Source organism: Ictidomys tridecemlineatus, chromosome 4 (genome assembly GCF_052094955.1).
Source record: "Ictidomys tridecemlineatus isolate mIctTri1 chromosome 4, mIctTri1.hap1, whole genome shotgun sequence".
Taxonomy (NCBI): Eukaryota; Metazoa; Chordata; class Mammalia; order Rodentia; family Sciuridae; genus Ictidomys; species Ictidomys tridecemlineatus.
In genome coordinates, this window is record NC_135480.1 from 89523352 (window position 1) to 89595440 (window position 72089).

The 72089-nt window shown below is 35.1% G+C and overlaps 2 protein-coding genes and 1 long non-coding RNA gene across 8 annotated transcripts; 1 reads left to right on the plus strand and 2 right to left on the minus strand.

Moving 5' to 3' along the window:
* Positions 1-2563: 2563 nt before the first annotated feature.
* LOC144376856 (uncharacterized) lies at positions 2564-5069 on the plus strand. The gene is made up of 2 exons (XR_013437226.1): positions 2564-2647; positions 4873-5069. It is a non-coding gene; the product is annotated as an uncharacterized LOC144376856 (long non-coding RNA).
* Positions 5070-16293: 11224 nt separating this feature from the next.
* On the minus strand, positions 16294-44545 carry LOC101964473 (caspase-4). 5 transcript variants are annotated; one of them, XM_078046937.1, is made up of 11 exons: positions 44506-44545; positions 43701-43754; positions 35337-35591; positions 33876-33908; positions 33642-33751; positions 32714-32887; positions 26593-26827; positions 21217-21357; positions 20151-20260; positions 18360-18456; positions 16294-16392 (listed from the first exon to the last, which is right to left on the minus strand). In XM_078046937.1, coding segments are annotated over exons 2-11 (1164 nt in total). In that variant the 5' UTR covers positions 43708-43754; positions 44506-44545; the 3' UTR covers positions 16294-16390. The 5 variants fall into 5 exon arrangements, 4 of the variants coding, with proteins under 4 accessions (XP_077903063.1, XP_077903062.1, XP_013215684.2 ...); XM_078046936.1 differs by lacking the exon at positions 44506-44545 and having other exon boundaries at positions 43701-44065; XR_013437864.1 differs by lacking the exons at positions 20151-20260; positions 44506-44545 and having other exon boundaries at positions 43701-44072.
* Positions 44546-45130: 585 nt separating this feature from the next.
* Casp1 (caspase 1) lies at positions 45131-56802 on the minus strand. 2 transcript variants are annotated; one of them, XM_021728963.3, is made up of 10 exons: positions 56684-56802; positions 55803-56069; positions 53389-53451; positions 50442-50557; positions 49629-49802; positions 48986-49220; positions 48396-48539; positions 46098-46207; positions 45630-45733; positions 45131-45229 (listed from the first exon to the last, which is right to left on the minus strand). In XM_021728963.3, the coding sequence occupies exons 1-9, from the start codon at positions 56688-56690 to the stop codon at positions 45635-45637; spliced, it is 1215 nt and encodes a 404-aa protein (XP_021584638.2). In that variant the 5' UTR covers positions 56691-56802; the 3' UTR covers positions 45131-45229; positions 45630-45634. The 2 variants fall into 2 exon arrangements, with proteins under 2 accessions (XP_021584638.2, XP_040141079.2); XM_040285145.2 differs by lacking the exons at positions 55803-56069; positions 56684-56802 and adding an exon at positions 53581-54340.
* Between the last annotated feature and the right edge of the window lie 15287 nt (positions 56803-72089).

Consider the following 72089-nt stretch of genomic DNA (forward strand, 5'->3'; position numbering starts at 1 on the left):
GTGCAGGACCACTGCCCAAGTCCCCTGTTGGACTCATTGCCTCTGCATGTGAGAACCTTGGGTTTGTTTCTCAGACTCTGGTGATTATGGTCATTCAAAATTGGAAAGATAGTGAATTTCGCATTATTACCCTATGTACATATATGATTACATAACTGGTGTAATTCTACATCATGCACAACCAGAAGAATGAAAAGTTATTCTCCATTTATGTATGATATGTCAAAATGCATTCTACTGTCATGTATAATTTGAACAAATGAAACAAAAATAAAACACATCTAGCTCTTGGTCTCTTTGATTCATTCCACAGATTCCATCCACAATGCTGTGTGACATAAAGACCAGGAATATGTTCTCTGGGGATTGATGCTGTCTACCCGTGGACAGCAATCTGCCTTTGTTCTGTTTGCATTTCCTGAAGAAACCCCAATGGCACTATGGAGGAACTCTTCACACATATCTTATACTCAAATAGTCGATAAAGTTCACAAAAATGAATAAGAACTAAAGAATCAGATGATTTTGACTACACAGGATAATGAGAAAACTAGTATTCTGATATAAACCAGAAAAAATATGTGTATAGAATATTAAAGTTAATAGGATTTTTATATAACATGTATCCAAGTGGTTTTCAATAGAAGCTTGGATTCTGAAGATGATAAAAAATGGAATATAATAAGGACCAAGCAAGATGACATGAGGCCATTTATTTTCAGCTGTAATACAATGAGTTCCTGAAATTTTTCATTATAAAAGAAGAGATAGACAGAAACTTTTCTATTGACAAAAATTAGACATGCCAAATTCCTTCATCAAGGAATAGTAGAAACTTTGGTTTAAAATACTTTGTCAAAAATTACCCAGAGTACTTTTGGCAAAGCCAGGATCACATCTCTTTTCATGTGTCTTTATGTCGCCACAACTGATTTTCACATCATGAAGTCTCATGAACTCATTCTGTTGCATCATATAGTTTCAGGGCCTAGAGATTGTGTCTTCCCTAGACCATTAAGTAGCAAATGTCACCCATCTTGGGACTTCAGAAGGATACAATTCTTTTAGTGAAATACCTCCCTATATAGAAATACTCCACGTCCTTGCTATGAAATAGTGCATTTGGAGAAGTTGAAATTCAGGGCATCTTATTTTGAACCAAACATAATTTCTGTACTATGATATATATTGTTCTTGCTGCTGCTAAGGAAGAGGTTTGAAAAAATGTTTAAAGAAAAAAAGAAAGCTTGTCCCACTCTCTTGCACCATTACCTGAGGTGTGAAATTCTTTTTATAACTAGAATATCCAAAGTTTTCAAGCAGGTATTTCAAATTTAGCACCTCTTGATGGGAAAGATGATAGTCAAAGTCTGTAGCACATGGTAGAGCAAGCTTGTAATCTCAGCCACTTGGGATACTTAGGCAGGGGGATCTCAAGTTCAAGGCCAACATCAGCAATTTAGTAAGAGAGTATGTCAAAGTAAAATATGCAAAGGACTTGGAATGTAGCTCAGTAGTAGGATGACCCTGGTTTCAATCCCCTGTACCACACTCAGACAAAATATAGTCAAATTCTTTGTTTCAGATAGTGAAGGCCAGGCACGTTTGGCCTTTCTCCATCAATGGGTATATCTGAAATTTACAGATATGGAGTGATTTTCCCCAGGATCCTCCTTTTTGCCTCTAGAGTCCAAACAGAAGAGTTCAATGTAATTGAACTTGTAAGTGAAGAAAGAGACAGTATCTGAAACTAAAAAAAAATAAACTGGGTTCATAAACTGAGTAATTATTTACTCTAGGAACTTGAGTTGGGTTAGGTGGTAGAGATGAGTTGAGAGTATGTCTAGAATAAAGCAGAAAAGAAAAAAAAATCTAATGTGATCAACACTCAATTAAGTAACCTCTGATGCCCTTTGCCCTGATCTGAGTCATTTGGGACAAGAAGTAAAATGTCTAGTATGTCCCCAGGGCCTTGAGTGGAAAATGTCCTGTCTCTCTATTCTAAAGCACGTCAACTCGTGTGCCTCTTCTGTCTTCAGCTTATGAAAATGATCAGGAAGGCAAAGCTTTAATATATCACTGGGTTGGGTACCCTGAGTTCTCTGAGGAGCTAAATGAGAAAACCAATCAACCAACCAACCAACCAAACAAACAAACAAACAAATAAACCAAACAATTCATTATGTAGTAATATCTGCCTTATAGTCCCGAACTTCTGAGGGCTGTGCTCCCATTTCTCAGGAATGCTTATTATCATACCACTGAAAAGTATTAATAAAATAAAAAACTCTTTTATATTTAAAATGACTAACACAAAAGTCTTGAGTAATTGACCTCCGTGAACCTTGTTTTCTTTCTTATTGTTATTAACTTCACCATGAATTTCTGTGTTTTTCTAGTGCTCAAAGCATTTACTGATCATTAATTTCCAACACATTATGGTCCCATGAACAGAGAACCTAAAATTTTTAAGGAAGGGTAATGTTCATTTAGCTTGGTCAAATCATTAATCAGGGGTTCAAACTCCATTTACAATATCCCTGCTTTCTTATTATAATTCTGACCATTCTACTGACCAGGAACCTTCAACATTCTGAGATATTCTCAACAGTTCTATGAATCATAAAATGTGGACTTCTAGGCACTGGTATGTATTTGACACATTGAAATCATGCAGCACATGTGTAATCTCTTTCTCAGCAAAAGCCCATGAATTCTTTTACCACATTGACATCTTTCTCTATTTTTAGAATCTTAAATGTAAATGTTCCCATGTGAACAATTATTTGTATTGTATATTATTTATGATTCCTCTACTGTAAGCTTAATTAGGACTGACAAATGTCTTTCATTATTATATTTACAATATCTAGAATGATATTTTCCAAGATTAAAAGTTTTTTATTGTTAATAAATAGATATCTTCAAATACATGAAAATACTACACTTGGATTCTTGTTTATCCATAGGGCAATAAGTCTTCTGTTTCTTATATATATTTTTTTTTAAGAGAGAGAGAGAGAGAGAGAGAGAGAGAGAGAGAGAGAGAGAGAGAGAGAGAATTTTTTAAATATTTTTTTTCAGTTTTCAGTGGACACAACATCTTTATTTTATGTGGTGCTGAGGATGGAACCCAGCACCCGCACATGCCAGGTGAGCGTGTTACCACTTGAGCCACATCCCCTGCCCTATTTCTTATATTATTTGCATGAAAATTATTTCATCTTTAAAGAAGAAAGATGGCCTTCCCCCTATCTTAGGGCAATATCTCTACTTATGCTCTGAATTCCCTACCCTTTCATGCAGAAAGGTTTTACTTGAGTATTTATTCTGCCCCTGTTCTATATCACAAATGTTCTACATCATAAATTTCTTCCTCCCTCTCTTCTAACTCTGTTATTCCTATTAACCCATCAACATATCTTAACATCAAGCATCTTTTTAAAGGCTTTTTGTTGGCCCCGTTTCTTCTCCAGCTGTCATCACATATCACACATCTCTGCTTCATTTCTTGGGGGGACGGGAAACAACCTAAAGGCATTCTCTGTTTTTACTATTTCTCTTTCTTTCACCTTTATTTTTTCCTTGTATGCACTACAAACTGCCCATTACTCTCATCACTTAAATGATGTCTTTGTTATCAGGGGTACCACTGACCACTTACTGCTTTCTTAGTATTTCCCATGTTTGAACATATCCCCTTTCTTGAAATAGGTTCTTTAAGAGTCTGAGATGTTCTATTTTCCAGTCATTCTCCCTAAATCTGTCTTCAGTGCTTGTTCTTTTTCTTCTGCCATACCTGCAAAGTTTGGGCTGTGCTGTACTGGGCCCTGTGATATGCTCTACCAGTGCTTTCTCCCCAGTTGGCATCTTCCAGTCTCATCATTTTAAATATCCTCTAACACTGGTGAATCCCAAGATTCATTACCAGTGCTGATTTCTCTGTGAACTCTGCAGTTGAACATCCACCAACCTATTTATCATCTACCCTTGGAGATGACATATATTTTAACTAAAAATGTACAAAGCGAGAAACCTGACATTTGTCTTCCCCTATAACTCTGGCCCTCCTGCACAACACAGCTTTTCCCTAACTCAGGTCGTGGCACCATTCATCCAGTGGCCAAACCAAAAATAAGAGGCTGTTTCCTTTTTCCCTTATCCTTCACTGCATCCACTGGTAAGCTTACCCACTCATCTTCATCTCTTAGAGATAACTATTGCAAAAGCCGTTATCCCTTTTTGGAATCAAATTTATTTTAATGTATAAAACCTAAAAATTGTACATACTAATGGGGTGATATGTGATACTCCAATACATAAATGTCATTGTATAACATTTAAATCAGGCTAACTATATCTATCTCCTCAAACGGGATTTTATTCTTTTTAAGGCTGAATAGTATCCCATCATGTAAATGCACTCATTTTCTTTATTCATAATTTGATGGGCATTTAGGTTGTTTTCATTACTTGACTATTGTGAATAGTGCTGTAAAGAAACTGGGAATGCAAATTATCTCTTTGACATACAGATTTCATTTCCTTTGAATATATACCCAGGTGTGAGAGAGTTGGATCAGGTGTTAGTTCCACCTTTACTTCTTTGTAGAACATCCATAATGTCTTCCATAAAGTTTGTTCTAACTTATTTTCTACCAACAATGTGCCTAAAAACTGATATCTCTTGACTGAAATATTTAAACATCTTTCAACTGGACTTTTTGTTTCTATGTTTATTCAATTACTTCTCAAAAACTGCTAAGGTAGCTTATAAATCTTTATAAATCTTCTGCAATGGTCATCAGGTCATCTACTTTCCATTGCAATTCACTTAACTCTATTAACATGTTATTATTTCAACATTGGCAGGAAGAAAAAATGGAGGATAAAGAGTATGTAGGGAAGAAGATAAATTCAAGCATGGAGAAAAAACAGAGGAAGAAAGAGAAGAAAAAACAGGAGAGAACAGTGGAATGTCAATGTGAAAGAGAGAGCAGATGGAAAGAAAAATGGAGAAAGGGCAGAGAAGAAAAAAATAAGAGAATAAAAAAATCTTTATAAGCTTTTACCTGGCTTTGCCTTCTATATTTTGGTGAAAGGGATTGCCAGATTCTTAAGGGAGATATATACCTCATAGCTTCTACATGTTTCTGTCAATTTGTTTTGTGTAAGCTTAGATAAAACTTAGCTTTCATGAAAGTATTCTTTACTACATGCACCTGCTTTAGACACTTGTTTTAATGATGGATGTTAACTGTAATAGGTGGCTAGGAAGAGCAGAGGCTGGACAACATGTCTAGAATGTGTAAGGATTGACAATATTAATAAAGCCTTTTTCTTCAAAGAAAAAATAAGCCAGGATAGTTCTAAGGATTTCCACAGCAAATAGAATCGAAATTATTTTCCACTGGCAAAAAGCTCTGTGTGGTATGTCTCAGATCTGACTATCTAACAGTTCTCCCTATCACACACCCCCTAATTTTCTCTCTCATACCAGATTAGCTTTCCTTGTTCACCTCTTACATAAAAGGCCATTCCTGTCTCAGGCCCCTTACCCTCGTTTCTCATTTTGCCTTAGGGTTTGCTACAATTACCTCCCCATTTTCCAGATATGTACTGAGTATCACCTTGGTGAAGTGGTCAGAACTAATCACCCAATGAACATGCCTTTCTGTGACCCTCTTTACTCCCACCCTCAAAACATCATCTCCTTTTTGGGCCTCATCCTCCTCTTTACTCTTGTTCATTCTCTGAAATTTCAGTATCGTTGATGACCAACCACATAGCATGTGTGACTCACAACTAGGGGTGTGTGTGTGTATAATTTTATTAACCACATTCTTCTCCTGTTTTGGGAAGTTGTTATTTTTTATGTCTTTATTGTTTTATGATTTTATTCAAAGAGTATATATATATATATATATATATGTCTTATAAGGGTGAGTTCTATACGTCAGAGCAGAATGCTAAGTGGCAGGGATGGGCTTGGTGAATATAGTTTCCTTGTGTTACTTCAGTTCTCTTTCCACTGTCCCATAAAGCCCTTTTAAATCTGTTTTAGCTCAAGTAAGGTCATTATGTGTCTTGAGATAGAAGTTACTGTCACACATTAGAACTGATGCCTGGGACACTTCAGTGTTCTCCATGTCTTCATCTTTACTTTCTTTTTTTTTAAGTCCTAAGAAGAATTGAGGATCAGGGATGTGAATATTAACTTTACTTTTGAAGGATTTTTGTTAGAGGCAGTGGTGAGAGAAACTCACATTATCCGAATGTCAGAACAGTGGCTCCTGTACAGGTGTCTCACACCAAGTGATATGTGAGGGTTTGGTGGTAGTTATCTGTTGGAGAGACAGCCAATTCCTGAACTGATGTCGTTTTCTTTCTTCAGTTCTACTTTCTTTACTTTCATCCTCACATTCTGAATGTGGAGTGAACACAAATTTAAGATATAGTGCTCTCCTCTGAAAGTCATTTCCAGTGATGAAATTTGATTAAAAACACAGATATCCTAGGTCTTTACTGGGATTACTTCTCATGATAATGGAGGTCTTAGAGTTTACATTTGTGATCTGGGTTGGGGGCAGTTATATAGATAACATATAAATAATATACAGATAATACACAAAGAGGAAGATGCTGTAGAGTTTTTCTCAGAATTACTATCCTCACATTCATGAAGAAATTCTGAAAGAATATGAAAAATATAATTTTTAGCATGACTAAATTTCTAGAATCTACACACTTCAAACTCTTTCCATTGAGCTGGTAAATAAATGGCCATCCCTTTCATGGGGCTACTCTATGAAACATGAAAATTTAGCCCATTTTCCAAACTCCAAGTTTGTTTCAGAAAACTTTATCCTTTGCCAGGTGAAAAGGAGGACAGAGATTATCTGAAACCAAAAAAAAAAGAGTGCATTATCTTCTTTCTTATATAAGTGAAAGTAATCAAAATCTTTAATCAAGGCTTTTCTTCAATAGCATTGATTAGTCTGAAAAAGAGGTGCACATCTCCGTATAAAAGTTTGATAATCTTTCAACAACAACAACAAAATTCTAGATGAATGTTCTAAGAACTGGGGACATGGCTCATTTCCAGGTTATATTCTAGAACAGAGGTCAGTGAATTATGCCCTGCACACCAAAATCAGCCTTACACCTGTTTAATGTTCACCTTTGCTTTTTGCTGTTTTCCTTTTCTTTCTTTTGCTCCCCCCCCCACAAATCTCTGTGTGTGTGTGGGGGGGGGGGGGTGTTGGGGACTGAACCTGGGGCTTCATATGTTCCAGGCAAGTGCTCTCCCACTGAGCTGCCTCACCAGCCCTGGCACCTGTTTTTGTAAACAGAATTTGGCTGGAGCACATCCACACTCACTGCACACTCTCTGTCCATTGTTGCTGTCTTGCAATTACAAATCTGAGCTGTGAAAGATATAATATCATCTAAAAATTTTACTATTTTTCAAAGCAAGCATGTGCTGACCTGTGTTCTATAGAGAAACAATATTTTATGTTTACTGAGCCTCAAATTCCCTGTGTTCACTTTTAACTAGTAGAAATCTAGATTATCAGAGATTTCTCCCAGGGGCTATGCCACAGCTCAGCAGAAGATGCTAGATTTCCCCGCAGTGAACATTCCATACTGGGAATGACGCCAGTCTCCATTGTATGGCCAGAAGCTTAGACTCCCTAAAGGCTAACTATGAATTCAATTTGGCCCCCAAACCAATCATTCACTTTACAGATATTTTCTGAGCACCTATCATGTGTCAGATGCCATTTCTGATGTGTTTGGGATATCTTTGTCAACACACAGAAAAAGATCCCCACCTCATGTAGCTTATACTTCAGGAGACAGAGTCAGAATTATAAAACAAGTAACCATCATGATTGTGTAAGGGTGATAATTATTAAAGAAAATGTTCAGCTGTATTAAAGTGATTGAGTAGGCTAGGGCTATTTGTGGTATTGAGTAAGATAATTAGACCAAACAGGTCCTAGAGATGGGGATGATTTACTCTTCACTTGCAAATGGGAGAAATAAAGGCAGAATAGCACAAGAATGGTAGAGAAAGAAGATACTAACCCTTTGGCCTGGATTTCTCCCTAAATATTTTGCCTACCATTTCATTTTTCTCAATGATATCAACGCCCAGATTTTCAGTATTGTTCTCAATGAAGTTCACAATCTTCTGTTCAGCATCACAATTTACCACCTCTTTGAAGATAGAAAAACACTTGACAGATACTGGGTAGCACAGTGGCACTTGCAGAAGACCAACCAGGTCTGGAGCCACCGGGAAGGATGGAGGGAAGCTGAGAAGCAATGGAGTGGGTTTTACCCTGGTCCTGCCTTGCTCCCTGTGAGTATGACATTGGTGTCATTTCTAACACATTTTTTTTTCCATCAAGTCATGAAAAATGCCATCAAGCAGGTTCATGGCAATGAACTTTATCATGTGTTCCCTGAGCTGTGGAATGATAAGTTATTAATATGGACAGAAGACATCTAGTCTAGGCTAGTTGTCCTCAAGTTTTAATGGACCAAAGAATTTACTGGGAAAAAACCCTACACTTCATTCCCAGAAATTCTAATTTGATAGTTGAGGAGAAAGCTCACAAATTTTTATTTTTTTAAGGAGAAAGAAGAGAGAGAGGGGGAGGGAGGGAGGGAGAGGGAGGAAGAGGAGAGAGAGAATCTTATTATTATTTTTTTTTTTTTGTAGATGGACACAACACAATGACTTTATTTTTTTATGTGGTGCTGAGAATCGAACCCGGGTCCTGCCCGTGCTAGGCAAGCGCTCTACCGCTGAGCCACAATCCCAGCCCACAAATTTTTATTTCTAACAATTTCTCAGGTGATGCCCAAGCTGCCACTCTAAGAACCACACTCAAAATAACACCTATCTTGTTCAGGCTTTTCCTTTTTCACAGTGGAAATACTGAGTTCAGAGAAGGGAAGCAACTTCACTAAAAAGCTTAGCGACAGCTAAGCTACAGTCTTTGTACCACTCAGGATCCCTTCCAAGCAAGATTCCTTGTTGGAGATTAAAATGCACACGCACAGATAGCAGTGACAAAGATGAAGCACCTTATTGCAAGCTGGTACTAGCTTATATAGAAAGTGAGAGTCAGTTATCTTAAACCAGGAAGCTCCCGGGGCCAATCATGGTAAAGGTCACGTCCACCCTGCATAAGATTCATGGGGAGCACGAACTGTCCACGAGCGAGCGCGGAAGACAGGAGGACCAATTAGAAGGTTTTCAAAACAACTTGTTATCTGCCCACTGGCAACTTGCCCACCGCCATGTTTGAAAGGCCTGGGGAGTTCTCAGGGAGACTCCCAACACCTTTCTATCATTTTCTGAATAACTTATTTAAAAAGACTTTATATTCAATATGTGCAGCAATAAAACATAAACACATTACACCTATGAAATAATACATTTTTGTTTCAATTGCTAAGTCTGGTAAGTGGTTCTGCTTGTAGAGATTTAGAGTGGTTTACTTGCTGCTACAAATGAAAGGTCATACCGAGAGCAGAAATATGGAAGAAAGGCAAATTACTATGCTCAATGCATGGCTTTTACCCTGGCAACAGAACACCTATGAAATGGGTAAGAATTTCAGGTCAGTAAGAGCCAAAATGAAAGACACAGGAAAAATCTTAACCTAGGTCTGGATTGTTTACATTTTCTTTCTTTCAAGAAGCTGTGAAATATTAACTAAGATACTTTGTCTGTTTGTGTACTCATTGTTGTGCTCCAAGCCACAATAGCCTCCTCTATTCCTAGACTAAAGCAGCTGTGTCTAGTGAGTCCTTACTACAAGAATCCTTCTTTCACCCAGCAGAGTTGTAGCTCCCTTAAAATAGTCACAAAGAAAAACAAGCCACACCCCGGCCAGGAACCTGGACAGCAAAAGCAGTGGAAGTGAAAGCAGGCTGAAAAATCTGCTTCCTTTCCTCTGGGAACAGTGTGTCCATGCTGACTAACTGGGGAATTCCAGCTACCCAAATTATTTTGTTCCTTGTCAGGATAGAGTGAAATTTCTGCTCTTGTATGTGAATTTCATCTTTGATACAGCAGTTTCTGTAAAGAAAACATACACATTCACATGCAGATAAAAGTCTCTGTGTTCTGTGTTCCAGTCTATTTTCAGCAGTGTCAATAGATCCAGTTAAACTCTATTTGCTTCTGCCACTACCAGCCTCTAAGGAGCAGGAAGGCATTCCTTCAGCCCAGGACTTGTGAATTTGGAACACTTTAGGGGAGAGGGAGAATGACAGAGAAGTGTCCAAAGGTGAAACTCCTACCACTGTTTAAAGCCCAGATGAGTATTTTTTTTTTTCCCAGTCTCTCCTGTTCTTTTGTTAGTTTGGAGTGCTATTTACCTTTGAGATTCATACATATATTTTGTTTATTAAAGAAATTTTTTATTTAAATTTTCAAAAATGTGTACCTAATGATGGTCATTAAAATGAAATAATAGAACAGCTTACACTGTGGAGAAAGGATTATCCACTTTGTTTAATTTCACAGGTAACCACAATTATATATTTACTTTGCATTGTTGTGAATTTTTTTCCCCATATTCTTTTGTAAAGAATTCCAACCCAATGACTTAATACAACACTGATTTTATCACTGGCGCGCACACACATACACACACACATACACACATACATACATATTCTTTTCAGTGTGGGTATTGAACCCAGGGGTTCTCTGTCATAGATCTTCATTTCAATTTTTATTTTTGATTTTGAGATAGTGTCTTGCTAAGGCTGGCTTCCATCTTGTGATCCCCTGCCTCAACCTCCCAAGTTGCTGGGATAACAGGCATGTGCCACCATGCTAGGCTAGTCTCTTTATGTTCTTTGCCTTAACTCTAAACTGAATTTATGAATTGGTTTTGGCTGCCATGATGCCCTAGATGGACTTCTTGAAGTTCTGAGTCCTGCTTTTACAAAACCTTGTGCACTTTTACCTTTTGGACATCTGAATCTCTATGTCAATAAACCTGGGCTAATTTGATAGAGGAAAAGAGCCAACAAATAGAGGAGAGCCCAGTGACCCAGCCGTTGTCATCTTATACCAGCCTTGAATCAGGTAATCTCCAAATATGAAGGATCTTCATCTTTTTCTTAGAGATGCCTACCTATGTGCAGGTGATCTCAGAAACATTGATGATCAGCAGACAGTAAGAACCAGCCAGCTGACTGCTTGCCTTGTGAGCAATAGTAAATGGTTATTCATTAGACCATAGAATATTTGGATGTTTTGAGACTTAACAATAGATAACTGACAGGCACATATTTATCTATAGCTTTTTCCTTTTAGTACTAGTATTGTATAATCAAATTAACAATCATTTCTTTTTGCATTTTTTTTTCATTTGTTCTAATTAGTTATACATGACAGTAGAATACATTTTGACATATCATACATAAATGGAGTATAATGTACTGCAGTCTGTCTGGGCACAAAATCACGAGCCACTCACAGCCTTGTAGATTCAAACAGCAATTCTTTATTCCAGAACTCTACACGCACGTTCTGGGGAGAATCCACCTGCACTCTACATGCACGTTCTGGGGAAAATACACACTTCCACTGGGCTCTGCATCCCAAAATACTCTCTGAATCCCACGAGAACTCAACGGGAACTCAAGGAGTGGGCGGTTGCCTGAGGCAGCAGGATACTCCCTATTCCCAGCAGGATACACCCTAAACCTGGACCCACCCTAATCCAGCAGGATCCTCCCTAAACCCGGATCCACCCTGGTCCTTGAGCAGGGTCACCTTTCTCAAACAATCATGCAATGTCACTGCAAATGACCTGGGTTCAAGGCAAGCCCATTTCCACAATGGAGAGTCCTCCCTCTAAGCAACACGGGATAGGCTGACAAGGAAATTGCCATGCGTCATTCCTACTTAGCTATGGCTCTCAGCAATAATGTCTTATTCTGTTTAAACATGATATAGAAATATACTAGTTATGTAATTCCTAGAATTATGCTAGTTGTATAATATGCACATAGGGTAATAATGTCTGATTCATTCCACTGTCCTTCCAACCCAAAGACTTCTTCCCATCCCTTCACTCCCCTCTGTCTAATCCAAAGTACATCTATTTTTCCTAACCACTACAACCCCCCTTTTGTGAACTAGCATCTGCATATCAGAGTAAATATTTAGCCTTTGGTTATTTGGGATTGGCTTATTTTTCTTAGCATGATATTCTCTAATTCCATTTATTTACCAGCAAATGCCATAATTTTATTCTTCTTTAAGGATGAGTAACATTCCATTGTGTATGTATACCACATTTACTTTATCCATTCATTTATTGAAGGGCACCTAGGTAAGTTCCGTAGTTTAGCTATTGTGAATTTAGCTTCTATAAACATTGTTATGGCTGTATCAGTGTAGTACGCTTCTTTTAAGTCCTTTGGGTATAAACTGAAGAGTAGGATAACTGGAAAAATGATGGTTCCATTCCAAGCTTTCTGAGGAATCTCCATACTGGTTTCCATAGTGGTTGCATCAAGTTGCAGCCCCACCAGCAGTGTATGAGTGTGCCTTTTCCCCCACATCCTCGCCAACATTTATTGTTGCTTGTATTCTTTACAATTGCCATTCTGACTGAAGTGAGATGAAATCTCAGTGGAGTTTTGATTTGCATTTCTCTAATCGTTAGAGATGTTGAATATTTTTTCTTGTATTTGTTGATAAATTGTATTTCTTCCATCTGTTCATATCCTTAGCCCACTTACTGATTGGGTTATTTGTTTATTTGGTGTTAAGTTTTTGAGGTATGTATGTATCTTAGAGATTAATACTCTATCTGAGGTGCATGCAGCAAAGATTTTCTACCATTCTGTAGGCTTTCTCTTTAGGTTATTTATTGCTTCCTATACTGTGAAGACGCTTTTTAGTTTGATTCCATCCCAATTTTATTGATTCTTGATTTTACTTCTTGCACTTTAGGAGTCTTGTTAATGAAATCAGTTCCTAAGACAACATTGTGGAAACTTGGACCTACTTTTTTCTCTATTAGGTGCAGGGTCTTAGGCGCAGGGTCTCTTGTCTAATTCCTAGGTCATTGATAGACTTTGAGTTGATATTTGCGCAGGATGAGAGATAGGGTTTTAACTTCATTTTGCTACATGTGGATTTTTAGTTTTCCCAGCACCATATGTTAAAGAGGCTACCTTTTCTCCAATGAATGTTTTTGGAGATTTTGTATAGTATTAGATTTATGTAGGTATTTATGTGATATGAGTATCTATGTGGGTTTGTCTCTGTGTCTCTATTCTGTAGCATTGGTCTATGGGTCTGTTTTGGTGCCAATACCATGCTGTCTTTGTTACAATGACTCTGTAGTATATTTTAAGTTCTGGTGTTTTGATGCCTCCTGATTCACTTTTCTTGCTAAGGATTATTTTGGCTACTCTGGGCCTCTTATTTTGCCCAAATGAATTTCATGATTGTTTTTCTACTTCTATGAAGAATGTCATTGGGATTTTAATAGGAATTGCATTAAGTCTGTATAACTCTTTTGGTAGCATGACCATTTTGACAATATTAATTCTGCCTTCCCAGGAGCATTGGAGATCTTTCCATCTTCTAAGGTCTTCTTCAATGTCTTTCTTTAGTGTTCTGTAGTTTACATTGTAGAGGTCTTTCACCATTTTTGTTAGATTGATTCCCAAGTGTTTTATTTTATTTTTTTGAAGCTATTGTGAATGGAAGAGTCTCCTTAATTTCTCTTTCCATGGATTCATCAGTGGCATACGTATAGGAACACATTTGATATACGGGTATTAATTTCGTATCCTGCCACTTTGCTGGATTCATTTATTAGTTCTAGAAGTTTTCTGTGGAATTTTTTGGATCCTGTTAATATGGAATCATTTTGTGGGAAGTTCTTCTTTTTGTATTCATATTCTTTTAATTTTTTCTTCTGTCTGATTGCTCTGGCTAGAAGTTGAAGGATGATGTTGAATAAAAGTGGTGAAAGGGGGTTTCCCTGTCTAGTTACAGTTCTTAAAGGGAATACTTTCACTTAGAATGATTTTGGCTTTGGGTTTAGCATACATAGCTATTACAATGTAGAGATGTGTTCCTACTATCCCTTGATTTTCTAGTGTTTGGAACATGAAGGGGTGTTATATTTTGTTAAATGCTTTCTCTGCATTTATTGAGATATGTTATTCCTACTGTTTGAGTCCTAGGTAGGTGAGCCAAGAGAAATACTGCCTCACACTAATTCACCATCTTTGAGCCAATAATTTTGTTTTTGACTTCAGAATGTATGACAAAATTTTTAAAAAGTCATAGTAAAGACTATCTAGTTTTTGAATGGTTGTATAAAATAGATATCAGTGTATTAAAATTTTAAAATGTTTTGTTCGGTTAATATGTTTAAAAGGCAAGTAAATCAGTAGTATGGAAAAGCATATAATAAAAACCATCTTCTCCCGTTTACCCTCAGTCCCACATTCTAGTTGTAATTTCTCTGTTATTTCTGATAGTGTTTTATTTTTCCAGTGATAATATTTAGAACACTTAATAATGCCTATTCTATCACTCTATCTCCTGATATATTAAGTAAAATAATGCCACTGACTACCATGTATGAAAAATGAAATGTGTCTCTATCTTGTTGGTTACCATGACTCTCAGCTTTTTTCTTGATTAATTTAGAAAATAGTCAATAGTATATTCACACTTCCTTTTTCTTCCAGCAGTATTGCTCATTAACTTAAATCTTCTGTATATAATTTGATGACAGCTGTCCCATGCCATTTTTCTCCATCGTTTAACACCTCCAATAATGTCATCATCTTGTTTTTCATTACCTTCATTATGCAAAAAGTACATAACACAAAATTTACCATCTTCACCATTTTTATGTGTTTAGTCCAGTGACATTGGACACATTCATAGTATTGTGCCACAGACAGCACTAGGGAGCTCTAAAACTTTTTTTTTTTTTTCATTTTGTACAACTGAAAATGTGTACCCACTAACTAATAAATGCTTGCTATGGTTTGAATATCATTTTAGCATGTTCCTCCAAAGATATATGTGCCTGAAACTTGGTTCCCAGTGTGGTGGCATTGAAATGGTAGAACTTTTAAGAGGTGGGGCCTAAGTGTAAAATAATTACACCATTGGGGGCCCACCTTTGTAAGGTATGAATGTTTATATCATGGAGTGAGTTGATTCTGGCAAGTCTTTTGGTTGTTATAAAGTAAGAATATGCCAAGTACTTGGTTCCCTTTCAGTTTCTCTTTCATGTTGTGATATAGCCATGGGGTCCTTGCAAGGATATTTTTTGGACCCTCCAGACATCAGAATCATGAGCCAAATAAACCTCTTTATTTTTAAAAGTACCCAGGCTCAGGTATTCAGTTATAGCAACATAGAAAGGACCACTTCTTCCTCTTCCTAGCCCCTGGCAACAAACATTCTGCTATCCATTGATCTCTGTGAATTTGACTATTTTAGGTATCTCATAAATGTGGAATCATACAGTTTTGTTTTGTTTTTGTGGATTGCTTATTTTTCCTCACATAATATCTGCAAAGTTTATCTGTAGCATATGTCAGAATTTCCTTCCATTTTTAAGGCTAAATAGTATGCATACACACGCACATATTCATATTCACACACATACATATACATACGCACACATTTCACATTTTGCTTATTCATTCATCAGTTAGTAGATACTCAGATTGCTTCCATGTTTTAGCTATTGTAAATAATGCTGCCTATGAAATGGGTATACAGATATCTGTTTGAGACTCTACCTTCTATACTTTGGGGTATACACCCAGAAGTGGGATTGCTACATTGCTTGGTGATTCAATTTTAATTTTTTCAGAAACCACCATACTGTTTTTCACAGTGGCTACGTAATTTTACACCCCTACCAACAGTGCACAGTGGCTGTAATTATACCACATCCTTGAACAACAATTGTTATTTTCTGTTCTTGGAGGGTTTCATGTTTTATAGTAGCCAACTTACTGTGTGAGGTGATGTCTGCATAGAGTCCAGAGGATACAGATTTCTCATCACAGTTTTAGGCACCATCTCTTTCTATCCTACTGCTGGAGGTAAGTCACAGCTGGTTCTCTTTCCTCAGTGAAGTGCTGATATTTTATGAGCCATAAGCTAAAAAATCCAGTCTGATTTTCCCACTTCATTTTCACACACTCACCATGTTAACTGAAATCCTATTGTCAATTAAGGAATACCAAAAGGCACTGTTAATTTGTTTTAATTTTTATTGAAATAAAAATGTTTAAATACATGTACAAAAGTGCTTCTTAAAGTTGATAAAGGAAGGCTGGGCTGCCTGTGGTTTCCTGCAGAAGAAATAAAGGAGAGAAGGTCAAGAGGTTGCAGCCTTTGTTCCACTCGTTACCATGACTCTTCCATTGTCTCCCATGTGCTTGCTGATACCCTTGATATCCACCTGTGTCCTCTGAACTCTAGTCAGGAAATGGCACTTAAAGTGAACTTTGCAAAACCTAAGTTATAGTATATCACTTCTCTGTTCAAAGCACTTGAAGGGTTTTCCTTCTCACTCAGGACAAAAAATAATTAATATTTGCTATGGGATCACCAAAGCGTTTGGCTCAGGCTCATCCCCATTTCTCTGAATCTATCTCTGCCATTTTTTCCACTCTCATTCTTCTCTGGCTACACTGGCTTCTTGCAGCTCTTTAAACATAGCAAGCACATCTCCACACCAGGGCATTTTTACTTGCTTTTGTCCTAGGATGGGACACTTTTCCTGGGTAGGAATCACAAGGTTTATTTCCCCTCTCTGTCCATTCATTGTTCTGATTTCATCATTTCAAATAATGCTTTCCTGAAAAACCTATCATTAGCAGTACAACCTCTACCTCTTGGTGTCCCCCTTTGCTTTTTTATTTTCTACTTTACTCTTATCTCTCTGTGACTTATGATAAATGTATGTGTTTATGAATTCAGATCCTGATTCCACTTATTAGACTACGAGATCTTTGAGGGTAAAGCTTCCATTTACTTTGTTCCCTGGTATGTTTCATGCACCTGTAACAGAACCTGATAGTGCTGACAAATATTAGTCAAAAAATAATTCAATTCTCAAATGTGGTCCTATTGGATGAATTAGATAACAAAGCCTGTCCTGAAATATCTATGCAATTTTATGACTAAAGTGTCAGAAAGAAGGGATAAAAAATGAATTCAGTACATATTTTCAGTGTTGAAATAAATTTTAAAATAATGTGAAATTTAAAGTATGTTTTTCAGAGGGATCAATAATATGATAGGATGTGATGATATAAAGCTGTTGTGAGTAAATAAAGTAATCATTGGGGTCTAAATTAATTTATCCACTTATCCACTCTAAAATATTTTAATCAAAAACTGTTTGAGGGTTAACATGAAAGCTTGAAGGAATTACTGAGAAGTAATTGAGGATCTGAGGTATACTGTGAGTGATTTGTCATCTACAGTGTGAGAAGAGCACAAGAACCAGAGCACACAGGGTACAAGTCAAGGATATATGTTGTTGTTTTCCAGAAATGAGGATTAGACCCAAGAGTGCTTTACCATTGAGCAACACTCATCCACAGTTTTTTTTAATTTATTATTTTTATTTTGAGACAGGGTCTTGCTAAATTGCTAGGCTGGTATCAAACTTATAATCCTCCTGCTTTAGCCTCCTGAGTGATTGGAATTACATTTCCAGGCTGTATTTTATATTGTTTGGTAAAGTAGCTCAATGCCACCAATGTGAAACTTTTGGTCCACTCTGTGGACCAAAGAGCTGTTTCTTCCATATTCAGGCCCCTCCTTTGTTTTCTGTTTATTTTCAGGGTCTGATATAACATTTGACAATACTGTGTGTGTGTGTGTGTGTGTGTGTGTGTGTGTGTGTTTGAATGCATATAGGTATAAGTGTGTGCATGTGCATTTTGAGTATGAGACAGCTCAAGAGAGAGAAAGGGAATTGGGAGGGCTAATGAGAGATAAATGAATATGTAACAATTTAAGCATAAGTACATTTGTATTTTAATAATTGCTATTCAGGATCTTTCATTGTTTATCATTTTTTGCCTTGGTTTTGCCTCCTTGATTGATTGATTGCTGTGTTGGTTGTGGAGGTAAAGGGGATTCAGATGCATACAAGGAGAATAAAAACTAGCAAATTATCACCAACTATGTCAACAAAGAATACTAGGCTGATCATTGAGGCAGTCAGGTGCAACTGGTCACTAAACTTCACCACCAATATGACCCTCCTACCTATTTCACTTCCTAACACCAATGCAGGACTTACAATAGCCAGGAAAGAGGTAGAAAAGTTTTGTCAAGGTTACTCTCTCAACAGTGGGCATCTGGGCTCGAACACCTGGTTCATCAAATGAACTTCTTACCTAAAACCAAAAACAGCTCTAGATGAGATAAGCCTTATAAATTCACAGAAAATATTTTGCACCATAAACCAGAAAATTCCAGGAGTGGAAAGGACACTCCTGGGGCTGATGAGACCAAACCCATGGATATTCTACCTTGCTGATACTTCTAACCTTCCTCTCAGAATTGAGAACCCATCTAGGACTGTAATCTTTACTTAAAAAATAACAACTGCCTCATCCAAGCCCTTTCTATTTCCATTTCCTCTCCTTTCTATTTGTGAATTATAAACCTCACCGTTAATTATTCCTGGAGGTCTGTTAATGAGGATTGGATTTAGAAGAGTCCCTGTTTTTAACCCTCACACAGGATGACTCCTCAATTTGAGGAGAACTGACTCACAGGATTGTCTTCAAGACTTGAATATAGAACAGCTTTGACTTCCACCCCTGCAACGAGCTGACCTCTGAAGTCTTGTCCGGGACTGATCAGTGAGATCTTCCTTACCCTAAACACACTATTTTTGGTCTTTTTTCTAGGAGCATCCTGAAAGTACTATGTCTAATTTTTATTCATCCAACAGGTCTTAACTTTCTAGGTTCCTATTTGCAGAAACCCTGTCTTGTTACAATAGAATATTTTCCAATATACTCATAAGTACATCTCTTTTCCCAGGGAAGTATTACTGTCCTCTAGAGTATTAAATTTTAAAACAACCACAATTTCCTGTGTTTTTAAATTAATTTATTTATTTTTAGTTGTTGTTGGACCTTTATTTTATTTATTTATATGCGGTATTGAGAATCTAACTCAGTGCCTCACACATGCTAGACAACTGCTTTACCGGTAAGCCACAACTCCAGCCTCTCCTATGTTCTTAATACCAGTCCCTCCTCTGTAAAAAAAAAAAAAAATGAGCATTCATTCATTCATTCATTCATCTATTTATTCAGTTAATATTAATTGAATATCTGTTTGGTGCATGTTGACATGTTCAGCAAATTCTTGCCTTCATGAAGCTTTCATGTGAGTGAGAAAATACACATTTAAAAAGCCAAAACATGTAAATAAAATATATACTGAGTGGATGATGGTAGGTACTATAAAGAAAAATAATTTAGGAACAAGGGTGAATAAGGAATGTCCAAAATCAAGGAAGAAGTATTAGGTCTCTCTTTCCTGATCATTCCATTTAAAGAGTGCGTTTCTTCTCTTCCATATGTTTAGGTCTTTCTCTTTATGGATATCATCGTAAGCTGTAATCACATACTTCTTTCTTGACCTACTTTTCTTAATACCCATATGTCTGACAGCAATTTAAGTCCTGGGTGGTCTTAAGCTCACAATAGGTTTCATTTACCACAACATCAACAGGAGAGAACCCATCCCCTTGTAGACCACCCAGTATGCATTTATTAATAAATTAAGCAATGAAAGTTAATGTCAAATACTTTTCATTCTCTGAATTCTAAGAACTCATAGCTTTCTATCCCATAATATAAACCTTAGATTTTATGTCATTTTGTTGTACTTTGATCTCCCACTGTGGCACACTGGCTCCCTTTTCTAAACCTGATTTTAAATACCTGAATGACAGAAAACAGGTACTTTTTCTTGCTTGATACAGTACGTCACTGACATGTGAAAGTTGAATAACATTATTGTTCTTTATGAATAAATAAATGGTTGAATTGAAAAGAAAAGAGAAGCTTACCCTCAGAAATATTTCCTCGAGGTGATTGCAGCAGGAATATTTCTGGAAGCATTTGATGAGTTCTTTGATGAAGGGAGACCCCCCAGTTTTGTATCTCCAGGATATGTTATCTGTGGAGATTTAGGTGTTATGGTGTCATGCCTTAGTCTGAGGGCTTTCACTATTTTCTCTGTTCAATTTATTTTGTGTTTTAGATTTGTTTTTTCTTTTTTAAAACATAGCTTAGAAATTACTTTTTACAGGTTTAGGGGAAGCCTTTGTCATCCCACATTAACATCACAGGAAATCCATAAACACAGAGAATATTAAAATGAATAGAGAAAAAAGTTTCTGGAGGGGAGGTATATGTTTATGTCATAGATTGTGGTGATAAGTTCATATTATCTCTAAATTCATTAAGTTCTATACATTAAATCTGCACAGAGTTTTTGTATGTCAATTTTGCATCAGTGAAAATATTTTAGAAATAAGAATTGAGAGTTTGCATTTTAGGGAATGTGAATGTAAGGCTTCTAAAATGTTTATCTGCAGCCAAACTACTAACTGCTGTTACCTATTATTGGACTGAATGAGCCTCCCCATGACATTATCTACTCTTTTAAAAGAGTTTCCACTTTCCTACTGGAGCATGTAACAGCATCATACATGGACAATCAAATTGGAAATATGGAGAAAATGACTTGGAATTGATCACATGAGATGGGGAGACCAGTTCTGGGGCTCATAAAATCTCCACTAAAAATGTTAAATAGATTTAGTAGAAAGTGGTATCAGTCATATGTGCTTAAGTGGTGTGTAGTTAAGGGGATTCCTTGTATTGGGTTGCTTTAATATTTGGGCGTATCTTTGATTGTAAAGTGTAATATGGAAAATAAAAGAACATTTTTTTAAAGTGTTGAGGCTAAGAATCTCTGACCCCCAGCACAGATAAGATTTATGTAAAATATATCAAAAGCCTTCAAAATGTCTCTCAGACTATTGCTGCACAGGGCCTATCTTGATTTCCTAAAATCATTGAAAAGTAGCCTTAGGACCATAAATGTCTGTCTGTCACTGAAAGACATACGTGGGGTTGATGAATAGAAAGCAATGAAGTCCTTCTCCACATGGGTCTTGTAAACACCATCTTCATCCAGGTTCATCTCAGAGTATGAAGAGCTGTCTTCCAGGGCTGGAGAGTCTCCAACCCATGTTTCGCCTCTGTTTCCTGTAGAGACATCAACTATCTGCACCCTGTGCCCCCCTCAGTATGACTGTCACAATTGCCCACCTTGTTCTTTTGAATGTTCACCCAATTAGTTACACACACCACTGTCTCCAGAGAGAGAAGAGTGAGAGAGGGCATTATACTAACAAAGAACTAACATATCACAAAAAGAAAACAAACCATTTTTTTAAGAAGAATAAAGAAGGAGTTAAAGCCTTATCTGCATAGTTTCAGAGTATAGCTATCAGTTTTTAGTAAAATTATTTTTGCTTTAAATAAAAAAAGAGCCAGGCATGGTGGCACATGCTTTTAATTCCAGTGGCTCTGCAGGTGAGGCAGGAGGATCACTAGTTCAAAGCCAGCCTCAGCAAAAGCCAGGTGTTAAGCAACTCAGTGAGACCCAATCTCTAAATAAAATACAAAATAGTGCTGGGGATGTGTCTCAATGGAATAGTGCCCATGACTTCAATATCCAGTACCCAGAAAATAAAAAAAAAAAGCAACAGTTGCTCCCAATAGCTACCAGGAAACTAAAATTTAACTACTATCCCTCATGTCCCCTAAAAAACCTACTTACTTCATCATCAATATTATATGTAAACAGGGTGCTGCTGTTATATAATGGCTCCACTTTCTTTTTAAAAATTATTTTTGCTATATAATTATTAACATATTAATGGTACAAATTAATTGATTTCACTGAAACATTTCTACACATGTATATATTATGTCTACTTCCCTTCTACCCTCTTACCATTTCTTGTTATCTGCTCTACACCCAGATCCCTCCTTATTTCCTAATAATCCCTCTTCTTTTTTTAGTTCTGTTTTCTTTTGTTCTTGCTTATGAGATAAAACATGTGATACTTCTCTTTTTGTGTCTGATTATTTTGCTTAATATCATGTACCCGAGATGGATTCTTTTCCTGCAAATGGCACAATTTCATTCTTCTTTATAGTTGAATAATATTCCTTTGTATGTGTGGATATATGTGTTTTATATACATATATGAAATTGTGTATATATGCATGTTCTCTTCATCCATTCATCTATTGGTAGGCACATATCTTAACTATTATGAATAATGCTGCAATAAACACAGGAAGCAGCATTCTCTCTTTTGTTTGCTGACCTCATTACCTTGAGGAATAAGCAGAGGCTGGTATAGTTAGATCCTACATAGGTCTACTTTTAATTTTGGAGAAATCTACATACTGTGAAAAACATTAAATTACCTGGAAAGAACAATTGAGAGGAGGAAAAATTGAATTTGGACTCATAACTTTAGAGGTTCAGTTCACAGTCATTTGACTTCATGACTCTCAGGACTTCATCCTCTCAGGACCAGAACATCATGGGAGAAAGGCATAGAAGAGGAAAACTTTTCAGCTCATGGCAGCCAGAAAGCAGAGAGGGGGAGAGAGAAGGGACCAGGGAGCGGGTAAACGCTTTCAGGGTGTCCTCCAATGACCTACTTCTTCTAACTAGGTCCCACCTCCCTGTAGTCCATTCAGCTATCAGTGGATGAATCTAGCACATGGACTAATCCTCTAATGAGGTCAGAGCACTAATCATTGCTTAAAATCCCTATCTCTGAACCTTACTGTATTGGGGCCATGCTTCTAATGCATGAGCTTTGGGGGCCATTCTAGTTCTAAATCATAACAGGCTCTTTTTTCTTACACCCTTGCTACCATTTATTATCTTTTGCTTTGTTGGTAATAACCATTCCAGTGGAATGAGATGGAATATCAATGTAGTTTTAATTTGCATTTCTGCTATAGAAAAAGATGTTGAACTTTTTTATAGGCTTTTTGTTCACTTGTACTTTTTAGAAAAGTATCTGTTCAGGTCATTGGCCCATTAATTGGTTGAATTATTTGCTCTTTGGTTGTTACATTTTAAAGTTCATTAAATATTCTGGATATATATTCATCCTTTTTCAAAGGAGTGGTTGGCAAAGATTTTCTCCCATTCTATAGGCTGACTCTTCACTCTGTTGTTTCCTTTGCTACACAGAAAGCTTTTTAATTTGATGCTATCCATTAGTCAGTTCTTGCTTTTGTCAGAAAATTATTGACTCTGACATTATCTTGTAGTATATCTACCATATTTTCCTCTCATAGTTCATGTCTTACATTAAAATCTTCCATTCACTTTGAGCTAATGTTTTCAGGGTAAAGACAAGCATCTAGTTTCATACTTCTGTGTGTGAATATGAAATTTTCTTGGCTCCATTTGTTGAAGAAACTATCTTTTTTCCAAAATATGTTGTTGGCACCCTTGTTGAAAATCAGATGGTAGTAGATGAGTGGATTCATTTCTGGGTCTTTGATTTTATTTCGTCCTTCTATATGTCTGTTTTAATGCCAATATCATGCTGTTTTTGTGGCTTTGTAGTATAATTTGAAATCAGGTATTATGACTCTTCCAGCATTGCTTTTATTTATTTAATATTTTGCTTGTTTATTTATTTATTTATTTTTTGCTCAGGATTCCTTTCCCTATCTGGAATATTTTATACTTCATAAGAATTTTAGGATTGTTTGTTTTTAGTTCTATGAATAATATCATTAGAATTTTTGTTTTATTTTGTTTTTATTGATTTGTTTGTTCAGTACTGAGGACTGAACCCAAGGACACTTTACCACATATTCCCAGCCCTTTTTATTTTTTTTTTTATTTTAAGGGTCTGGCTAAGTTGCTTAGGTCCTCACTAAGTTGCTGAGACTGGCCTTGAATTTACAATTCTCCTACTTCAGGATCCTAAGTCACCGAAATTATAGACATTTTGCTACCATGTCCAGCACTAGCAACAGTGTTTTGGTGGAGGTTTCTTTGAATCTATAGATTATTCAGGGTAATATTGCCATTTTAACACATTATTAATCCTCCACATTCTTGAATGTAAGAAGATTTTTCAACCTTCTAGTGTCTTCTTCAGTTACTTTTTTCAATGTTTTATTATTTTTCATTCTAGAGGCCTTTTACCTCCTTGGCTAGGTTTATTCCTAGATATTTTATTTCTTTTGAGGCCATTTTGAATGCAATTGTTTTCCTGATTTCTTTCTCAGCAAGTTCTTATTGTTGTATAGAAGAACCGATTTTTGTATGTTGATTTTTGTATTCTTCTACCTTACTGAGTTTGTTTATCAGTATTTGTGAAGTCTTGAAGGTTTTCTACCTGCAAATTGAGAAAATTTGACTTCTTCCTTTCAAACTTTCAACCCTATTGTTTCTTTCTTTTGCCTAATTTCTCCAGCTATAATTTATAGTACCATATTGAATAACAGTAGTAAGCATGGATATCCTCTTCTTGTTCCTAATCTTAAAGGAAATACTTCCAGATTTTCTCATTTCTGTATGGTGTAGACTATGGGTCTGTCATATAGCATTCATTATGTTGAGATATAATTTTTCTGTATTTAATTTATTCAGGAATTTTTATCAGGAAGGCAGACTGAATTTTATCAAAGGCTTTTACTGCATCAATTGAGATGATTATGTGATTTCATCCTGGATTTGATTTATGTGCTTTATTATAGTTATTTATTTGGATATTTTGAACCATACTTGCATCTCTGGAATAAATTAACTTGATCATTGTACATGATCTTTTAAATGTGATGTTCAATTTGCATTATTTTATTGAGGACTTTGCATTTATGCTTATCAGGGATATTCATCTGTAGTTTTATTTGTTGTTGTGTCCTTATTAGGTTTTATTAGCAGGATAATATTGGCTTCATAAAATGAGTTTGAAATTATTTCTTCCCTTTATATTTTATGAAATATTTTGAAAATCATTGGTGTTAATTCTTTTTAAAATCTGGTAGAACTGAGCAATGAATCCATCTAGTCCTAGGCCTTTCTTTGTTGGAAGTCTTTTTATTATTGCTTTAATCTCACTACTCATAATGATCCATTTAGGTTTTTATACACATTTGATTTTGTTTTATCAAGTCATATGTGACTAGAAATGGCCCATTTCTTCTAGATTATCTAATTTATTGGCTTATGTTTTAAAAATGTTCTCTAATTATCCTTTATATTTTAGTGATATTTTTGTCTCCTTTTTCATGTTTAGCTTCATTTAGTTCAATCTTGTCTTTTGGGGGGGGCAGAGGTCAGTTTACCTAAAATTTTGTTTTATCTTTTCAAAGAAACAATTCATTTTTTTATTGTTGATACTTTGTACTATCTTTGTAGTCTTCATTTTTTTTTCTCCTCTGATCTTTATCATTTTTTCCTTCTATTAAATTTGGTTTGATTTCTTGATCTTTTAAGCCCTTGAGATGTATGACTGTGTTATTTATTTAAAATGTTTCTGTTTGTTTCTTGATGTAGGCACTCACTGCCATAAACATCCCCCTTAGTACTGCTTCTGCGATGTCATACAGGTTCTGGCATGTGGTGTGTCCATTTTCACTCGGTTTTTATATTTTTACATTTCCCGTCCCTGATTTCTTCAATAACTTACTCACCGTTCATTCAAAACCTCCATGTGCATAATATCTTTAGTTTTTCTTACTGTTCATTTCTAGTTTTATTTCTCTGTGATAAGGTGCAAGAAATTATTTTACTTTTTTTTTAATTTGTAAGGACTTGTTTATGACCTAATAAAGATTATATTTTGGAAAAAAGTTCCATGTGCTCCTGAAAAGAATGTGTTCTTCAAATGTTGGATGAAATATTATATAGATGATTGTCAATTCCATTTGATCTATAATGTTTCCCTGGTTTTTCTTTTTGGTGGTGGTGTGTGTCTGGAAGAGCTATGTATTGGTGAGAGTGGGTCAGTGAAGTCACTCACTATTATTATATTAGAGAATTTCCTTACTTTCAAATGCATTTCATTAAAATGATAATGTCCCAGAGTTTTAATATTTATGCTTAACAGACTTAGGAATTCTGGAATTCTCTTTCATCACTTACAATGAATTAAAATTATATAAAAATGTCTTCACTGAATTAGAGCAAATTATAGTCCCTGCTTTTATAATTATGTCAATATGAATCCTAATGTTATGTATAACTAAAAAAAATAACAAAAGGGAAATGTCTTAACTGACAAGAAAAATTCTCAAAATACTACTGTAAATGGGATTTTCTAATAATTAAATTTAGTTTATGTGCAGTAGATAAGGCCTATGATTATTTCTGTAGACATAAAACATTCATCATAGTGTCCTGCACACCTTCAAAATTATTTTATCTTCCATCTCAGAACTCACCACCTCTGCAGGCCTGCACAATGATGACCTTGGGTTTGTCTTTAAGCGCAACACAGTTGCAGTTGTTGAATATCTGGAAGATGCTGTCATAAGGTAGCACATCTTCGTTTTTCTGACTATGCAAAGTTCCACAGATTCCATGAAGTGTGCCATGAGACATAAGCACCAAGAACATGCTGTCTGAGGATTTGTGCTCTGGTAAGTCAGCAAATTTCATCAGCTCCAACTTCATATCCTGTGAAAAGGCCAATTTCATACTTTAATAAGAGATATTAAAGTCAATCTGACTTCCTAGATTCACTACAAGCATTCAAGGAAACACATGTAATTTTTATCATGGTATCTTTACATAGTGGTTACTCAATAGTGATAATTGTTTTATTTTTCTTTCTCAATAGGACAGTAGGTTCAAACTTTCTGATCTTAATGACATTATAAACTGTCTTCTTAATGTATTATATATTCATGAATGTTACTCACAATATTTCTTCCTTTCTCCCTCTATCTTTTCTCTCCTTAACTAACTGGAGTCTTATGTTTTAAATACATCATACCACTTTCCTTCTTAACCCCTTCCTATATGCTTAAACTAAAATAGAAAGCTTCTGGCCTGATTGTATTCAACTCTCCTGCTATACTCCTGCCCTTGCTTGTCTTGCTGGTCTCTTTCCCATACTATATTCTCAGCTTAGCCCTTTCAATTTCTAATTAATTGTTGGGGTCAGGACCCATGCCAATCATTTTTTTGTCTAGATGCATGTAATTAAGGATATTTGAAGTTGAAAAGAGACATAGAGATCCTGGGAATTAGTAGACTAGAGGGATCCATCTATATGACAGCTATTCTTAGATTGAATAAGAACAACAGTTCTGGGTCTGCACATTGGTAAAGTACTTACAAGGGGCACTTTCATTTCAAATTGATGGTCTGAACTCTGTGATAAGGAGCAAGTCCTAGAGGGATAGAACCAGGACTAATCAGGGTTGGGCAGAAAGGGTGACCTGCAGTGTCCTGCTACCAGCTCTACTACATCTCCTATGCCCACAAGGATCTGAAGAAACTGCTGAAGTAATCTGGAGACTTTTCACACACCTCTTCCAAGGACAGAGACAGAGGTTCTCAGAACAAGGGATGCAGCACAATCTGGATTGTTCCACAGACTCACTGGGTGAGAGGCCTTTCCAGTAGCACCTGCCAGAGTTGCAATCCCATCCCCAATTGGAAGAATATAGTCATACTGAAGTGAATCTGTTCACAACAGTTCACACTCCCTCCAATACTTTTTTCCAGGTAAGGAGGGGGTAAAGTTTAGAATACAGATGTTCTTATCAAGTTTGGCTAGTATGGGAAAGAGCTGAGAACTAACAAATAGTATGAAAAGTGTGCCATGCAAACATTCTCATAGCTGGATAATTCTAAACTTGAAACATTGGAAAGAAATTTCTCCTTTTTTTTAAAACCTCAGTAAAAAGAAAACATGTTTTTTTTATGATTGCAAAGTGATTTCTAGTGTTTTCCCTCATTATTATTTTCTTTTTCAGAGTTGTATCTAATTTACTTATTTTGTCAATAAATTGTATTCTTTCTCAATAGACCTTTTCTTCTTTTCATTTCCATTCCCTTTTCTGCCACTCTTTTTCCGTCTTCATTTTAAATTCTTTCTCACTTTCTCCACCATTTTTTCTTTCTTGTTTTTGTCCCTTCTTTGAATAAAATTTGATATTAAGTATACTACCATTAATATTTAACCTGTCAGTTTATTTTATATTATGTCTTACCTACTTCTTTCATTGCTTAATAGAGTTGTAGAGATTATTGGTAATTAGTTTTTTTAAACATATGTTGACATTTGGTTTGCTATTATGCTATCACTGTTACTGGAATTTACTCTTTTCTCTCAGAGCACTGGTGGTTGAACTTAGAACCTTGATTATGCCAATTGGATATTCTCAAGCCAAGATATACCTGCCAACTCAGAGTAGATTGTAAAGAGATAATGACTCACTAAAGAATTTCATAACTACTAAACCAACATTGCAAAAGATGCTTAAAGAAATCCTATACATATAAGTAGATGGTATTAACAACCAAAAAAGGTCATGAAATAATAAATCTTGTTAAAAGACTAGATAAGCAAATACTAATTAGGATTCAATTGGACATTAGAAGTAAATCAAAATGGTAGAGAATAATAAATGTCTTCCTATAATAACACTGAATTTTAATAATTTCAACTCTTCATTTAAAAGACATAAATTTGAAGATTTGATTTTTTAAAAAGACCAAACTATGTATTCCCTACAAGAAACATAACTCATAAGCAAATACATTAACAGGTTAAAAGTGAGAGGATGAAAAATTATATTCTATGCACATGGAACCCAAAAGCAAACAGTACTTAATTACTCTCATATCTGACAAAATAGACTTCAAGCCAAAATAAATCTGAAGAGACAAATGAAAGTCACTATAAACTTGTAAATGGAATAGTCCAACAAAAAGATATAATGATAATAAAAAGTTATGCCCCAAACTTTGAAGTGCCTACTTACATAAACCAAACTCTGTTCAACATAAAGGTTCAGATAGATTCCAATATAATAAAATTTGGTAATTTCAATACATCTTTTACCAATAGAAAGATCATCAGTTATAAAATGAGCAAGAATTTAAAACATGATAAATCAAATAAAATTAACAGACATCTATAGAGCATTTGATTTAACAATAGCTGAATTTACTTTCTTCTCAGATGCTATTTTGGAACTCTTTTCCAAAATAGTCCACAGTTTAAGCTATAAAACAAGATTTGGCAAATAAAACTGATTGATAACAATCCCTTGAATTTTAACAGATCATAATGGAATGATATTATAAAACAACACAAGAAAAAACTAAAGCATATAAACCCATGAAAATAGATTGAAACACTTTTATATGATGAATGCATCATCAAGGAAGGCATAGAAAAAATTAAAACATTTTTAGAATCATATAAGAATATAAATAGTATATACCAAAACCTCTTTGACACTAGAAAGGCAGTTCTATGAATAGAGTCCATAATAATGAATGCCTATATAAAAAAATCAGAAAGGACTCAAATAACCTACTGATGCAGCTCAAGGTCTTAGAAAACAAGAACAATCAATTGCATAACCAACAACAAGAAGGAAATACAAAAGATCAGAACCAAAATTGATGAATTAGAAAACAAAAATACAAAGGTGTGGCTCTTTGAAAAGAAAATAATATTTGTAATCTTTTAATGTCATTGAAATCCAGAAAATCGATAGGAACTACATCAAAAAAGTGTATTCCAATAAACAGAAAAATTACGAGGAAGTGGATAACATTCTAGACACATATGACCTATCAAAATTGACCCAAGAGGGGGAAAACACTAAATAAGCCAATAACAAGCAATGTAAATGAAGGAGAAATAAGAAGTCTTCCAGAAAAGAAAAGTTCAGGACCAGATGGATTCCCATCTAAATTCAACCAGATATTTAAAGAAAAATTAATGCCCATGTTCCTCAAATTATTTCATGAAATAGAAACTGGTGGAACACTCTGTATTTATTCTATGAAACAAGTATCACTCCAATACCCAAACCAGATACAAATATATCAAGGAAAGGAAGCTAGAGATCAATAACCCTGTTAAACATAGGCAGAAAGTCTGTAATAAAATATTGGTAAATCATATTCAGAAAGCATTAAAAAGATTGCACATCATGACCAAGTTGGCTTCATTCCAAGGAAACAGGGTGGTTCAACATATGCAAATAAATAAATGTAATTCACCCTAAAATAGAATAGACACAGAGAAAACCTTAAAAACATTCAGCATCCATTAACGACAAAAACATGTAGAAGCTAGGGATAAAGGGAACTTAAATAACATTATATGGGCTCTATACAACAAGCCCAAAGCTAACATTATAGTGAATTGGGGCCATCTAAAAGCATTTCCTCTAAAATCCAAAAAAGCCAAAGTTATTAATTCTCACCAGTCTTATTCAGTGCAGTAATTAAAATTCTAGCCAGGGAAATTAGGCAAGAAAATGAAATAAAAATTATACAAATAATAAAGGAAAAAGTCAAATATCACAGTTTGCAGATTATACATTTCTATAATTAGAAGATCCTAAAAGCTTCACCAAAAGTCTTCTAGAGCTGGTAAACAAATTCAGTAAACTAATAGGATACAAAATTAACATACAAAAACAAGAATTTTTCTATAATCCAAGAGTGAATTTGCTAAGAAAGAAATAAGAAAAATAATACCTATCATAATAATCTCAAAAAATACTAACAATGAATGTAAACAAAAATGAGAAAAACCTCTTTAGCATATATAGAAAAAAATTGAAGAATACACTAGAAGATTGAAAGACATCCTGTGTTCATGAATGGACAGAATTAATATTAGTAAAATGGCTATATTACCAAATTGCATTGAATTACCAGATTCAATGCAATTTCCATTAAAGTACCAATGAAATTTTTTACAGAACTAGAAACCTGCTCCTTAGATTCACATGGAAGAATAATAGACCTAGAATAGTCAACATGACACTGAGCAAAAGGAGCAACACTGGAATCATCATAATACCCAATTCCAAATTATGTATTTAAAATTATAGATATGTAATAACAAAACAATACAGTACAGGAATAAAAACAGAAATATATAACAATGGGATAGAATAGAAGACCAAGAGACAAACCCCAACTGATACAGTCATCTAATCCTTGACAAAGGCACGAAAAAACATATGTTGGAGAAAAGATAGCCTCTTTAACAAATGGTGCTGAGAAAACTGGATATCCACATGTAAAAGAATGAAACTAGATCCCTATCTTTCTCCTGCACAAAAGGCAACTCAAAATGGATCAATAACTTACAATTATTAGACCTGAAACATTGCTACTGCTAAAAGAAAACAGGGGCAACATTCCAACACATACATGCAGGCGACAATTTTCTCATCAAGATTCCTAAAGCTCAGAAAATAATTTTTTAAAAAATAAAGAAAAATGGGATAGAATTAAGTTTAAAAATTTCGGTACAGCAACATGAACATTTACCAGCCTTAATAGAGAGCCCACAGATTGAGGGAAAATCTTTGCCATCCATTCTTCCAACATAGGATCTCTATTCACAATATATAAATATTTCATAAAATTTAAAACTAAAACAAAACATACAAATAACCCAATTGATCAATGGGTCGTGTGAACTAAACAGGCATTTATCAAAAAGAAATACAAATGGCCAAAAATATATGAAAAAATATGTCAAATATCTTTAGCAATCAAAGGAATGAAAATAAAAGATGCACTGAGATTTCATCTAACTCAAGTTAGAATGGCCATCATCAAGAATACAAATAACAATTAATGCTAGTAAGAATGTGGGGAAAAGGGAACTTTTACACATTGTTAGTAGGGATGAAAATCTGTATCAATGTTCTTCAAAAGATGAGAATGGAACCTCCACAAGATATAGCTATACCACTCCTTGCTATTCACCCAAAATAATTAAAGTGAGCATACTATATAAATATATTAATACTCATGTTTATATCAGCACAATTCACAATAGACAAATTATGGTACCAATCTAAATGTCCATCAATTACAAAATTAATAAAGAAAATGTGATACATACACACAGCCATAAAGAAGAATGAAAATACATAATTCACATGAAAATGTATGGAACTAGAGAGCATTGTGTTGAGTGAAATAAAGCAGACTCAAAAATTCAAGGGTTTAATGTTTTATCTCATATGTAGAAACTGGAGAGAAAGAAAAGGAAGAAAAGGGATCTCATGGAAATAGAAAGAGACCAATAGGATAGAGGCCGAGGGGAGAGGAGGGCAAAGGGAGATGATGAAGAATGAAATTGATCAAATTATGTGCATGTACAAATATGTCACAACAAATCTCATTTTTATGTATAATCACCATGCACCGATAAATTGAAAAAATAAATAAACAGACATAAATTTAATTCTTTCATTTTGGTCACACATACTATATAAAGTTATTAAAATTTTTGCCTATCATGGAGCTAATTTGTTAGTAGAAGGATTAGTGAGGGGCTCTTACCTCGGCTTTAAGATTCTTTTTCACCTTCACAGTGTAGTCCAGGCTTTCAAGCAGCCCCTTCATTTCCGTGACGTCACATTCAGCCCCTCTCCTCCCAGTAGTATACTCAAACTCTATATTGCATATAATGAGCGCCTGACGAGTGCGATTTTTTTTCTCCTTTATTGGATAGATCTGTATGAAATGGATATATAGCAAATTTGATTTAGCTGAGCCCTTTTAAGTACCCATACTCCTATGAGCATACGTTATTAGGTCTCATTTAGTTCCTTTCTCCCCTAAATTCTAAAAAAGATACATCTTCATCTCTCAAGGTTCTAGATCCAGAATCAGGACACATCTGGAATGGTTACTCAAGAATCTTGAAGAAACTAGAATTATTCCTACATTCTCCTCCTCCTCTTTCTGTTCATCCAGTAAATCTTTCTTAGTATTCAAGGTTCTGATCAAATTTCATAAAATCTAAGATATATTTGCCATTGACTCCAGTAAAAAGAAAAAAATTGAATGAAACAAATATCTTTTGGCAACTGCATTATTTTGATATTACTTTTAACACATCAGCTTAAAATCCTTTAGAAGCTTTAATGATTTTTTAATGTTTTAAAAAAAATATCCTGCAAGTCTAGGCTTCCCAACTAGAGTACAAATAATAAATACTCAGTCATGTTATCTGATAAATATTTTGATTCTATGTGCACAGCTGAAATTTCATAACCACAAAATATGAAAGTGAATAAATCAACAATATGACTCATATGCCTTTTACTATGCAGAGAACTGGACTTTAACTGAAGCAATATGATCTTGTCCTTGCTCCAAATCATCTATGATAAAGGTAACTGTCCCACCTCCCTGAAGTTGGTGTTATATCCTTAGTGAGAGCAATTGCTTATTTCTCCTCTTTTTCATGCACAGATCACAGTACCTTTTTGGTGTTTTCATTATGCAGTCTCTGGAATTGCTCAGGAGAACAAAGCTTGAGGGTATTAGTTGATTCTGCTGGCTCAACTGCTCTGGACTTAGTTCCTGAATAAGCTGTAGGATGTATTACATTATATAAATTTTCATTTCTGCCTCTTTGACCCTATTTATCACCTGATAAATTTGAGAGAGTGGGAAATCCTAAGAAGAATTTTAAATAACTAAAGACCATACTCACATCTAACCACAGGTATATGGAGATGTATTGTGACTGGGGAAGAAGAGAGAAATTTTTGATAAAGAAAACTGATCCATTAAAAAAAAAAGCAAGAACAGATTCTCATAATTCTGAGGGAAATACCTCCAAGTTTTCAAGTCAAATTTGGCCTTTTCACATTCTGCAAAAAAAACATGATTTTCCCAGTGGTTTTACCTTATGGTTTTTACTCATTCATGTAGACTTCTGTGGTCTCTGAGCAAGAACATTATAAGTAAATATTTATCAGTGTGCTTTCCAATGGATATACAATGTGAATTGCATGTGCAATTTAAAATTTTCTACTATGTGTATTAACAAAGTAAAAATAAACAGGAAAAATCAATTTTAATAGTATGTTTTCTATGACCAAAATAGTGTGTAGTATGTTCAAAAAATTATTATTTCAAGCTTTGTAACTAGATACAATTCAATGTCACATGTGGCTAGTGGCTCCCATATTAGATAGTATAATATCCCATATTGGAAGAGTAGTTCGAACTCTGGAAGATCAAGTCTGTCACTGGTGACTTGTGTCTCAGAACTTTTGAACTCTAGCAATTCTCTTTATTCAATATGGGTAAAATGCTTTCAAAAAGTTATGCAATTTGGGACATTTTAAAGGGGTTTCCTTAGTCATAGTTGTAATTCACAGAAATGTGTAAGCATTGAAAAAGTCTAAATTTTGGCACTTACATAATAATCATAACTAACAATTGTCACATGCTTATCTTTCATTTGTTTATGCATCTTACATTAATTATTTGTCTGCTATGTGTCAAGAACTCTACTTATTGCTGTTACTCATTGAAAAAGAAATCAGGTATGTCCTAGTGGGAAAAACTTGATAGACATAGTCTTATCTACTGAGATGGAAAGGGAATAGAAATGGAACAGATTTAATTAGGGGAGCAAGTTACTTCTATGAAATCAATGGAACATTTGAGCAGAAATATTGAACATGCAGTTAGAGCTAAATGAGTTTGGAGTTTCTGGAGAAAATTTTGGACAAGAGCTAATATTTTGGGAATTATCATGTGTCTGTCAGTAGATGTTCCTAGCCTTACAAAGTCATATAAAGAAGTAGTATATTATCCCATCTAACAGATACTAAGCCTGATAACTGAAGAGGTGGAAAAACTTATACAAAATTACCTAATTTACAAGGTGACAGAATCTTATTGTAGATTTCGCTTTCTATAATGTTTCTACTAGTGAACTATTTCTATGAACAGCCTAAACAGAACGATAGCTTTTTAGCGATTTAGAAACTGGATCTCACCAGAGAAAAGGCAAAGTGGCCTATGAAAAGACAATGATTGCTTTTGTGAAAACTACATTCATGATGAAATGATAGGAGGATCATAGAGATTCTGCATGGGCCCAAGGTTTGAAAAATTCTGGAAATTTTGAGATAGCTTTTGTCAATGATTCCAGTCTTACCTTCTGTATCATTGGCCATTTTGACGGCCTTACGTAAACTCTGGATAACCGAGGGAACTACCTCTTGGGGCTTCTGCAGTATGAAGTCCGCCACAATCAAGGCCTTGTCTCTAGGTATGGCATTATTAAATTTTTTCTTTTCATCTTCTGGTAATTTAATCACATCTTTTTTCACCAAATTGTCCAAAAAACCAGTGATGGCTTTTTTGCCCTCGATTTCCAACTTCCTACGTCGTTCGATTTCTTGTTTTTTTTCTGTCAGAAATAGAAAAATTCCTTCAACTGTAGGCTAGGCTTTAAGAGTTTTACTCTCACCTTAGACACAGCCTTAACATAAAATGCAATCACCATCTCCAAAACAAACTGCTCACCTCTTCATTGTACCCATGGACATCTCATACCTCCTTGAATTTGTAACAAACTATAGTGATTCCTTGTTACCTAAGTGTTGGTCTTTCTCTCTTTCTTTTCTTTTTCTTTTTCTTTTCTTTTTTTTTTTTAGTTTGTTTGTTTTTTAAAGAGTTTCTTTTCTCCCAAATGTGGCATTGAGCCAAATGTTATGTCATCCACTGTTCTCATATTCTTGTTTTTTTATTTACAGCCTATGGAAGTCATTATGCTCCTCCTGGGATATGTGATCTCAGGAAACTCCATGCCTTTGTCTAGGCAATTAATTCCTCCCACTAGAGCATGGGCTTTTCCCGCTCCTCTGTATTAAGTGTCTTTGGTCAAGTGCTATCTTGGAATGCACATCATTTTATACAGTTGCTATACTCACACCTCAGAGCCTAAAAATATTGTAAAAGACTTCATATGCTCACTGAATATATAAATTAATGAATAAATAAAGGAATGCCCTTAAAGTTCTAATTCTTTAAAATTTTATTCTCAACCAAAAATCAGAATTGAATCTATGATGACAACCTTCCATTATGGTAAATTATTTGTCACTGGGTCACTGTATCACTACTTCTTAGGACAATTTAAAATTTTATAGAGGAAAAGGATTCAGATATAAAAGTATTAAATGAATCCTTTATTTTAATATTATCAATGGAAATTGGGAAGTTTGTAAATAGGAAGGCAGGATACCTGATCAGTTTTCAGTTAACTTTATAAATATAGTTGTTCAATCTTTCTAGATGTCAGGATGACTTTGACACAAAATGACATTATTTAAAGAAGATATCAAGACATTGAACAAAAACTTTGGCCTAGAAGCACCAGCCACATCATTCATACTATCTTGACTTATATTTTCAGCAAATGTTTATTGAGTAATTATTATGAGAAAGGCATATGGAAGCTGAAAACCATAAAAAAGTTTCCTAATATCAATTAATTTAATAAAAAAATGAAATCTTATGCACTAGTTATGACTAGTTATGAAAATAATACATAGAAAACCAACATATATCAGCATTATTTCTAAGTCATCACATTAGGTTGTTTACAAATATCAGTTGAAACCAGGATTCTCACACTAAACTAATTGATTAGTTATCATATACCTTTTTTAAATAATAAAGTGATAAATAAATTATAAAATATATGGAATTTAAGAAATGACTTTATACTAAGTACACAAATTGGTGTTCAAGTTACATTCTTATTCATGTTCTCTGTAGTTAAATATCACACAGTTTCAGCAACAATAGTCAAAATTTATTAAGCACACATCATGCCAAGTGCTTGACATAAATCTCACTAAAATATAATAAAAACTATCTCAAAGGTATATTACTATATCGTATCTCATACACAGAGTCATGTGATAAGAATATAGGGTAACTAGTAACTGAGAAGCAAGAATTAAAACCAAGGGTTTTAGAATTTAGAGGCACTAGTCTTGAATTATCAAGTGACATTACTTGAACTTGGTGAAAATTCCCTTAGGGAAAAACAAATGAATCACTTCAGAGACTCAGAAAAGATGCATAAATTCTAGCTGGTGAGATTATTGAGGCTCCATAGAAGAGGTGGCAGGAAAAACACTGGTCTTGAAATAGAGAACATGAGTGTTGTAGAGTTTTTGAAGAGTTGAAAACAGTACTTAGGTTAGTGTGTGCAGTATCCACCCTGCCTGAGGTCTGGGCTTCTCTTTTGTTTATTTGTGTGCACAAGAAATAGTGAAGTATTGACTAAATGAATGATATGTAAAGTAACATGGTAAGCAATAAGAGATTTACAAAAGAATAAGGGCTTGAATAAAAGCTGTCAACATCATATTCAATAATCAAAAGTTGAAGTTTTTTAATAAAATTGGGAACAGGGAAAATATGCTACCCTTGCTACTTTTATTCAACATAGTACTGGAAATCCTAACAGGAACAACTGGGCAAGAGAAAAAAATAAAAGGCATACCTATTGGAAAGGAAGAAATTAAAATGCCCCTGTCTGTAGACCACATGATTTTATAGATAGAAAATCCTAAAAAGTCCACCATAAATCTATTAGAACAAATAAGTAAATTCAGCAAAGTTTCAGTATGCAAAATCAACACGCAAAAATGAGTAGCCTTTCTGGCCCCTTACAACAAAATATCTGAAAAATAAGTTAAGAAGGTAGTTTTACTTAAAATAGCTGCAAAAATAGATAAATAAAATTCTAGAGAATAAATTTAAACAAGGAGGTGAAAACATATGCACTGAAAACTATAAATCCCTGAGGAAAGAAATGGAATAAGACATGTAAATAGAATTATATCCTATGTTCATGAGTTGGAAGAATTAATATTGTTATAATGTTCATAATACCTAATGTAACCTAAATATTCAATGCAATGCCTTTAAAAGTTGCAATGACATTTTTATAAAAATAGAAAAAAACATGCTAAAGTTCAAGTGAACCCCCCCCACACACACACATACACACAAATAGCAAAGACACTCTTAAGAAAATAAAGTTGAAGTCAATGTCCTGATTTCAAAATAGACCACAAAACTCGAGTAATCAAAACAGCATGGTACTGACATTAAAACAAAGACATGGGCCAATGAACCAGATAGAAAGCATAGAAATAAACCCAAGTACTTATAGTCATTTGATTTTCAACGTAAGTGCCAAGAACACAGAGAGGGGAAAAGGTACTCTCTTCAATAAAAGGTTTTGGGGAAAACTGGATAGCCATATACAGAATAAAATTAGATCCTTATTTTACACCATATACAAAAATTAACTCAAAAAGAAGTTAAAGATCTACACTTAAAACCAGAAATTGTAAAACTTCTAGAAGACAGAAATAAAGTTGCATTGCTTTGGTCTGGGCAATGATGGATATGACCCTAGAAGCATATACTTTTGTTACCTGTGCTTCTAGGATCATATCCATCATATATGATTATATCAAACTAGAAAGCTTTTCTCTTTATAGAGAAAGAGAAACAACAGTGTGAAGACATGACCTACAGAATGGGAGAAAATATTCGCAAATGGTACATCTGGTCAGAGATTCATATCCAAAATATGTCAAAAAACAATAATAACAACAAGAAAAACCCTCAAATCACATAAAATCAAGACAAAAAATGATTTTTAAATGGATGAAGGACTTGAATAGAAAGTTGTCAAAAGTTGTCAAAAATGGACAAACAATTTACCCACAGGTATTTGAAAAAGTGTTCAACGTCTGTAATCATCAGGGAAATGCAAGTTAAAGCCTCTATGAGACATCACTTCAATATCTAATCAAACGGCTACTATCAAAAAGATACAAATTCAATGTTGCATAAAATATGTAGAAAAGGAACCCCTTGGACACTGTTGATGGGAATGTAAAATTAATATAACCACTATGGAACAGAATATGGGGTTTCCTGAAAAATGCTAAGTAGAACTACTGTATGATCTAACAAGTCTACTACTGGGAATATATTCAAAACATGTGAAATTAGTTTGTTGAATGTTTTTGCACTTATAATCTATATTGCAGCAGTAGTCACAACAGCCAAGAAATGGAATCAATGTCAATATCTGTGGACAGAAAAACAGATAAGAAAAATGTGGTATCTATACACAATGGATTACTATTCAGTCATTAACAAAGGAAATTCTGTCATTTGTGAAAACATGGACAAAATTGAAAGATATTATGTTAAGTGAAATGAGGTAGGCCAGGCACAGAAAGCTAAATTCCACATGATCTCACTTATACACAGAATCTAAAAAAGTAAAACTCATAGAAATGGAGACTAGAAAGAGCTTACAAGAAGGAAGTTAGTTTGGAAGATATTAGTCAAAGGAATCCAAATTATAATTATGTAAGAGAAACAAGCTCAAGAGATCTATCGGGCAACATGATGATTATAGTTAATAGTGATGTACTGTATCATTTAAATTTTTTCACAGAGTAAATTTAAAGTGTCCTCACACAAAATCTGATAAACATAGGAGTCAATACATATGTTGTTTATCTCTGTTTAGGCATTCTACAGTGTACATATATTTTGAAACATAATAAGCATGTTTAATTTTATTTTGCCAGTTAAAATAAATAAATACATAAATTATAATTAACATGATAAAGAGGTTTGGATTATTTATTTTATAATTTACATAATCTTATTGAACCAATTGTAGATTTTAAAGAGTAGATTAATGGCTCTCACATGTATAGAGTCAGCCTAGACATGGAACCCAGGACTGAGTACCATTTGTCTGAGAGTCAATGTGATATATCTTCTCCATATCCCACAAACTCATTAAATTAACTTTTAAAAGTGAACTCACTTTAATTCCCTTCTTTCATTTCCTTACTACTAAATAATATCTAACTTTCAATATATGAAATTATCGAAACCTGGCGCTGTGCACATCTTTTACCTTATTTATAGCTTATTTTCTATCACCGTTCATATACTGATTTCATCTGCTAAATATGTGCTAAATTCTAACTGTTCAATTCTCCTCTTCAGACCAACATCTTTCTCTTCTTAATTACCCCAAGAGCCTTTATATCCTTTTTATCCCCTTCTTATCTATTTTTCACAAGGAATCAGAGTGAGTATTCCACTGTTAAGAGATCATCAAATCTCTCAATTTAACCTAATTTAGGTGTCATCATTCAGCCTCATCTTCTGATCCTGTCTTCACCTTGCTCACTACATTTGAAATATTCTTCCCTTCTTTTTTTTTCTAGAAAACCTCTGCTACTGGATCCCTTCATTTTCAATCCCCTACCCCTTCATTTCTTCCTGTCCTCCCATCATCTCTTTTTATCCTCCATATCTCAGATGTGACAGCACTTTCTTAGGGGAATGCTCCTTGATGCTTCCTAGACAAAAATGTCAAATGTATGAGATCCTAAGGTGGCTTGTTTCTCCCAAAGTTAGCATTATTTTCCATATGAGTGTGGTTCCAAACCTACTTATCGCTATTCCACCATCATATTCCATGCTTGCTCCGTGAGTACAGGTTCTGTGAGATAAGTCTACATTATTGGCATTCAGAGGGCATACAGTAATTTTCTACTGAATCACTGATCACTGAATGTGGTAAAAAATACAAAATTTAGCCATGACCTGACTTAGAGAATATTTAACAGCAAGCTAAGTAAATTTGATACATTTGACAGGTAATAAGAGCACACTGGAAATTTTCAAGTGATGGTAGTTACATTTATTCTTCTACTCATTCAGGGATATGGAATGGGTGTCTACCTATACAAACATTTTGCTAAGGTTGGAGATACCATTTTTGGAAAGATATTCTTACATATCAAGGCTTACATCAAAATGGAGAGATGGATGTGCAAATAAGTAAATACAAACACTAATAATTTAAGTAACGGGTGGGCGTATGAATAAAAAAAGCAGAGGGTGGGAGGGGACTGTAACCCATGGTAGAGGACAGCTGCCCAGAGGAGTAAGGGCTTGGAACTGAGACCTGAAAGTGGAAAGCTACACCTTTGAGAACCTGGGAGCTTGTCTTCCGGCAGGGAACAACGTGGGCAGAAACAGAAAGGCTCAAGAAATCTGATGTAATCTGGAAGCTGGGAGAGCTGAGCATTAGAAGGAATACTACGGTAAGCAGAAATGTACAGCAAAAACTGAAATGGGAGAATTCAGATGCAAGCAGCAATTTAGGGACTTTTGCAGAAAACTAAGGTAATGTCAGTATCTCAGGATCTTCATTTTGAGAATCAGATCTACCTAGGATCACTGTGCTCAGTAAACATTTGACCTAAGACAAATTACATAACTCATCTCTAAGTATCTTCTTCAGCTACAAAATGGCAATAATATAGATCTAATTACGAGTTTTAAATCTTTTATTAAAAAGCATAAAATAGCTACCATATAGATTGTTTCCAAAAAATCAGTTGTTATTTATTATTGTGGTAGTAATTGCCAAATTGGGGTTATAGTAATTATAAAAATGGAGGAAATAATTTAGAAGACAAAATTAATCAAGACCACAATTTTGGTCCTGATTCCTCAGGAATTTTAGTTAACAATGGCCAATAAAACTATATCGTTTCTATTTATTGAGCCATTTCATATGGTTTTTTTCCTAGTGCATTTCAATTTCTCATATCTTTTACCTAATGATGCCCGGATTCCAATCCAATAACCAGTGTATTAGACTTGCCTGGCCAAAGTCACAGCCATGGGCATGAATTTAACTTATTCCTTTCTAGAACATTCCTTATTAAAGTAAGAAGATGACAAGGAAAGAAAATAATCAATTCTTATATTTTGGATCTTAATTTAAATTTTTTCAGCTAAGACACAAGATTTGGAAAGAATTATCCTACAGAGAGATTCAAAGAAGTAAAGAAACAACAGCAAAAATTTGTAAGTGAAGTGAATGCAGTATATACACTATGTTTCTATGCAGGAAGCTGAAGTCATGCCTGAAGGGGATTAATGAAATTATGATTAACTTAATTGAGAAGGTGGAAAACTTGTCTGAAAAGTTCAGATAGATTTTAAAAGACAATAAGTAGCCAGTGTGTGTTCCTGAGTTGGAAAATTGCAGAAATAGGTACATAGAATGTAAGAACTAAGCATTAACTAACTGATCATCTTTGTCAAAAGTGCAAATCTTCAGATAAACTTACACAAAACCAGCTACATGAGAATTATGTAGATCTCTGAAAGATTATATGTGCCTACAGTTTATTAAAGAATGAACTATGTGACCGGGCATGGTGGTACATGCCTATACTCCCAGGAATTTAGGAGGCTGAGGCAGGAGGATTGCAAGTTCAAAGCCAGACTCAGCAATTATCGAGGCCCTAAGCAACTTAATGAGAACTTGTCTCAAAATTAAAAACAAACAAACAAACATAAAGTACTGGGGATGTGACTCAGTGATAAAGTGCCACTGGGTTCAATTCCTTGTTAAAAAAAAAAAAGAATGAGCTATGCAGGGTGAGGGTAATGGGGTAACATGAGAAAAATGACAAAACATTGTCCTTTAGGCTGGCATCTATGACATGTCTCATGTCTTTCTCTTTTTTCTTTTCTTTGTCCATGGTCCCCAAACCTTCTCTTAGTCCATTTTTCTCCTCTGATTTCTTAGCATTTCTATCTCTGTTCATTGAAAGCACAAATCCTGAATTTTTAAAATGACTGTAGATTATTAAGATTTATCAGGTCTAAGACCTAAATATTAGAAATGTAAATATAAAGTTTAGAAACTGCTGATCTAGTCCAACCTCTTCATTTTCAAATGAGGAGAATAAAGCCAAAGAAGTGATATGATGTGATTGAATTCTAGCTGCCTCAGTACCTAATGACTCCTGACTTAAGCCTTCCCTTTCTGGGTCTGAGATAGGCAACCTGGGAATCATGTGCAGGATGGACTGATTGGAGGGTAAGTCCTGGAGACAGGGACACTAGCTGAAAAACTGTGATAGAAATCCAAGACATCCAGAGTTTTCAGTACGAGGACCAGAAAAATGGGGAGAAAAATGGAGCCACTTTTAAACTGAACAAGGATATAATTCAACATAAGAAACAGTAAAGGGGCAGGAACCGAAAGCCTCTCAGATCTGTTTCTGGAAAGAGTGTTTATGAACTCATGACTAATGCAAAGTCTACAGGAAACAGAAAAAAATTCAGAGTCCATTTAGAAACCTTGAGAATTGTCCAACTCTCAAGCCTTACTCTGTCTTTACCTCCCCCTTGATCATCAGAAACTGAAGGAGAGGAATAAACTTCTGTCTGACTCAAAGATACCTGGAGACCACACTCAGTGTCTCTAAATCCACAACCTGAGTCCAGTGACACACAAGTGATAAGGGCAAGAACCCAGTTGCTCTGCTTCCGTTCTGTTACTTCTGCCTGTCACAGAGCAATGAATATAGTGTTTTCTAAGAACCAAGTCCCTAGGTCCTAGTCAGGAGGGCACCCCACTCACCAGCCATGGAGGACAGCCTTGGTCCCTTCCTTCTCCAGCGGAGAGAGCACCAGACTAGAAAACGAAAGAAAGTCACCCAGCATTTCTTTAGTTTAGAGGGCGGGACATCTATTTATTGATTTCGAAACTGCTGCTGGGAATTCTTGTTTCCTTGTCGGGAAGTCCCCTGTAGTTTCCAAAATAGCCACATAGTTTTGAACTACAATCTAAGTCCTGAACTCTAGTTCTTTTCTTTGTAAAGGAGAAAAATAAAGTGGACATGACAAAATATCATCCTATAAGTTGACAGCTGTGTTGTGTTTTCTTTGTTTTTTCTTTTCTCTGTGCACAGCCCCCACACCTGCTCTCAGTCCTTCCTTCTCTGCTCCTCAGTATTTCTACCTCTGCTCACTAAAAGCAAACATCCTGAAGGATTTACACCTAACTAATGTCCTTTCATTTCTAGATATCATTAACCATGTTGCTTCTGTTTCCTCTTTAGACTGTGTTACTCATGACAGTATCTTCCTCTCTGTCTCCCTGTTTTTTCAATCTTTACTGGAAATTGTTCTGACGTAACCCTTTTCTTCTCTCCCCAATATGCTTTTCTTGACCTGCCTAAGAGTGCCCTGACGTTTAATTTTTATTGAGGGTAGCTGTTTTCTGCATTTTGAAATCTTCTGTTCAAAGGCAGAAGAGGTCTCAGGCTGTAGAAGGAACACCTGAATGTACAAGACAGGTCTGTCTGAAGGAACAATTAATGACAACAAGGGAAAGGGCTGGGATATATTCAACTTTGAAGGTTTTTCAAAAGGTCAAAATTTACCTTTACTCTAAGGAGTTTAGAATGAGAAAGGGCTCCTTCTTCCACGTAGAAGTTATGTTTTTCCAGCCCTTCCCAAACTGAACTTTACTGAGTGAATGATTCACTTGAAGTTCATTTTCACTGGACCATAATGAGAAATCATACCCTAGTGTTTGTTCATAGTGTCATATATGTCTCCTGCTTGTTTCATGTCTGTTGACTGTTTTATCTTCTCAAGGAGACTGTAACTTACTAGGGACCTAAGGTTAAATAAAAATGTACTTTGTGTCTCAAACTTCTTAACAAAGAATAGAAATAAGTAGTTTTGGTAATAACTCTGTCAACAGTGTATACATCAGATTTTGGGATAAGTTGCTTTTACTGCTGCTGTCATAACTCTGTCTTCTGTGTGCCTCTCCTGATCAACTCTAGATTTTTTGAAGTTAGGTACCCATTTTTACTTTACCTACTTTGTATCTTCATCACTAATGCAGAAAGCCAAGCAAATATATATTATAAGAAAGAATGGTGCTATTAGCCAGTGCAGCTGTTATAGGTCAAATCAAGACAAGAAATCTGATACCTGCTCTAAATTCCACCTCCTGTCTTTCCAGCATAGAAAAATCAAAACAAAGGCAGGACAAACTTTTTTTTTTTCTCTCAGATTTATTAGCTTGTTTAAAGAAATGTTTATTTTTAATAGACATGACTCCAAAAACAGGTACAGAAAGACAAAACTGGCTTCCTAGGGAAAAGAAAATAACACAAGTATAAGAACGTGTTCTGCTAAATAACATGCAAGTTATGATGTCACTCTACCCATGAGTCCTCACTTACCAAAGGATAGTGCCCAGATGCTATGCTTAAATACTGTGCTTAAATATTGTGTCATATGGAGGTGAAGAAAGCACATCCAAAAGTGAGCTTTTGTAATCATATGACTACCTTTTGATTGATAGCAGCTGACCCTGGGAAAGGAATATCTGACTCTGTAGAACCTTCCTGAACGGAAAAAGAAAAGACCTCCCTTCGGTGTCTCCCCATTTATTAAACCAGACCTAGAAGCCTTGGCTAGCACGGGACTTCAGAATCCCCCCCCCCAACACACATATGCATAAACATAAACAGATAATGTTACAGCTTACTTATTTTAATGTCCTGGGAAGAGGTAGAAACATCTTGTCAAAGTCACCCTTTCAGTGGTGGGCATCTGTGCCCTACCCTCTGGTAGCTCAAATGAAAATCGAACCTAAAAGAAAAGGGAAACTCTGTAGACTTTTTTTTTTTTCCCTTAGTGGAGAATCTTGAATTAAGCTGGAAAAACTGCAATGGAAAAACTGTAAGATAAATGATATAAACAAAAAAATTGCAAATTAGAGTTTACTGACTTTGTCTACTCAGGGTGGAATGAACGTTAAAATACATGATTGTTTTATAGGGATTGTGGACCATAACAGATTAGATCTGGCTTTCAGGTATATCCACACACCAAAGAACCTCATAGAGTTTCTTTGGGGGGGAAATGAAATTATTGGAAGATAAATAAGTCCAGAGATTCCATGTGGGATAGCCAACTCCAGGGACTAGAGTGGAAGAAGCAACTGGAGCCCTACCTTTCGAAAAATTTCCTCCAGATCACAGGACCAGGCATATTCTTGAATATTTTTGATGAGTTTCATAATAAAAAGAGAGCCCAGTGTGGGATGCCTCCAAGAAACATTATCTGTTTAAAAAAATCACATTCCAAATCTCATTACAGGATTTTGATTAGATATAGAGAAGTAGCTCTAGTATTCCACTCCCCTTGGGGCATGGTATTGAGTTGGTTCTGTTTTCTTACACACCATTTGCCAATTTTTTAACATAAAGTTCCTGGTTATATTTTTACCAATACTCAATAAAATGCTGTATAGAATGCACATAGTGGGACATAATCCCTGGTTTTAAGTAGCTGAAAATCTAACAGAAAGAGAGGAAAAGACAGAATTGAGCAGAGAAGATTGATTGGTTCTTGAAGATTGAGTGTGCATTTCAGAGGTGCTACTTAATGACTCTGATTTAAGTTATTCACTTTGAAATGCACAGCCTCAACTATAAAGTGGAGCATAATAATTTCTGATACAAATAGATATTTGAGGAATAGATATAACACGTCACGAATGTCTGAGAGGTTATAGGATATATAATGGAAAATAACAGAATGAAAACAGTACCAGCACAATGAAAATACAAACTAGAATGGGTTCAAGAGGGAAAAATCACATCCTGTGGGAGGACAAAAGGTCTTTCAGGGTTAAGAATTTCTAAAGAGGAACAACATTACATGTGTAACAGGAGACACAGAGAAGTAATGAGAGATATAAAAAATTACTCAAAGGAATGCATGCATAAGAGAAAAAGCCATAGTAACAAGTATGCATAAAATTGTGGCTATATTCTCTGACCAAATCCTTTAGCCAATATTCATGATAAAATGCACATTTATAGTTAAAATTATTTTTAAAAGCACAACTGATTTATTTTGTTCTCTCCAGTTAAAGGAAATGGATAGGAGAGAGTCGAGGCAGGTATCAATGCCAAGTCCTTTATAAAATTAAGGGAGTAGATGGACAATTTTCTTCAGGAAAACATCACGATGTGTTGGGATTTATGCTGGGGAACATGGAACTAGGTTCTGTAGTTAAGCTGAAGATAACCAAATAGGAGTTTTCAGGAGTCATGTGGAAAAGAGGAGTGAGAGAAGCAAATAAAAGAAGGAGACAGAAACCAACAAAAAGGTGTCAAGAAGCCCAGAGCCTGCAAAGGATTATATTATTACCAGAGGTAAATTTCTTGTGGAAGGCTGGGATCAAAGGATTTCAGAGGACTACTACATATAATACTGAAATCTCCTTATTTCTTAAGCTAAACATGTATGGGATTTTTGCGTGGCATTATTGTTTTGATTAAAAAAATAACTGAGTTCCGTATCAAGACATGGTTAGCACAATATAGAACCAGCTATCTCTAGAGGGATGGCTCTTATTACAGAAAAAAAATCTGTAAACTAAGCTCTTTGAGCAGAAGCAGGACCTTAGGATCAGAGGTGACTAAGGGAATGTAAGTCCCAGAAAGTTGCAAAATTCAGTAGTTAAAAGAACTCAATGATTTCTATTTAATCCTTAATAAGAGAATGCATATGAGTTACATTATAGAAGAAACATCTTTAATAACAAGTCATTTGATGTGTTTTACTCTGTGGCATGCTCAATATTTCACATATATTATCTTTTTTAATCTTTAGAACAGTGATATTATATTCACATGTATAGGTAAGGAATTTTAAAAGGAACCCCAGAGAAGCTAAATAAATAGAACTAATTTACCAAGTACTAAATAGAAGGGTTAGAATATAGTCACAATACATTCCACAGCTTACACTTGGAATCATTTGGTATGTTCTGTTTTATACACTGCTTACTTCTAGTTAAAACTCAGTCTAGTTTAGGGTCCAATTATGCTTTGTCTACCTTTTTGTCCCCATTATTTTTCTATAAATATATAATGTCTAGGCAATTGGACTCTTGATGGTGCCAACATTGTGGACCTTTTTCTATGTGAAATTGGATTTCAGTTTTACTTCAGTGTAAATATACTTTTACTTAATTTTCTGTTATCCCTCACAATTTCAGGAAGAAATATGTTTCCATGGGAGGATTAACTTATTATTACTTCAGTGAAATATATATATATATATTCATTTTGTCTCTTTGGTGAGGGAAACTGAAAGTGTTACTGGATGAAACCTAAAACTGGTCTTCAAAATCCTTGTCTAAAGTTAAATACAGGTAACTATCCTCTGACAGGTGACTGAATTCTTTATTAGAACCCTCCCCACCCCACTGAAGGTATCCTGCACATAAACCCATTACCTGGTGTTGAAGAGCAGAAAGCAATAAAATCCTTCTCTACGTGGGCTTTCTTAATTCCATCGTCTTCAAGGTCTTCTGAATCCAGTAAGAATTTGCCTTCAGTGTCTCCTGCTGAATCTTTTAACCACACCACCCCTTGATTCTCTGGAAAGACAAAGTTTAGCTAGCTGCTTATTACCAACTGCCAAGAGAACTACCTCCTCTAAACCCCTGTTGAACCATACTCATTCACTTATTTGTCTTTTACTCACATACACATACATGCATTCATCTCAAGAGCTACCTTTCCAATAATTCTTTCTTTTTTTCAATTCATGCATTATTATTATGCACAATAGTGGAATTTATTGTGACATATTCACATGTAAGATCTTCTCAATAATTCTTACCTAACAAAATGCTAAAACTAACAACATCCAAGCATTAAAATCTCAAAACTAAAAGTGATTTATCCTTAGTTGAAAATGGAACAGGTAACTACCAACCAGAAGCATAATTCACAGAAGCCACTCTCATTGAGTGGGAATAACAGGTGTTCTTTGATATTAGAAACAGACACAAAGACATTGGATGTATAAAGCTGGACTCACCACCACGGCAGGCCTGGATGATGATCACCTTGGGTTTGTCCTTCAAACTTGGACAGTTCCAGGTGTTCAGCATTTGAAAGATGGTGTTGACTTCTAACACATCTGAGACTTTCTCAGAATACTTCGTGCCACAAATCCCATCCCGGATACCATGAGACATGAACACCAGAAAAGTACTGTCAGAGGTCTGGTGCTCTGGGCGGGCAGCAAATGCCTTCAGCTCTTTAGCCATGTCCTGAAAGAAACCACTGAATTTTAATCCATGTGATTTACTACCATTGTCCTTTGGGGATCTAATGCAGAGACACTTAAGGAATTCATTGAGGAATTCTATGAAAATAAATAACGTGGAAAATCAAATTCATGTCTCAATTCTCTGATAAAGTAAAGAAAGAAACGCTTATAGGAAGTCACTGAGATTTCTAGTAGAAACATAGGAGCATGGTTGAATTAATAGAACACTTTGCATTTAAAAGTTACACCAGGGTCTTGCTAAAGGACTCCTGCATTGGAAGGAGCTATGTAATATCAAGCACCCTCCAAGGAAAAATTGAGAGTACACACTGGTACTAAAGCATGCTTGCTAGCATTATTTAGAAGTATAAAGTATAAGACTATTGATTTTATAGTTTAGAAGCCTTACTGAAGCAGTGATATTTTCTTTCACATCCACTCTGTATCCTAGATTTTCCAGCAGCATTTTCATATCTCTGATATCAACATCAGCTCCAGCCCTCCTGGGAAGACTGTCAAACTCTGTATTGCAGATAATGAGAGCAAGACGAGTGCGGGTCATCCTAGCCATTATTGGATAAATCTGTAAGAAAGGAGATTCGATGAATAGTTTTGTTCTCTTTAATTCAATATTCAACCTATATGTTTAAAATAGCCTCCCATGCCCTAATCCTATTGAGAAAACAAATCCCATGAATTCCAGATTAAGAATAGGGAAAGCAACTGAATCTGAATTTGGGAGTTTGCAAATGACTAAAAAGCAGCTCAGCATCTTACTCTAAATTTGATATGAGATTTTGAAACATACAAAGGTTTTAATGCCAGAATTACTGAGTTTCAACACTGACTTGTCCATTTTCTGATTGTGTAACCTTGGAAAAAATTTCTTTACAATCCCCTGCATGTTTTCAGCACTCTGAGTTATTTTGATGGTTAAAAGTATTGTTATAAGCAAAGAATCTAGAGCAACGTGTGACTCACAGCCAATACCAGACACTGATGTTGCGGTTATTATATTATGATTTACACAGGAAATTGATCCAAACTTGGAATTCTATGTAAGCCTTGGATTCTAGAGATGAAAATCATCTATTTAAGGGGAGCAGCCCGATTATTCTCCAAAACATCTCAAGGAAATTGGCTCTAAGGAAGAAGCACTGCACTTCAGAAGAGTCTCAAGGGTGTCTTTCAGTTCACTCATTTTATTTTCTGAGCACAGCACCTCTGTTGACTTTTCTTTCCAAATCCTTTGCGCTGTTTCTAAGGGGCAAAGCTTGAGGCCCCCTCCTGGGCCTGAGGATGTGAGCTCAACTTGGTGGCTTTTCATCTCCTGAGGAGCTGCAAGAGACAAGAAGCTTTTAGTCACGAATGTTGTGGAGTGAGCTCACTGTTAATGGAACACTTTCCAAGCCAGAGACTTCTAGTACTTTGATATAGGGTCAGGATCAGCATTATAATAAAATATTTTTGATAAACACATAGAAAGGAAGTTTCTTAAGGCCATGAATGATTAAAAAATACTGAGAAAACAATCAGTATTTTAGAAATATTGAAGATATAAATTTATTTGAAAGATTTAAAGCCTACAATAAAATTGTGGGGAGTTAGAAGTAGAGGACTTAAGGAACTATATTAAAATGTTTTATAAACTATAGATATTTGCCTATTAATTCATATAACAGGCATGATAGTAGACATCAGGGATATATATTTTTTAAATGAGCCTTTGTTTCATTCTTCAGGATCATTTTCCAATGTGGACAGATGTAAGGTAGAGAGGCAAGATTGAATATAAGGACTGTAATGAAGAATGATACATGCTAAAATCAAGATACACACTAAATAGATTCATTTCACTAAGCACTGATCACATAAACATATTAAGAAGGGTTTTCACAGTAGTTGATTTGCAAAAATTCCTGAGGCTTTCATTTGATCACAAATTCAATACCATCCAACAATGTGATGCACTTGCTAAAAAAAATTAATGCAATCTGTTGTAGTTCAGAAGAGAAATGTTACAATGAGAAATTACATTTAATCTCAAAGAGGAACTTAAACTGTTGTATACCCAATAAAGTAAATCAAGGTATCATAATGTGTGTTGACTCCAAGAAAAGGGGCTAAATAGAATGGCTGTTTTGAAAAAAAACACATAGAAATAATTTTTATGTGGGATGAGTGGTCTGTTTATGCATAAAGAAATCTAGAGAAGAGTAGGAAAAACTAGAAATGTTTGAATTACTTTTTTTTTTAGTAGTGGGATAGTGCATTTAGTTATGGTTAGCATCCCTTCCCATGAAACATCTAAGAAAACATATATGAGATACTCTCCATTATTTGACTCAGCAGAGCAATGATTTTACTTATTGAAATACTTGCTTTCCTGGTTTCTAAATTTCTTCCAAATATAAGTTTATTTCATTTTTAAGAGAAAAGAATCACCTTTGGATTAAATTAGTCTAGAATTGTGAATGGAAAACCATTCTAGCACATAAAAACACTAAATTTTTTTAAGAGGATGGACTCATGCAAAAGGAAAATTGTCTTTTTGTTTTTAGGTTTATTTATTTTTTTCTTTTTTTAACCAATGAACAAAAGGGTGCCTGTTGACCATGTCAGGATTCATTTAAGGCTGCGACCATTTTCAAGGTACAGCACTGAAATACTTAAGATGTTGCTTGTCCTCTGAGACCTGAGTTTTTTCTGTGCTACCTCTAATATTGTGTAAAATAAAGAGGTTTTACTAATTTTTGTGGCAGAGACTGCACACTCTGAGCATCTACAGAGACCACAAGATGCTCTTCTCTTCCTCATGGTACCCAGCTGGTTCATGTTGCTAATCACTCCAGAATTTAGGTGTAGCCAAGTGACTGACTGTAATGTGAGAACATTTGATGCAATGCACCTAGGCTGAACCTAGATGACCCTCCGTATTCTTTCCAATGGTACAAACTGGATGGTTATGGCCACATTATTTTGGCATTGTATGTTACAGATAATTTCTTCCACGGGATGGAAGATATCTAGGTATCTGGGTTAACAGTTGGAAGGAAGTGGCTGCTGATCAATAAATGGCCAATTCAGAATTGTCTTGAATGAAAACAATTTTCTATTATCTATATGAGACATTATAAAATTTTGACTCTATTATTGTATCCTATGTTGTCTTAACTTATACAGGTATGTTAGTATCATTTGTATTCCTAAAACTTTGGTAACTTTAATTTGATGATAGAGATACCTAAATACTTATTCATTTGAGATTTATGTACTCATGCAAATTCAATCCAAGCAAAAACATTATTAGTCTTCTTCATTACTCTCTAACAGTACAGGATCTGGAACAGAGTTAATGTAAGAAATATTTTTCCTAATTGACTAGTATCTGATCATAATTATGACATATATTATCTAATGAAATGGTCTTTTAACACTTATTTATTGCCTGCACACTATAAGCCAACCAAGGTTAGATGGAACTATATGAAAAAATAAATAGGTTTTATTTCATTATGAAGCAAAAAGTCCAAAAGAGAGAAAGAATAAATGTAGTGAGAAAGGAAAAAATGTAGTTAGAGTTAATGACTGGAGAATTACTGGGCTTTGAAATACAGAATAGGGACTTTGAAATACAGCAGTGGAAGTAAAAAAAAAAAAAAAAAAAAAAAGCAGAAACTGATCCAGATTTGAGAGAGGAGTCAATGAAAATTAGCCACTGCTTGAAAGTTAGAGGTAAGGGAAAAGAAAGAGCCAAGGATGAATCTTAGATTTCAGATGTGAACAAATAGTGATGGTGATACAATTAGCAGAGCCAGAATTAACTGGAAGCTGTTCAGGATGGGAGAAGAAGGGGAAGTTCAGCTCTGGCAAAGTTTAGATAAATAAGTCCAGCAAAGATGTGAATAAACATCTTTAATAGGCACTTGAATAGTGAGGTATAACACACAAGTGGGAAATTAGGATTTGAGGCATAGGTTCATACATTTTTACAGATAGATGGATAGATAGAGAAGTTGAAAGAAATGCTTCTGCTAAAGAAGAGTAGATTAAGAAGAGAAAAAGGCATGGGATAAATCTGTGGGACCCTCACCCTGGGTTTATGGCATTAAGTCAATGACTGGGAAAATGGGGTTTACAGAATGTTCTTCCTTTGAAAACATGATTACCTGAGAAGGAAAGAAATGTTTCTCGGGAATCTTGCATACTAAAGTAATCTCCAGTTTGTGGACCTGAAGAAAGATAAAGGACATTAAAATTTATAATCTCTGAAGAACTTTGCCCCAGGTGTTGAATACTCCCCATAAAAATTCCTTTCACAGACCTGATTGATAATTAATCCTTTTCAACATGTGACTCACCTGAAACCACACTCATCACTGGGGGGAAAAAGGCCTCTAGGTATAGATGGCAGTATAGTTCCTTAGCATTTGAGGCAGAACATAAGAATGTTTCTAACTGATTCCCTTGATCTTGGCTCTATAGTAAAAGTGGAAATGAGACATCATTGGCTGTAGAATCAATAATTTTCTTGATGTGTGTATTTCAAGATGTCTCCTGAGGTTAACTCTACTGCATTACATATGAGTGCAAAGTAAAGTTGTCTGAGAGTAGACTATGGTTTTAAAGAAAACTATGATGCTAGACAGTTACGTTTGAACACTTACTCTTGTTAGATTTTACCACAGCAGAAAATGGTGAGGTGACCCTTTGTCAAAATCAGGGAAGAACAAACCCGAGTTTCAAGTGTGAGAGAAGTTGGTGAATTTCTCAGCAGTCTACTTACATCCTAGGAAGAAGGTTGTCAGAGAAATACTTGGACTCAGGGGTATTTTAGTTTTCTCATAGATATGTTCATCAACCCAGAATCACAGATTTTTATTCAAAATCAATAAGATTTTGTCACAAAATTCTCAAAACTCTTTCAAATGTATTCCCCGCTTAATTTAATAATCTCAACTCTTGTGAACTAGTGATATTTCCATAGTCCAGAGAAACTGGAGAAACATGGGTTAGAGCATTTGATAAATTTAGTGAAAGGATATAAATGAAAGTTACAGGAAAATACCCTGCAAACTTGACTATCAGAATTAGGTTCCCAACCATATTCTATATTCTGTACTTTATTCTCGATTTTCTTTGTATTCTCCATATTCTGTCACTGTGACCAAAAATAAGAATAAATTTAATAACAATAATAAGTAATATGGTGATTTTATGGACTGGCCCTTAATTCATTAGCTCATATAGCTCATTAACACATTATTTCAGATGGATTGTTTCATTTCCTAAGTGTAAAAAGTGGTGGAGCCAGGATGTGAACATAGGTCTGTCTTCACTACCCTTCACTACCAATCCCAGGGCTTTCATCACTAAGCCACTCTTACTGGCCACTCCAGGTGGCACACAAAGGGTGGTACACACTTATGTGTATAACAGAAGTTTTGTTACCGGTCCCTATTTCTCCCAGGTAAATCAAATCTCCTTGTTAGTATCATTAGTACTAACTACTCTGAGGAGGAAAATGTTGGAAACCTACAATTTAATTATTTGGGTTTTTGTGAAATCAGTCAAACCTATTGTTCATATTTCTACCAGAATCCATAGTATTGTCTGTTTGAAGACAAGAGAGCGGCAGATTTCAGGTAACAGAATAGCCACAGTGAGTTATGCAAATAGCTCTGAAATTCAAGATCTATGGGTTAGGGTTAGTAGCTCTGAAATTTAAGAACTATGGGTTGACAGGATAGAGATGACATGTTGGTTATTCAACAATCATTTCTGAACCTTATTGGCATTTAATGGTCGTCTTTAATTGAGGGGATAGAAGAGGACATAAAATGAAAAGGAAATATTAAAAGAAAAATAAGAAATTAATTACACACAGGAAACATGTAATGTCAGCTTAGATAGGCAAAGACTTCCCCAAATGCCTAGGAAAAAAAGGCATCTGACTTTCACAGTACTTCTCCTCTGCAGTAGCTTTGGGAAATGCAACAGAAATCCATGACTGGGTGGCCACTGTGCTAGTGTAGATATTAGGAGAGAAAATTCAAGAACATAATTGAAAGAAAAATTCACTTAAAAATCTTGACTTTGCTACAAACATTCAAATTATTCAGAGTGTTCCACCATTTCCCAGATATATTTTATTCTTCACAGAAAGCAAAAATTTGGAGAAAATGTCTATAAAGTATTTATTACAGATCTTAAGCCTTTATGTCATACAAGTTCATTAGTGCCTAGAGAGCTCTGGACTTAAAGAAAATGAACAAACAACAACAACAAAAAAAATGTGCCTTGCCTACAGACTGGAGCATTTAATATGAAGTTTTTAAGAATATTCTCAAGAACCTCAACAAATCAGTGAACCACAGACTAAGGATAGAAAATGAACTCCAATTAAGAAAAGACCACTAAGGCATGAGAAATAGAAACAAAGAGCCTGTTGATATGCAATAGGGGCATGAAGTCAAAGGCAAGGAAGCTGCTTGGAAACAAACATGACTAATTCAAGAAATCAGATGTTGGGCACAAAGACACTTGGACTATACAAACCTCAGCCTGAGTCATTTACACTTACCTGAGGAGAGCCCCAGTGTTCCTGCAAGATAGCAGTCATCTTTGCAAATATGAGTGATGAAGATTTGGCACGCCATGGGCCCTTTTTTAATGACAGAATCAGTCAAAGCTCGGGCCTTATCCATAACCGTAGCATTTTCAGCTCTTACTTTCTCCATCTCTTCCTGGTTCAACACTCTTTTCTCTAATAATTCATCCAGCAAGCCATTTATTGTGCCAGCTTCCACTGACTGGATAAACAGCCTCCTCTTCTCCTTCAGAATTTTGTCTGTTTGAAGCACAGGAATTTCACAACTCAAGGAAACAGCCTCATTTTCACCATTAATGGAGAATCGTCTAGATTTAATCAATAACACATCCCTCTCTACACACTTCAATCTTGTCTCTTATTCTATTGCTGTGCTACTTTTCCCCTTCAATATCACCCATATATGCACATAGAGTGGCCTGAAGACTAAGAGCTACTGTCCTTCTCTCAGTACCTGAAAAGCAGAGGTCATCCTTTCATGTCCCATGTTTCCTCAAATCTGAATAATAAAACAATGAGACAATAACAACCCAATTTCTTTGGGGAAAACAGGTTCTGCTACTCATCCTGTTCTGATTCTGCTCCCTTTGTAAGGCTTAATGGCATTTGAGAACTAAGATTGTAAAATGACAGCAGGATGCCAGTAAAGCACTAGTTCCTTTCTCACTCTTGCCTTTCCTTTCTGACAACTTTGAAAATTTTCTTGTCTTCTTTCCTTCTGTCCCTCCTCCCTCTCCCTCATTTTGCTCACTAAGTATCCACAAAACCTAATACGAGCTTCCGTAGAGCCAGTCTCTTTCAAAATTATTTCTTCCTCAAGACCAGTTGTTTTAAAGGGAAAAAAAGAAACTCACCAGCCATGTCTTTTCGTTCCTACCCTCGGATGTAATATGAAACTGAAAGCATATTCCACCTTCCTCTTCAGCAGGGTGTGCACACATATTGAGAAATAACCACCATACGTGCATATACATGCTTCTGTAAAGAAGAACACAGATTTCGGAAATTCAGACTTCATTAGGGTGTGCATCCTCGAAACTTTTTTTCATTACTATCAGGATTAGCTTAGAGTAGGACAGGACTGAAGCTTGGAGAATAAGGAATGAGAAAGTACTTATACAATTAGACTCACACAATGTACTATCACCCAATCATTAAGTAGTGATATCCAGAAAAGTGATTTATTCTTGCAGGCTTTGAACCACTCTTCCCTTGCCCTACCCTGAAGCTCTTAGGCAAGTCCCATAAGTTATTTGTCCCTGTGAAGCTGTTTTGCTGTTAGGAATGGAAACATTTTTCACTGAAACTGAATCTTGTCTTATCTAATATTCTTCCTTTTCAGATGGCTCTCCTTGGTGTAACACTGTATCATAGTGATGCAGGGGAGGGAAGGAAGGCCCAAAGAGATCACTGGTTTTTAAGTACATGTTTAATTGACCATCCCAGAATAAACCCCAATTTAGCCAATTTATTTTATAAAGCTCATACTTTGAACTAGAATTTGGGATTTAACATTTAAGCATTTTCTTCTTAGTCAAGGTATTAGACTTTCTTATGTGTTGCTCTATATGTAAAATAACTATATTAATGGTACACACTTACACACTTTTGAACATAAATTAGTGAAAATAAACAAATTGTATTGATCATTGCCTGGCACATGATCTGTGGTATGATGCTTTTAATTTTATTTACCATTAGAAGACTCACCAAAATTAATTATTTGCAAATTCTATGACTGTTGATTCTCATATAACTCATTCACTCATGCATCTGGAAAATGTACACAGAACATATACTGCATTCCTGACACTGTTCTTGGTTCTGAGGGTTCCATCAAACCAGGCCCTGACCTCCTGCCCCCATGGTTTCATATTCAACAGGAGAAGAAAACATAGAATCCAATATGCAACTACAATATTGTTAATGTTAGAGTGATTCTAAATATTAAGGAGAAAAAAAATTTGGAAAGTGGGTGATGACATATAGAAGAGTCTGAAAGTATAGGCAGGGGAGATAAGGAAGGCCCAAAGAGAACACTGTTTTTAAGTACATGTTCCATTGATCATCCCAGAGTAAAACCCGAAAATTTAGCCTATTTATTTTATAAATATATTTAATGGGCTAAATACAAAATGCAGCTATTAATCCTTCTTGTATTTCAATGTCATATAAAAATTCCCAGGAAATTGATGGATGTCTTGCCTCTGCTGTTGTGACAGCCACACTTTTCTTGTTGTGACAGCCACACTTTTCTTGTTTGGCCACAGTGTATCTGCCATGACACAATTCATGAAAATTGATAGATATACCATACTTGTAGCCAAGTGTGTCAAGCCAAGAGCCACCAGTGAATCTACCATGTCTACAAATGCTATAGCCCAGCTAGCAGAGAAATCCTACATGCACCATAACCTGAGCCAGAGAGAGACTCACAGACATTGCTTAATCTGATTACCAGCTAAGGAAGATATATGGACCCTCCATTACTGTGCTCACTTGGAACTAAAGCCAATGTATCCCATGAAACCAATCCCCATGGACATATATATCTAGGAGAAAGTATTTTACTGTGAAAGTATTTTACTGCAAAATTGGTAGAGGCAACTGGTCTGCCAGATGTACAAATATCAACACAGGGACAAAAGAAGCATGTCAACACAAGGTAAAGTGATGATTTTAAAGAAATATAATAACTCTATAACAAAGGACTTCTCCACTAAAAGCAAAAAAAATGAAGTGTTGAATTGTTTGAAAATGAATTCAAAATTATGATCTTAAGGATAAAGAGATATAAGAATACAAACTAATAACTCAATGAAATTGGGAAATTAATTTCATGATCTGAATGAGAAATTCAGCAAAGAAATAGATATCAGGAATAGTAATAAACAGAAATCTTAAAAGACTTAAAATTTTGATAAGTAAAATAAAAAAATGCAGGCATGAGACTCAATTTCATTGGTTCTTACTCTTCTTTTTCCTGGAATTAAATCATGAGGTTGTTTGAAATTTTTTATTTTGTTTGATATAAATATTTATTTATATAAATTTTCCCAATAGTATAGCTTTTTCTGCATAATGATGCCAGCTTTCTGGTATTTCATGTGTTTCTTCTTAATATCAATTGCTGCTTGTGGTAGGTAAAATTCTTGGGGACAATAGGCTAAGTTGTAATTCTAAGTGCCTGTAAACTTCCACTTTCACCACTTGAATTATGTTTATCAGATCAGTTATGTTTATTTTCAAACATTTTATAACAGGTGTGCTAGTTCTTATAATTATTTGATTAGATATTAAGTAAAGCCATATAAACCTTATGAGTATAAAAAGAAATTTGTTAAATCTATGAACACTTTGAATACTTGTTTAGATTCATTATGGTAAAATTTAAAAATAGCTCATTAAATGAGGTACAGGTGAAATATTCTAAAAGTTTGGGTGCAGAATCTTAAAATTATGGAATTTTGCACTCTGCTTTGTGATTTTTGATTTTCACTCTATAATAAAGAAAATGAAATTGGATATTAAGAATAGAAAATATTTCATTGTATCTTTTTAAAGAATGCATTGTCTTTAAGATACATTATATTTAGCTCATTTGCTACAATAATATCAATTTCTTAAACTAAAAGATCAATATAATGACTGGAGAAGATTTTTTCTTTCTTTTTCTAGACATACTCAAGGCTTCATATCAGGCAAAACTCTGTTAAGAGGAAGAGGTTCTTCCAATGACTGAAATAGAGTTACCTCTACCTATTGAGATTCATAGATAGAATGAAGATAATTTATAGGGATCATGGGTCACTTTTTAGAAAATAGTTTTACATAGATAAAGGCAACTTGAAATATGTAAATGTATCAGTTCAGTGATAAGTTGTATTTAAATGAAGAGTAATGATATTAAAAATCCTCATTTTAAATAATACTCATAGGAATAATGAAAAGGTCTGACATAGAAAGCAGATGATCCATGTACTGGAATTAAGCTTGTGCCATTTTCAGCCCTTATAATGTCACTTACTGCCTCAATTTATCAATCTCATGTTAATCATCTGTTTTGAATTCATAAGACATTTTGATTCATACAACTTAGAGAACTAATCATTCATAAAAGTGTATTTTTTCTGTATCTAGTACTTTCACTTCTCTAAAGTTTATCTACATGGTCAGTATGAAGTGAAATCTGTTAAATCTATGAACACTTCAATTGAATGTGAGTTTTCACATTTTGGATAGATTTTTTTTACCTATTAGATGTAGATATTGGGCAAGTTATTTAATATCTCTGAGCTTTTCTCTTATTGTATGAGGGAGCCCATAATCATGCTCACATTCTAAAGTGAAATGACAGGTGGAGAGACCTTATGACAGTGCCTTCCATCCATAGTAGACCTGAGCCAGGAAGCAAGGCAGTTTCAAGTTGCACTTCTTTCTAAAGTGCATCTACATTTTTCATATGCTTACATGGCTTGTCACAATGGCTGTGCAAATTAGATAGATTAAATAAGTATTAATTCCATTTATGAATAAGAAGTCTAAGTAAAATGTTGGTTCAAAGATTTGGCTAAGGACAATTTGCAGAATTTGGGTGAAAAGCTGGCTGTCATTCTTACCTGACACTTACCCTCTGTGAAAGGGTACTCTTCCACTCGCACCACACTAGGTACTATGGACTGCATAAGCAGAGGTTAGGATTATGCATGTGCACTTATGAAACTGAAGGTAATTTGAAGGACATAAAGCATACACATAGAGAATAGGTATAATGACAATAGAAGGAAATAGACAAAAGCGCTATAAGATATCAGAGGAGGGTCAAATATACATGGCCTGGATCAGACAGAGAGTGCTTCTCCAGGATGGAAGGACACAATCTGCAGCTGTCAAGGGATGGCATCTGGGCCAGTATGAGTGAATAGAGAAGGAAACTAATCTGCTGAGACATTTCTGTATTCTGAGTACTGAGATGGTTCCTTGGATCATCTCAATTAGTGCTGGAAAATTATTATCAGTCTTCAATTTTGAAATCAGTAAGTTAATTTTCAGAGTGGATATCTCCTTTTCAAGAGCAGAATCATGAATACAAAATATAATTTGATAGATTTATCCAAAAATCAAGTTTTTTGTTTGTAGTTAACCTATGAAAGTAGAGATGTGAGACTAGTGCAGTTTAGTGTGAGAGAATGATATAAATGTTTGTAGAGGACAGTCATGAGAGGAAGGGTAAATTAGAAAAATAACTTTTCTTAAATCAAAAAGAGCTTGCTTAGGATGAGTGGAATCTAAAATTTGAGAGATTGGGTTCTAAATGTGATGAATTGTGACAATCAGCGTCAGTGAGGGACTTTAACAGATGTGACATGCAATGGGGAGATGATACAGTTTCTTCAGTAAAAATCATATTAACTAACGTGCTTATTTTAAAGTAGCTATTTTATTTTGAGTGCTTAACAAGTTTTAGACTCTAAAATGTGTACTTAGTTTATATTGTTCTGCTAGACAAACCTTTCAAAGAATATTGACCCTCAGGTTTCCCCTAGATTATTCTAATCAGAATCTCCTCCAAGGGAGAAGCTCAGGATTATGGCTATATAAAAAAATTCTTAAGTGATCACTTTTGAATGCTCTCTTCTAAACCAAAGAATGATTTGAATCTATCCAAGATCCTTATGCACAGCAACATCTACTATATATATTTCTTTTCATTCATTCCTGGGGTTTAAACCTGGGATGTTTAATGACTGAGCCACATCTTCAGCCCTTTTTATTTTATTTATTTTGAGACAGGACCTCACTATGTTGCTCAGAGTCTTACTAAATTGCTGAGGCTGGCCTCAAACTTGCCATCCACCTCAGGCTCTGGAGTCTCTGAGATTACAAGGTATGTACCACTATGCCAGCTAGACTTAAAATGAACATATTCTTTGAGACATTGTTAGTTCCAAATTATCCAGGATCTGAGCCCTGAGCTGCAAGAGTATTGGGGCCAAGAGGAAGGGTGAAAGTGCCTAGGAGCTGGGATTGACTGTATAAAGGAGCTATAGAGTTAGCAATTTGGGTTGCAGCAGAAAATTGGTCAGGATTTGTAGGCTGGGAGGGCTGTGGTCTCTCTGAAACTGATTTTTTCACCAAAAGTATAGAAAATATTGACCTATGGACTTTCCACAATGTGAAAAGCAGATTAGAATTGGGTCAAACTTTGAGGTGACGCACATGGTTTTGAATGTGGTGTGCCTCCTAGCAGCAGAAGCAGATGCTGTCTTCTCCAAGTCATCTTCACAGGTCTTACACTCAGTATATGAACCCTACTGATTGGGGAGGTTTAAAGACAACTAGAAAGTGAGGCACTGTAAGACTAGGCACAGTGGTGCACACCTGAAATCCCAGCAATTTTTTTTCTTTTTTTTAATTGGTTGTTCAAAACATTTCAAAGCTCTTGCCATATCATATTTCATACATTTGATTCAAGTGGGTTATGAACTCCCATTTTCACCCCATATACAGATTGCAGAATCACATCGGTTACACATCTACGTTTTTACATATTGCCACACTAGTGACTGTTGTATTCTGCTGTCTTTCCTATCCTCTACTATCCGCCCTCCCCTCCCCTCCCCTCCCCTCCCCTCCCATCTTCTATCTCTACCCCATCTACTGTAATTCATTTCTCTCCCTTGATTTTTTTCCCTTTCCCCTCACATCCTCTTATATGTAATTTTGTATAACAATGAGGGTCACCTTCCATTTCCATGCAATTTCCCTTCTCTCTCCCTTTCCCTCCCACCTCTCATCCCTGTTTAATGTTAATCTTTTTCTCATGCTCTTCCTCCCTGCTCTGTTTTTAGTTGCTCTCCTTATATCAAAGAAGACATTTGGCATTTGTTTTTTAGGGATTGGCTAGCTTCACTTAGCATAATCTGCTCTAATGCCATCCATTTCCCTGCAAATTCCATGATTTTGTCATTTTTTAGTGCTGAGTAATACTCCGTTGTGTATAAATGCCACATTTTTTAATCCATTCATCTATTGAAGGGCATCTAAGTTGGTTCCACAGTCTAGCTATTGTGAATTGTGCTGCTATGAACATCGATGTAGCAGTATCCCTATAGTACGCTCTTTTAAGGACTTCAGGGAATAGTCCGAGAAGGCCAATAGCTGGGTCAAATGGTGGGTTCCAATCCCAGCTTTCCAAGGAATCTCCATACTGCTTTCCAAATTGGCCACACCAATTTGCAGTCCCACCAACAATGTACAAGTGTACCCTTTTCCCCATATCCTCGCCAGCATTTGTTGTTGTTTGACTTCATAATGGCTGCCAATCTTACTGGAGTGAGATGGTATCTTAGGGTGGTTTTGATTTGCATTTCTCTGACTGCTAGAGATGGTGAGCATTTTTTCATGTACTTGTTGATTGATTGTATATCTTCCTCTGAGAAGTGTCTGTTCAAGTCCTTGGTTCATTTGTTGATTGGGTTATTTGTTATCTTATTGCTTAATTTTTTGAGTTCTTTGTATACTCTGGATATTAGGGCTCTATCTGAAGTGTGAGGAGTAAAGATTTGTTCCCAGGACGTAGGCTCCCTATTTACCTCTCTTATTGTTTCTCTTGCTGAGAAAAAACTTTTTAGTTTGAGTAAGTCCCATTTGTTGATTCTTGTTTTTAACTCTTGTGCTATGGGTGTCCTATTAAGGAATTTGGAGCCCGACCCCACAATATGTAGATCGGAGCCAACTTTTTCTTCTATCAGACGCAGAGTCTCTGATTTGATATCAGGCTCCTTGATCCATTTTGAGTTAACTTTTGTTCATGATGAGAGAAAGGGATTCAGTTTCATTTTGTTGCATATGAAATCCCAGCAATTTGGGAAGCTGAGGCAGAAGGATCACAAGTTTGAGGCCAATCTCAGCAACTGGTGAGACTATGAACAAGTTAGGAAGTCCCTATCTCAAAAGTTAAAAAAATAAAAAGGATTGGGGATGTAGCTCACTGGTAATGCACCCCTGGATTCAATCCCAAGTATCCCCAAATAAAGGAGGAGGAGGGGGAGGAAGAGGAGGAGGAGGAGGAGGAGGGAAGAAGGAGGAAGAGAGGAGGAGTGGAGAAGGAAGTGTGACACTAGTGTAAGGATATATCAGCAAAAACAGTAAACCACAATTCTAGATTCCCACAGATAAAGTAGATGTTGAACTAACCAAATACATAAAATGGCAGTATAAAAGGAATGCAAACACAGGAAGCAAAAAGAAATTATTTTATAATAAGGGGCAGTCAGAGATATTTAATGAAAATAGAGTATGTATCCAAAAAATAATCAATTCTACTTAACCATGGACAGATTAAAAGGCATACACTCCAAGTTTGTGAAAGCTAAGTTATTCAGCAAATGTATCCAAATAGCTTATCTAGAGTGCAACAGAGGTGAGGAGCTGGAAAATTTGCAAGAGGAATTCAGAGATAGGAAGAATAGAGGGAAAAATTCTTAGATATCTATGATCAAAATTCCAGAAAGACAGAATGGAAAGTGTAGAAAAGGGAGGAAAAAGAATTTTCCAGAGCTGAAAAAGAATGTAAATCCATTGAATGGGGAAGCAAAATATATGACCCACATAATAAGTTTAAAGAGTAACAGCATTTTTTTCATTTTTCCTATTTTTATTGTTGCGGTTATAATTGTCCACAATGGTAGGATTTGTTGTTACCTATTCATACATGCACATAACAGGGTAACTGCATTTTAACAGTCCAGTGAGTTAGGCTTGATTCTGGGTTGAGCTGTGTCCCACAAAATTATATTGAAATCCCAACTTCCAGTGACTCAGAATGTGCCCTTATTAAGAAATAGAATCCTTGTGGATGTATTTAGCTGAGATGAGGTCATGTTGGAGTAAGGCGGGCCTTTAATCCAATAAAACTGGTGTCCTTATAAAAATCAGAGAGACAGAAGCAGACAGGACAACATATGAAGACACAGGATGATGAAAGAGTTTGAGGAACATGCCCGCAAGAATGGATAATGAAGCATAGCAGAAAAGACCAGCAGTGGGAAGAGAGACAATGGCCCTGCTGACACCTGGACGCCGGGCTTCCCACCACAGAACTGTGACCGACAGTTCCATTTTAAGCCTCCCAGTTGGTCCTAATTTGCTTTGGCAGTCCTGGGAAATGAATACAGGCATTATTGATTCCATCTTGCAGAGGAGTGCATGAAGTTGTAGAGATTAACTACTTAGGCAAGTGACTGAGGAGCATGTTAATGTCGTGGATTTAGATTCCAATAGTAGAGGAGAGAACACATGTGATAGAACAGAAATCGAAAGCTAGGTGACTACAGACAATCACAGATGTATTTTCTCTGACCTTCACAGGTTTAATTATATTGACTGTGAATTATTTATCAGGAGTAAAAAAATTGTGAGATTCCAACTAAAATTTTGCATTGCAGCCCTGTCTTGCCTGAATTGGCACATGGCAATAGTGACTGGGAGGCTCTAGTGCTGCATCATGCATTCACCTGTTTTTCCATTTTCCCATGGCCAGCTAACCTGGCTAACTCAACCTACATTCCCTGACAAGCTTGAAGGGATGCTTTTATTTTGTGACATCTGCTGGGGAAACTAGAAACCAAATACTGGACTCAATCCATCTTATGATGATTAATAATAATTGTTAATTATTATTAATCTCAACACTACACAGGTATAATGACTGGCATGATAATTATCTACCTTGAGTCTCAAGCTTTCTAACTAGAAACCCCCTGCCTTGGAGAAGTTGTTGGATTAATGTAGTGCCCAAGAAACAAAAACAGCTCTTGAACAGCAGATATCCAGAAATGTTATTTATTACCTTAATATAGCCCTTCAAGTATCTATAAGCTAGCAAAGTATGAAGTGTCATAAGAGAAAGGTTTTCATAGGAGTAAAAGAACACATTTCCACAAAGAGTCCAAGAGTGAGCAATTACAATAAAATAAATTTAAGGGATAAAGACCATAAGTTTCATTAGCAATGTAGTATGTAACATTATTTGCACTATTAATCTGAAAAATCTTCATTGCATACTGCACCACTTGCCCACTTGCTTTTAGTGCTTCTAAGGTGAAGAGTTGTCATGTGTTCAGTGTCCCATATCAACACATGATATATCAGTTTCTTTCCATTATCTTCCTGAAGATGTTCACTAAAGTACTTAGGGCTACTCCACTTCATGCAGGAGGGCACAGAAATTTAATAGCAACCTGACTCTGTGGGAAAGTTTCAACCAATGGATGGCAGTAGTTAATTAATAAATATTCCTACCCCTAATTCCCCATCATCCAGTAAGGTAGTTTCTACATGATTACACGGGCTTCTCGGCAATGATTAAAATCTGGTTTCTCAAAACAGCAGTGAATCCATCAATGCATGTCTTTATCATATTATCTTACTTTCAGTCCAAATAAGCTGTTAAAGTTTCTGACAACATCTCTACTTTCAGGTGCTTCCAAAATGAGTCATTATCATCATCATCATTGCAATGGTCTTCATCATTATCATCTTTATTAAATATTTTCTTTGTAGAAATAAGTATGCTTAATTTTCTCTCTCTCTATATATATATATCATATCATGAAATTCTTACGACAGTCTGAGATTGGTAGGATTAACTCTCCTCACTGACAAAATCTGTAGCTGGCTAGGATTAATTACACATAAAATCATACATGAAATAACAAAGTATGGGACCTAGATGGATTTGGATACATACCCAGATCAGTTTCCTTATCCAAATCTAGTCTAAAAAGAGTGTCAGATTTATGTATTTTAATAGCCCATATTTCTCAGATTTCTTACCTCAGCTTTTTTTCTTTTTTAACTTTATTTTATTTTGTTTTATTTTATTTTTTATGTGGTGCTGAGGATCAAACCTGGTGCCTCAGACATGCTAGGCAAGTGCTTTACCACTGAGCCACAACCTCAGCCCTTACCTCAGCTTTTGAAGCCTTGGAAATATGTTCCTCATATGTCTTATTAGACTTATCTCCTATTGCATCCCCCAATATGAATTTGTTAACTTTATTTACATAATCCCTAAATATTTGTCTTGTCTGATTGGTCAGACTACAAGCTCACTGTTTGGGGGTTTGTTTTGTTTTAGTTGGAGGAGGCTCTATTCCTTTGTGATTCCTCCACTACTCTTTGAAGAGACCATTCAATTATAGTTAAATGACAGGGATAATATATGTAATATTTTTAGATAAATGGAATATGAGACAGAAATAGGAAGAGAGCATGAATAATATACAAAACTCCACTGAGACCTTCATTTGATCTGTCGAAACTTCTTCACTTAGGTGTTAGTAGCACATGACTCCCTGATCCTTCCATTTTTGTTCTGGGTATTGATGACCTTTGATTATAAAAGCTGTTTAAGAAACTGCTTCCTTAGTATTGAAAGGTAGAAACAAAAAAATAAACATTAAAAAAAAAACATTCTCTGTTGGCTTTATCAATGATATCATCAGGGGCCAATAAGGAAGTGTCCCTAGATACTCTAGTGAATTTTTAAAAAATATATTTAATTATTTTTATGTGGTGCTGAGGATCAAACCCAGTGCCTTACACATGCAAGGCAAACACTTTGCCACTGATCGATAGCCCAGCCCTCTAGTGAATTCTTTACTCAAGCATAGTCTTCTTTCATAAAACACTGTGTTTATGTTGCTTACTAGCCACTGATAAGAAGTAGGTCTTAGCATAATAATTCTCATCTTTTATTTTTTCTAAGTCTCCTTTCACTCTCTACTATTCCCTCCCCTCACACACACACACACACACACACACACACACATACACACACACACACACACACCACATTTACTTGAACTTACTCAAGACCTACTGCCCCATGGTCCCACCTTCCACCAGTCACCAAGACTATATTTAGCTTTTCCTGAAAATAATGCTCTATTAGCACAATACACTTTAAAAATGATAAAACAAAATTAATGCTAGTAGTAAAATATTGTATTAAAGGTTCATTTTTAATTTTTCCAGTCACCTTACATAATAATAGATGTAGCAAGATAGGTTCAAAAAACATTGGAAACATGTTTTGTCTCTCATCAGGCTTCAAGCACCATTGAATCCAATGAAAAACAATGACAAGAAGAAAGTTATAAGTTTGTTATGTCCCCTGTACTAAAGTAACACATGACTTACCCAATGGTAGTACTTGATGATAAGTTTCTCCTTAAAATCACTAACAGTTCAAAGTGGCTCATATTTGGAAGATGATACTGCAGCAAGTTTGGAGCATCCATTAGATCCATGAAAATTTTCCTCATTACAACAGCATTGGGATTATCTCTAGCTCATGAGAAGTACAGGTTTTCAAGCCCCACATATACTTTCCATTAAAAGTAGCATTTATAAGATTACCAGGTAAAACTATCTGTATATTTAAGTTTGAGAACAGTGCTCTAACTGTTTCTTCCAGCTAATACCTTCTGAGATACCACAATATATCAACACTAGAAAAGTTACCAACAGCAACTCAAAATTCTGGGCAGGGAGTAAATGATTTCACACTGAAGTCCTATACTAAAAGGTTTTAGAACTACTAAATTTGGGTTTAACTGAAGAACAGCTTACTCATTATAGCAAGGTGAACAAACAGTAATGAATCTTAAATTAGCAAATCCTCTCTTTTCATCTCAAGATTTCACTGACTTAATTTCTCATGGGAAATTGTATTTCCTACCAAAGAACTCAAAAGACAAAGAATTAATTTGTTTTATGTTTTATATTTTATTGGAATAAAACAAGGAATAAAGTTGGTGAACTTGCTATTTTACTTCTAGTATGTTAAGACTGAGTTGTTCTTTCCTGTGAAAATGAAGGAGAAATGAGAGTTAAACCATGGCCTGGAGTAACAGTAGCTTCATTGCTCATACTGTTAGTGTCTACTCACCAAATATGCCTTTATTTGTTCAAGAATAGTGAGAAGTTACAAGAAATGTTGGCTGTGGTGTTCAGCAGCATTGCCCTCAAACAAAGAGGAATGGTCAATGAATCTTGAGATGAATAATGATGGATATTCTGCTGGGTTGATAATCTCCGTGATTATGCGATTGATGACAAATACTTGATGCCAAAATTAGGTGGCTTAATCATTGTCATACTCTTTATTTCAGAATACTAATAGTAAGTATGCTAATAATGAAAATAATGTTTTTGCTCTAATATCCAGAACAAATATATTTTCTGTATTAATTCTTCACTGATGTGAATCTAGGTTGTTTCCAAATACTATCTATTGTGAATAGTGTAGCAACAAACATGGATGCCAAGGAGTGTCTTTGATATACTGATATTATTGCCTTTATATGTAACTGATACTGTAGAAATGCAAAGGGTCATTTCACACTATTATGAATAACAATCCAATAATGATTGGAGAACCTAGAAAATGGTATATTTATGAACACATATGTTCCAAAATTGAGCTATGAAGACATAGAAAACCTATATAAATCAATAATGAGGAAAAAAATTAAATAAGTAATAGAAAGTCCTCCAACAAAGGAAACTCTAGTTCCAGATAACTTCACTGCTGAATTCCAAAAACTTTTAAGAAAAAGTTAATACCAATTCTTCTGAAACTACTTCAAAAAATAGAAAGCCATGTATTTCTTTAAAACCCATTCTGCAATGTCAGCATTAGTGTGAGACCCAAACCAGACCATGACACAAAATAAAACAAACTGTAGACCAATATCTCTAATGAATATACATACATAAAAGAATTTCTAACAAAATCCTAGCAAATTGAATTCAGTACTATATGCCAATTGAGATAAGCTCGAACCTATAGAGCTACTGGGAAGTAATGGTGCCTTAGAGAACTGGGGCCTAGTGAGAGAAAGTAAGGTCACTTGGGACATAACATTGAAGGGGATTGTGAGTCTCCAGTCACTTTCTTTTTCCTCAATTCCAGGCTGTGACAAGGTAAGCAGCTTCTTCCTCCATGCGTCCCTTCATGGCTTGTTACCTCACCACAGGACCAAAGGCAATGTGAGCAATTGACCATGGACTGAAACAACCAAAACTGTTGTTGTTTTGGTTGTCCAAAATAAATTGTTGTCCAAAATAAATCTTTATTTTAAGTTGGTAATCTCAGGTATTTTGTTGCCATAATGGGAAGCTGACTAACATAGCATACCAAAAAGATCATTCATTATTATCAAATGGTATTTATCCCAGAGATACAAGAAAGGTTTAATATCTACCTATTAATAAATGCAATATATTACATTAACCAAAGGATTAAAAAATCATATAATTACAGGAATAGATGTAAAAGAGCATTCAACAAAATTCATCATACCTTTATGATAAAAACTGAAGAAATTAGTTGTAGAAGGGACATATTTTAAAATATATTTAAAAATTACAGCCAATTTGTACTGAAATTGTAATGCTTTCAAAAGGGAGGATTAGATGAACTAGATAGGGCAAAGGGGTGGGAGGGGAAGGGAGGGGGCATGGAGGTAGGAACGATGATGGAATGAGATGGACATCATTACCCTAAGTACATGTATGAAGACACAAAAACTGTGAATATACTTTGTATATAACCAGAGATATGAAAAATTTTGCTTTATATGTGTAATATGAACTGTAATGCATTCTGCTGTAATATATAACAAATTGGAATTAAAAAAAGAAAATAAAATATATAAAGACTCTTAGTAAGAGATTATTAAAACTTATAAACAAACTAAGTAATATTTCAGGATACAAAATCAACATGAATAACTCAGTAGCATTTTCATGCACCATGAATGGGATTTATGAGAAAGAAATCAGGAAAGGAATCCCATTGACAACAGTTAACAATATATACCAAGGAAAAAAGTTGTTTGAGAAAGTAAAAATTATAAAACTCTGATGAAACAAATTAAAGAAGACACAAGAAAATGGAAATACCTCCTATGTTCATGGATTGGAAGATTAATATCGTTAAATGTCTGTGCTACCCAGAGCAATCTACAGATTGCAATCTGTACTAAAATTCCAGAATTCTACAGAATAAAATAAAAAGTCCTGAATGTTATGTAAAAACACAAAATATTCTGAACAATCAAAAAGAATAAAAATGGAGATATCATATTACCTGATTTCAAAAGCTAGATCAATCAAACAGCATTGGTTTTGATGTAAAAACAGATGCACAGAGCAATGGAACAGAATAGGGTGCCTAGAAATAACCCCAGGCATTTATAGTCATCTGATTCTAGACAAATGCACCAAAAAAGAAGAAAAGATGGTTTCCTTAATAAATTGCTTGAGAAAATTGGATACATATAGGCTAAAGATTGAAACTTGACTCCACTCTCACACAGTATACAAAAGTAATCTAAAAATGAATGAAAGACATAAATATCCTCCCTTAAACTATTAAAATACTCAGAAAAAAAAATAGAAAAAAACACTTGAAGACATGAGTATAGGAAACCAGTTTTTGGATAAGACTCTAAAATCATATAAAATAAATGGAATTATGTCCAACTAAGAAACTTCTTTACAGAAAAGGAAACAGTCAAAAAAGAGAAGAGAAAATCAATATACAGAATGGAAATAAAAATCGCACACTATTTATCTGACAAAGGAATAACATCCAGAATCTATAATAAAGTTCAAAAATCAACAACAAAAGAGTCTACTCAAAAATCTCTAGGATATATAAAGAATTCAAAAATCTTAACACACACACACACACAGACACACACACAATAAATAAATAAATAAATAAATAAATAAATAAATAAATAAATAAATAAAAAATAACCCAATCAATAAATGGGCCTAGGAACTGAACAGACACTTCTCAGAGATGATATATAATTAATCAACAAATATATGAAAAAATGTTCAATATATCTACAAATTAAAGAAATGCAAATGAAAACTACTCTAAGATTTCATCTCACTCCAGTCAGAATGGCAGTTCTTAGGAATACAAACAACAGTAAGTGTTGGTGAGGATATGGGGGAAAAGGTACACTCATACATTGCTGGTGGGACTGTAAACTGGTACAGCCAATATGGAAAGCAGTATGGAAATTCCTTGGAAAACTGGGAATGGAACCACCATTTGACCCAGCTATTCCTCTTCTTGAACTATACCCCAAAGTCTTAAAAACAGCATACATACTACAGGGACACAGCCACGTTAATGTTTATAGCAGCACAATTCACAATAGCTAAATT

Bases quoted from the DNA above. Each gene is read 5' to 3' on its own strand.
- LOC101964473 (XM_078046937.1), bottom strand. The intron at 21,358-26,592 runs GTGAGTTCTGAG...ATGTCTCTACAG, and splicing joins TGTGCAGGCCTGCAGAGGTG to GAAACAGAGGCGAAACATGG. The intron at 18,457-20,150 runs GTAAGCTTCTCT...TTTTGGTTTTAG, and splicing joins TCGAGGAAATATTTCTGAGG to GTAAGAAGTTCATTTGATGA.
- Casp1 (XM_021728963.3), bottom strand. The intron at 46,208-48,395 runs GTAATGGGTTTA...TTTTTTAAACAG, and splicing joins TTTCTGCTCTTCAACACCAG to ATAATGTTTCTTGGAGGCAT. The intron at 45,734-46,097 runs GTAGGGCTCCAG...CTTTTCTTTTAG, and splicing joins TGGAGGAAATTTTTCGAAAG to GTTCGATTTTCATTTGAGCT.